General features: G+C 48.5%; 1 protein-coding gene across 1 annotated transcript; it reads left to right on the top strand.

The window, feature by feature from the left end:
- Positions 1-22650: 22650 nt before the first annotated feature.
- LOC120879110 (ninein-like protein) lies at positions 22651-54689 on the top strand. The gene is given in 20 exon segments (XM_040262163.1): positions 22651-22884; positions 28130-28226; positions 29673-29682; positions 32717-32874; positions 33054-33136; positions 33389-33455; positions 36118-36308; positions 36939-36969; positions 36972-37087; positions 38534-38660; positions 38663-38700; positions 40273-40409; positions 41634-41774; positions 45604-45786; positions 46418-46431; positions 46520-46628; positions 47457-47526; positions 51802-51925; positions 53185-53294; positions 54306-54689. Coding segments are annotated over 20 exon segments (2373 nt in total). The 5' UTR covers positions 22651-22701.
- Positions 54690-71243: the final 16554 nt, after the last annotated feature.

Here is a 71243-nt window from a genome sequence, read left to right on the forward strand (position 1 = left end):
TTATTTTTCTCTGGGTGCATTTCTAAACTGTTAGTTTTCTTCTCTTCCCTGTCTAAATAGCGAAAGTCTAATTCTTTTTTTTCTCAAGTCTTTATCATGAAGACCCCATGGGGCTCCTGGAAATAAAACTCATGTAAGCGTGTCATCCCCTTTCCCTCCCCCTAGCTCAGGAGTTGTAAGTTTCATCTCGCCACCTCTAGCCTCCAGCATTTGTCAACTACTGTTTATGTGGTTCTACCAGTTACTGGCTTTTGGAGGATTCTGCCCCAGAAAAGCTGTGAAACTGAAAAAGCAGTTGTTCTGTCCATTTTTGCTTCGTGTTTTTTGTTGGACTATTTTTAGGTATATCTCAGTTCAATTCAGTCACTCAGTCATATCCAACTCTTTGTGACTCCATGGACTGCAGCACGCCAGGCTTCCTTGTCCATCACCAACTCCTGGAGGCTGCTCAAACTCATGTCCATCGGGTCAGTGATGCCATCCAAGCATCTCATACACTGTTGTCCCCTTCTCTTCCTGCCCTCAATCTTTCCCAGCATCAGGGTCTTTTCTGATGAGTAACTTCTTCGCATCAGGTGGCCAAAGTATTGGAGCGTCAACTTCAGCATGAGTCCTTCCAATAAATATTCAGGACTGATTTCCTTTATGGATGGACTGGTTAGATCTCCTTGCAGTCCAGGGGACTCTGAAGAGTCTTCTCCAGCACTACAGCATATCAGTTATCAACATCAACACCACAGGGTATCAGTTCTTTGGCACTCAGCCTTCTTTATGCTCCAACACTCACATCCATACCTGACCACTGGAAAAATCATAGCTGTGACTAGACAGACCTTTGTTGGTAAAGTAATGTCTCTGCTTTTTAATATGCTGTCTAGGTTGGTCATAGCTTTTCTTCCAAGGAGCAAGTGTCTTTTAATTTCATGGCTGCAGTCATTTTGGAGCGCAAATGGGATTTGGGATCTGCAGGGATTTTGGAGCCCAAGAAAATAAAGTCTCTCACTGTTTCCATGGTTACCCCGTCTATTTGCCATGAAGTGATGGGACCAGATGCCATAATCTTAGTTTTTTGAATGTTGAGTTTTAATCCAACTTTTTCACTCTCCTCTTTCACTTTCGTCAAGAGGCTCTTTAGTTCCTCTTCCCTTTCTGCCATAAGGGTGCTGTCATGTGCATATCTGAGGTTATTTATATTTCTCCTGGTAATCTTGATTCCAGCTTGTACTTCATCTAGCCCGGCATTTCACATAATGCACTTTGCATATAAGTTAAATAAGCAGAGTGACAATATACAGCCTTGACATACTCCTTAGGTATATCTACATTTAGGCTTATTATATCTTCTTGGTGAGTGGACACTTTGAAATCATTTAACGCCCCTCTTTATCTCTGGTAATTTCCTTCCTCCAAAGTCTCCTTCTTCTGGTGTTAATATAGTCACTCTACATAAAGAAATATTGTTTGTATGGCTTGTTTCACCCATCCTTCTACTAAAACACAAAGTAGATTTCCTGAAGAGAGCATGGATTTGGGTCTGATAGTCCCTCTCTTTTAGTCTGTGCATTTAGACCATTTACATGTAATGAGACCATTTATATTTAATGTGACCATTAATATATTTGGGTGTAAGTCTCATTTTATTATTTGTTTTCTGTTTGTCCCCTGTATGTGTTTATTGAGGTATAGTTGACATATAACTATCCTCTATATTTTTATTTCTATTTTTTTTCCTTTCCTGAATTACTTGAATGTTGCTCAGTGTTCCTTTTTTTTTTTTCTATTTCATTTTTTTTCTTCCAGTTTTATTGAGATAGAATTGACATACAACAGTGTATAAGTTTAAGGTCTACAGAATGATTTGACATACATACATCTTGAAATGGTTACCACAGTAGGTTTAGTGAGCACTTATCATTTCATATAGATGCAAAATGAAAAAAAAGAAAAATAGTATTTTTCCTTATTAGACCTATTGAGATTGACTGTCTTCAGTTCAGTTCAGTTGCTCAGTCATGTCCGACTCTTTGCGACCCCATGAATCGCAGCACATCAGGCCTCCCTGTCCATCACCAACTCCCAGAGTTCACTCAGACTCACGTTCATCGAGTCCATGATACCATCCAGCCATCTCATCCTCTGTTGTCCCCTTTTCCTCCTGCCCCCAATCCCTCCCAGCATCAGAGTCTTTTCCAGTGAGTCAACCCTTCTCATGAGGTGGCCAAAGTACTGGAGTTTCAGCTTTAGCATCATTCCCTCCAAAGAAATCCCAGGGTTGATCTCCAGAATGGACTGGTTGGATCTCCCCACAGTCCAAGGGACTCTAAAGAGTCTTCTCCAACACCACAGTTCAAAAGCAGCAATTCTTTGGCTCTCAGCTTTCTTCACAGTCCAACTCTCACATCCATACATGACCACAGGAAAAACCATAGCTTTGACTAGACGGACCTTAGTCGGCAAAGTAATGTCTCTGCTTTTCAATATGCTGTCTAGATTGGTCATCACTTTCCTTCCAAGGAGTAAGCGTCTTTAAATTTCATGGCTGCAGTCACCATCTGCAGTGATTTTGAAGCCCCCCAAAATAAAATCTGACACTGTTGCCACTGGTTCCCCATCTGTTTCCCATGAAGTGATGGGACCAGATGCCATGATCTTCGTTTTCTGAATGTTGAGCTTTAAGTCAACCTTTTCACTCTCCTCTTTAACAATTTTCATCTATAACATAGAACAGTGTTTATTAATTGTATTTATTGTGTTGTAGATTATATCCCTAGTACTTATTTATCTTACAACTGAAAGTTTGTACCTTTTTTTAAAAAAATGTATTCATAGATAAGGTTTATTCCAGTGTTTACATAAAAATGAGTTGATGTAGAACAGGAAAAGGTTTTTCCAAAGGGTTAAAATGTATCAAACAACAGAACTTGGTCCTTCCATTTAGTTTGAATTCGGTTGGCTGACTGCATCATTATTAATATCCATCCTCACTAATCATTTTCATCACATACAATATCAGAAGTCTTCTGGTGGCACTTCCTATTTCCCTGGCAGTCTCTTATCCTGGCCTCTGATCCTCCAGGCCAGCTGAGCATCCTTTGAGGAGAGCGTGACACGGCCGGCGTGTAAGGAGAGGAGACAGGCATCCTGGAAGAGACGAACTAGAAGCGCTTCTGTGTCCTCTGGCAGGGCCAAACAGGTCCTGGGTTTGCCAACTGAAGTCCACACCACGAGTGAATTTAACAGATATTTCTCTTGCCGGTGAAGGAGAGGGGATGGGGGGAGGAGTGGAGAGGAAAAGGAGACTCAGGAGAAGATAGACTCTCTCTGCGAGTCCTGGTGCTTACTCTTGGGACCTAACTGGTGGCTGATGTCAGCTCCAGGGGGCTTAGAGAGGGAGGGCACGGCTCTCCCGGTCTGGGCGGTGGTGGGAGAGGAGGAGACAGTCTCTCAAGGCAGAGGAAGGGATGGGAGGCTGATTGGATGAGAGAGTTGCAGGCGGCAGAGGAAGGGGGTCTGTCTAAGCAGCAGGCGCGTGCCCTTCTGGGGCGCTCCGATCGCTCGCCTGCAGGAGCGCATGTCTCCAGGGAGAGGACGCGCCTGGACACTGCCGGCTGGCGGGCGGGCGGCGGGAGCCGGGATTGCCGGGCCCCCCTCGGTGTTTCGGGCTCGCGGCTCCAGTGGGCCGGTGGCGGGCGCGCAGAGGGTGTTTCAGCCCCGGGGCTCCTTCTAGATCTGGGTCCGGGGGCAGAGGCTGGGAGGGCCCGGTCTTCCCGGCCGGGCGCCTGACCCGGCTGGGTGGTGCTCTGAAAGTTTGTATCCTTTGACCAGATGGTTCCAATTCCCCTCCCAACACCCCTCTGCGTACTTCCAGTAACGACAAATCCGATCTCTTTTTCTATGAACTTGTTTATTTTTGAAGTATAATTGACTACAGCACTCTGTTAGTTCCTCGGTGCACAGCATAGTGATTTGACATTTCTATACATTTCAAAATGATCGCTGTAAATCTAGTTACCGTCTGTCACCATGAAAGGTATTACTTTATTACTGACTATATTGACCGACATTATTATCGACTGTACTGTTGATTATATTCTTAGTGTTCCATTTTAATCATTTTTATTGATGTTTTTCCCCATGTATCTCTGTATTTTAGTGGTTGCTCTGGAGATAATAGTATTCATATTTAGCTTTTCTCTGTCTGCTTGGAAATAAGATTGTGCCATGTCAGGGGGAACATGGAAGCCACACCACCACTTAGTGCTACGTCTTCCTGCATCAGAAACTGCTTCAGACAGTGTTGGAAATTTTGCTTTCTGCTGTCATATGCATATACATCATATATACATACAGAATAGTCTCGGGACTTCCCTGGTGGTCCAGTGGCTAGGACTCTATTCTCCCAGTGCATGGGGCCTGGGTTTGATCCCTGGTTGCGGAACTAGATCCCACCTGCTGCAATGAAGATGGAAGGTCCCAAGTGCCACAGCTACATAAATACATAAAAATAAATATTTCTTAAATAAGAAGTATAAAAAGCTGACTGCTTTGGCCACTTCTTTAAAATTAGGGACTCCCTGGCAGTCCAGCAATTAAGACTAGGAGCTCCCACTGCAGTGGGCAAGGGTTCCACCCCTGGTTGGGAAACCAAGATCCCACACGTTGGATGGCACAGACCAAAAAACCACAAGTCTCATATTTACATAGTTATTTGCCATTTCTAGTGCTCTTCCTTTATTCTTGAAATTTGTTTCCCTATGGTATTATTCTCTTTGAATCTGAAGAATTTCCTTTAACCTTTCTTTCAGAGTGGGTCTGCTAGAGAGCTCCCTTCTCACTTTAGTGCAGATGGTACAGAAGGTGAGGATCCAGCGTAGCGCTGCTGATCAGTGAGTGTCCAGGGTGCCCGGTCACTGCTAAATTGCCTTGTGTGAACGTCACGGTTAGCGTACTGGAATTGCCTGGTTTCAGTCACACGACATGCTCGCCACACGGCAGACAGCTGCCCTGTCCTGCGCCAAACAGGCAGAGGCAGCTGAGCCAGGATGAGTGCCATCTGACGGCCGCCTTTGCTCCTTCTGACTCAGTGACCTGCCTTCTTCTTGAAATTTGTGCTCCCCTTCCCTCGTGGTGGAGCAAAGTCCAGACATCAACCATATGCTTCCACGGTTACCTGGTAACACGGGAGCGCTGTGCGCCAGCTTTTCCAAAACCATCAGATATTTCTCTTTGATAGTACAGGATTACATAGGAATTTAATAGAATTAAATGGAATTAAATAGGTTCCTTTCCCCCCTCATTAAAGACATTTGAGGCTTTAGAAGAAGGCAGGGGAATACTCAGGGGTTTAGGGACCTCTGGAAATCATTTGAGGCCAGGCTGGCTTTTCAAAAATGTTTAATATTTATTTATCTATTAAAGGCCAGCCTGGCCTCAAATGATTGGCTTTTCAAAAATATTTAATATTTATTTAAATAGGCTTCCCTGGTGGTGCAGAGGTTAAAGTGTCTGCCTGTAATGTGGGAGACCTGGGTTCGATCCCTGGGTCAGGAAGATCCCCTGGAGAAGGAAATGGCAACCCACTCCAGTATTCTTGCCTGGAGAATCCCATGGATGGAGGAGCTTGGTGGGCTACAGTCCATGGGTCACAAAGAGTCAGACACGACTGAGCGACTTCACTTACCACTTATCTTATTTATCTTTTTGGTTATGTTGGGTCCTAGTTTCCACACATGGGATCTTCATTGTGGACACTCTAGTTGCAGCTTGTTGGCTTAGTTGCTCCGTGGCGTGTGGGATCTTAGTTCCCCAACCAGGAATTGAACCTTTGTTCTCTGCATTGCAAGGCAGATGTTAACCACTGAATCACCAGGGAAGCACCAGGCGTATGTATGCAGACCAAGATACACTACCTTCAGACATGCAGAAAGGTCCCCTTCTCAGGAAGGCCTTCCCCATCTGCCCCATTTAAGGCTGTGAGTCGACGATACCCCTCCTCCTCCTGCTCTGTTTCTCTCATGTTACTTATCACCGTTTAAGACAGGGTTTGCTTATTTGCCAGGGTTGTCTGTTTCATTAATTGCAGTGTCCCAAGTGCCCAGTGTTGCCTTTGCCAACAAAGGTCCATCTAGTCAAGGCTGTGGTTTTTCCAGTGGTCATGTATGGATGTGAGAGTTGGACTGTGAAGAAGGCTGAGCACTGAAGAATTGATGCTTTTGAACTGTGGTGTTGGAGAAGACTCTTGAGAAGTCCCTTGGACTGCAAGGAGATCCAACCAGTCCATTCTGAAGGAGATCAGCCCTGGGATTTCTTTGGAAGGAATGATGCTAAAGCTGAAACTCCAGTACTTTGGCCACCTCATGCGAAGAGTTGACTCATTGGAAAAGACTGATGCTGGGAGTGATTGGGGGCAGGAGGAAAAGGGGATGACAGAGAATGAGATGGCTTGATGGCATCACTGACTCGATGGACGTGAGTCTGAGTGAACTCCGGGAGATGGTGATGGACAGGGAGGCCTGGCGAGCTGCGATCCATGGGGTCACGAAGAGTCAGACACGACTGAGCAACTGAACTGAACTGAACTGAAGTGCCTAGAATGGTGCATGCTTAGTAAATATATATATATATATATACACACACACACACATAATTTTTTTTTTTACCTTGCTGCACGGCTTGTGGGATCTTAGTTCCCTGACCAGAGATTGAACCCGGGCCCTCAGCAGTGCAAGCATGGAGTCCTAACCACTGGACTGCCAGGGAGTTCCCTCAGTAAATATTTATTGGATGAAAGAACACAGTTTTGCAACTTGCTTTTCTTCCTTTTTAAAAAGAAGCTGTCCCTGACATCCTCCCATGGTGTACATAGCCACACCGGGCATCTCCTCTCTTTTCATGTTCCCCCTGCTGTCCTTGGGCTTCCCAGGTGGCGCTGGTGGTAAAGAACCTGCTTGCCAAGGTGGGAAACATAAGAGCGCCAGCTTCGATCCCGGGTCAGGAAGATGCCCTCGAGTGGGGAATGGCAGCCTACTCCAGTGTTCTTGTCTAGAGAATCCCATGGACAGAGGAGCCTGGCAGGCCACAGTCCCTGGGGTCACAAAGAGTCGGACACAACTGAGTGACTCAGCACACGTGTGCGCTGCCATCCTAGCTTGGACCTAAAGCTACAGCGTGTGCTGTGACTACCTGCAAGTGATTTGAGGGAGGTGACATGCTCTGGGACCCTTGAGCTTTAGGATGGAGAAGCACGGGCCCCTGACGTGGCCTCTTCTGTGTGAAGGAAGGCCGGCTGATGTGCTGACGCCCCGACACAGGCCTGTCCTTTGAGGGCTTATGCGGGTCATTATATGATAGTCCCTGGCGCCTCAAACAGTAAAGAATCTGCCTTCAGTGCAGGGGACATAAGACAGAGGAGCCTGGCGGGCTACAGTCCATGGGGTCGCAAAGAGTTGGACACAACTGAGTGACTAAGCACAATCTGTTGAAGGAGGTTGTACAGGTCTCATGAGTCAGAAAGTGCTGAAAAGCAACCGTGCTATGGAACCCAAGACCCTGGAGAGCATCACAAGGCGTTGGCAGTGAAACCACCTCCTGGGAAAAGCAGGAGGCTCCAGCTCGCGCCTCGCCTTTGCTGCTTGCTGATAGGAAATGAACACGTGCCTGCCAGGTGCCACCGCTGTGTGATGAAACGGGGGTGCAGCCCAGGTCCATTTCCTTTGCTGTGCTGTTTGCAGCACTCCAGACCCACCCGCCTGGCTGCTGTCTGTCTCTGGCTGACGGCTTGTGATTGGCCCCCCAGCACATTTCTGCAGGGGAGCAGGGCTTCTTGTCAAAACCACCTGGGTTCCAGGGAGTAGAGAATTAAAACATCTAAGAGGAAAGAATACAGGGATTGTGTCTTGAGGAAAATGGGATGGTTTTGAATAAGTGTTCGTGTTTGGAAAGGGTGTTAAGAAGGATAAAGGCATCTGTGCAAATTACTTCGGTCACCTCCTTTCAGAAGACCTCCTTGATGGTTCATCTAGTGGTTAAGAATCTGCCTATGACACAGGTTCCATCCCTGGTCCAGGAATATTCCATATGCTGCAGGGCAACGAAGCCTGTGTACCACAACGTCTGAGCCTGTGCTCCAGAGCCTGCAGGCCACAGCGTCTGAAGCCCACGCATCCTAGAGCCAGTGCTGCACAGCCAGAGAAGCCCCCGCAGCGAGAAGCCCGCACACCGCAACCAGAGAGCAGCGCCCCCTTGCCGCAGCCAGAGAAGGCTCCTGTGCGGCCGCGGAGACCTGGCCCAGCCCTAAGTAAATACATAAATGATAAGAGGAAAGAAGATCATAGTAAATCTTAAAGAAAGATTTCAGACCACTGAAAGATCCTTAGAGGTTGCAAGGAGACAAAAAATTATTATGAAGTGAATGCTTAACCACTGCTTGTTATACTCAACGTATTTTAAAATTAATTTTTATTGGAGTAGAGTTGCTTTGCAATCTTACTTTAGTTTCTGCTGTACAGCAAAGTCAATCACTTATATGTATACTTATATCCCCTCTTTTTTAGATTTCTTTTCCTACTTAGGTCACCACAGAGCATTGGCTAGAGTTCCCTGAGCTATACAGTACGTTCTTGTTAGTTCTCTCTCTTACACATCAGCAATGTACATGTGTCAATCCTCAACATAGTTGTTTTAGACGAGGTGGTTGATGGTATTGTGTACAGTATTAATATCGCCCCCTCCGCCCACACTTTGGATCTACTTCTATTACCTGTTAAGAAACTTAAAATTTCCATCTGTTTCTAGCTTTGGTTCCTTCAGTTCTTGCTTGGTTTGTTTTGAGGCTTTGTTGTTAGGCATGTGGATATTTATGACATGCCTTCCTGCTGAAGTATCACTATGAGAAGTCTATCTTCTATCTCTAGAAGTCTAGAGCCTTCTTCAGTATTCTTCAACATTCTAATGTTTAAAGTATGCATGCTATGGGTTCTAACCAGTTACTGTAAAAAAATTTGCAGCTTTACTTAAGGAAATGACAGTTTTATTGAGATACAATTCTCACACCATCAATTCACCCATTTAATATGTATAATTCCGTGGTGTTTAGTAGATTCACAGGGTCGTGCAACCACGGCCACAGCAGCTTTCAGAACATTTTCCTCATCTCAAAAGAATCCCACGGTAGCACTCATTCCCCGTTTCATTCAGACACCCCACCCCCATTAGCCCAGGGCAGCCACTCATTTATTTTCTGTCTCTATAGATTTGCCTCTTCTAGACATTTCATATGCATGAAATCATACTATATGTGGTTTTTATGACTGGCTTTTTTCACTTGATATAATGTTCTCAAGGGTCCGAAGTGTTATAGCATGTTTCAGTATTTTATCCAACCATTGTTTCTGTTTTCTTTAAAAAAAATACACTTTATTTTTTAGAGCACTTTTAGATTTGCAGCAAAATTAAATAGACAGTGCAGAGAGCTCCCATATATTGGGTTAGCCAACAAGTGCGTTCATGTTTTTCTGTAATATCTTATGGAAAAACCCAAACAAAGTTTTTAGCCAACCCAATACTTCTCCCACCCCATAGCTTCCACCACCAACATCCCTCACCACTGTGGTTATAGTTGACAAATCTACATTGATACCATGATCACCCAGAGTCCAGAGTTTACACTAGGGCTCACTCCCTGTTTTACACCTTATGGGTTTTGGAAATGTATAATAACATGTTTGCACCTTTACAGTATCATGCAGAGAGGTTTCATTTCCTTAAATCCCCTGTGCTCTGTCTGTTCATCCATGCCCTCCCCCACCCCTGACAACCACTGACCTTTTTTACTGTCTCAACAGTGTTACTTTTTTCAGAATATCATATATTTGGAATTATATACTATGTGGCCTCTTTAGACAATCTTTAGATTGTCTTATTTCACTTAGCAATGTGCATTTAAAGTTCTTCCAAGCCTTTTCACATTTGCTAGCTCATTTTTAAAAAGTGGTGGATAATATTCCATTTTATGGATGTACTCCAATTTATCTCTTTTGTTTTTGGCCATGCTGTGTGGCATACTGGATCTTGGTTCCCCAGCCAGGGATTGAACCCATGTCCCTTGCATCAGGAGCATGGAATCTGAGCCAATGTACTGCCAGAGAAGTCCCTCTATTCACTTATTGGAGGATATTTTGGTGACTAACAAGTTTTGGCAATTATGAATTGAGCTGCTCTAAACATTTGTGTGCAGGTGTTTTTGTGGACTTCACTTTTCATAATTTATTTGGAATTAATATTCTGCCACTTCACATGTAATATAGAAATCCTGCAAATACCCCATCTCACCCACTTTGATATATAGATGATATATGTATTACATCTACATATCTTACACATTTGACAAGACAATGGTATTTTTTTAACTTTAATTGTATTTTTTCCAAGTTTATTACTTTTTTCTCTCATTTTAATCAGATATTTGTTTTTTTTGGATTCTGTTTATTCCTGTCTAAAAATATAAGTTTCCATCTGGCATAATTTCTCTTCAACTAAAGCATTTCTTTTAGCACAGGGCTATTGGCATTTCTCTCAGTTTGTGTTTTTAATTGAAAATGCATTTGGGGACTTCCCTGGTGTTCCAGAGTCTGAAGCTCTGTGCTCCCAATGCAGGGGGCCTGGGTTCCATCCCTGGTCAGGGAACTGCATCTCACATACCACAGCTAAGAGTTTGCGTGCTGCAAAGAAGACAAGATCCCTTGAAGGATATTTTTGGTGTACAGAATTATAGTTGGACAGAGTTTTCTTGTTGTTGTTGTTTTTAAGCATGTTAAAGATGAAGTTACACAGTCCACTGGAGCCCTTTATTTCTGAGAAGTCAGCAATCATTTTGAATTACTGTGTCCTTATATGTGATCTGTTGTTTTTCTCTGGATGTTTTCAAGATTTTCTCCTTACGTTGCTTTTTATCAGTTTGGTTCTGGTGTGCCTGGGTGTAGTTTTATTAACTTTTATGCTAAATGGGGTTTACTGAGTTTCTTGAATCTGTACATTTTTGTTTTTCACCAAACTTGGGATAATCTTTGCCGTTTGTTCTTCAGTCCATTTTTCTGCCTAATTCCCTTTCTTCTCCTCCTAGGACGTATGCTAGACTTCTGAAAATTATCTTTTTAATCCCCGAGGCTAATCTTTAAATAATTGCCTTTTCTCTGTTCTTAAGATTGGATGATTTCTATTCATCTGTCTTCAACTTCTCTGACTTTTTCCCTCTATCATATCCATTTCACTATTAAGCCCTTTATTTGAATTTTAAAATTTCAGATATTATGGGTTATTTTAGCTCTCAAATTTCCACTTGGCTGTTTTATTGTTTCTGTTTCTCTGCTGAGGTTTTCAATATGTGCATTCATTAGGACAATCTTTTCTTCCACATCCTTGAGTATAATTAAGCTGGCAAAGGATTTTAAGGCAGCTAATTCCAACATCTCACTCTTTCCTGGTTCTTCATTTTTGTGAGTAATTTGGACTATGTCCTGGACATTGTGAAGGTGTATCATGGAGAAGGGAGTTTCTGTTACATTCCTCTGAAGAGTTCATTTGTGTGTGTTTTAGTAGGCAGTGCTCTCGGCCTCATACTGAAAACTCTGCCTCTGGGCAGCAGCTCAAATCTCATTTCAGTTCTTCTATTCTTTTTGTTAAAAAGTATTTATTTATTTGGCTGTGTTGGTCTTAGTTGTGGCATGTGGGATCTTTCACTGTGGCACACATGCTGAGTTGCCCATGGCATGTGGGATCCGGTTCCCTGACCAGGGATCAAACCCAAGTCCCCTGCGTCAGAAGGAGGACTCTTAACTCCTGGACCACCAAGGAAGTCCGTCAGTTCTTTTATTCTTGGCTTAGCTGCTTGGAGGCTGCTCCACACACGCATAGTTGGGTTGTCTGGTGAATTAGGGAGCATTTGCAGAATTTGAGGCTTTCTGTCTTTCCTTCTCTTTTTTTTTTTCAGGATTCCTCACTCATTTTTCAGTTGCTGTGGCTGCCCCAAACTTGGCAAGCTATCAAAACTCTTTTTTTTCTATCAAAGTTTTAGCTACTCCACCTGCTATGTGAGTGAACTGGAACAAATTGGCCTTCTTGTGAACCAAACAACATTTGTATTCATCTCAACCTGTGGTTTTGACTTAGGATGTTGTCAGCAAGCTGAACTATTAATCGTTACAAGGTTGTAATAGCTTATAAAAAATTAATTATAGAAATAAAAGCTGTAATAACTAACGGAAACTTAGTGGGTATGTTTAGAGTGAGTAGAATAGGCACCAATGAAAAGAACATTAGGTTCTGGCCTAAAACATCCAGCCCTTCTCCACCCAGGCACACACAATCTGGGGTGCACAGCCTGTGTTTTTCTCTAAAAGATTGAGATCTTATCCTGGCTTTCCTCATGACCCATGTTTTCGTGCAAACCCAGCTGGATTTACTTCAGGCCAGTTTGCACCGCCACTGAATCAGAGGGAAGTATCTTTGCCATGGGATGATTCTTTTCAAAGTTGTGTCTAAATGGACTTCCCTGGTGGTACAGTGGATGAGAATCTGCCTGCCATTGCAGGGGACACAAGTTTGATTCCTGGTCCAGGAGGATCCCACATGCCAAGGGGCAACTAAGCCCACAAGCTGTAACTGCTGAAACCCGTGCACCTAGAGCCTGTGCTCTGCAACAGGAGAAGCCCCACACTGCAATGAAGAGCAGCCCCTGATTGCCACAAAGGGAAAGCCTGCACGCGGCCTCGGAAACCCAGCCCAGCTAGTGATCAGTTATACATAAAGTGTCTCTCATTGTAAAGGTGATGAGAAAATACCTTCCCTGCTGTTGCCCACAGGCCACCAGTTAGGGACACAGATGCTCAGAGAAGTCGGGACACCTGTGGCCGTCAGTGCACGGCTCCCTTTAAAATGCCATTCCTCCAACCTGTGCCTTAGATCCCGCACTTCTTTTCCCAAAGTACTTCTGAGGCCAGTTTCTCATGTAGGGACTTCCCAGGTGGTCTAGTGGCTAAGACTCTGAGCTTCCAATACAGGGGGCCCAGGTTCGATCCCTGGCCAGGGAACTAGATCCCACATGCCGCAACTAAAGATCCTGAGTGCCGCAATGAAGACCGAAGATCCCACGTGCCTCAACTAAGACCCAGCACAGCCAAATGCAGAATTAAAAAATAATAATGATTTAAAAAAGATTCTAACATAAATCAAGGATGGGAGATAACATCTGACAGCAGGAAGGCACGGCAGGTCCCCGAGGCCCACATCCTCCCATGCAGAAGTGGGGAGATGGGTCAGTGTGGGGCTGCCCTGTTTCTGGGGGCTCTTGTCAGAGGTGAAGTTGCTCATTTGCTGGGTCCCCAGGCTAACGGTGCACCAGGGGGCCCTTCCTGGACCTGCCATCGAAGCTGTGAGGATCGACCAGAAAACTGGTTGAATTCCTCTGTATCTCCTTCCTTTTCCCAGGACCTGCTCGTCCCCTGTTCATCTCTCCTGGGCGTAGATCTTTCCAGGGAGGCCTCTTCCAGTCTTCTGAGGGGGCGTTTCCAGGCCTGGCTGAGTAGGCTCCAACCCAAAGGCCGTGGCCAGGCGTGGAGGCCTGACTCCCACAGAAGATCGTGGGAAGATGGTGTCTCTCTTGAGTTGTGCCAACCCAGCTGGAATAAAATCTCTGGAATCCACTCCAGTGTTTGATTAGTAGGGTAAAGGAGCAGTAGGCCTTACAAACCCGGAGGATTACAATTCCATTTTACATAGTACATATTCTTCTGGTAGATTTTTTACTTAAGTGGGAGAGGGAGAAAAGAAAAGCCTTAAGGGCAGTAGCTTTGTACATTCACTTTGCTGTGTCTGTTGGACAGTCCCTTTTCTTTCTTTTTTTTAGACTCTTTTCTTTTGAGTAAATGTGATATGATCCAGAGTGTTTGGAAAAGAGAGACCAGTGCCCTCTGTTACATTACGTTGGATTGTTTATTAATATATGTTCTTTTTCACTGTTCTATCAGCTTTGATCCCATTTCTGATCCACATCATTTTCATCTTTGGCTACGTGTTTGTGGATGGCCATGTGTACAGTGAGCTGGGCTAGAGTCTTATACATACTGTCATTTGTGTCCTGAGACTGACCTGGCTTTCAACATTTTCCATGTAGGCACATTTTAAAAAACATTTCAGCGCATTTAGGACACTGTGAGGTTGGTTGGAAAGAATGGCACAAATGTAGTTGAACAGGCGACTCTGGAGCTCTGAAGTGTCAGGGCATTTCCCTGTTGATGTTTAAGACAGGTCTGTTTGGCTGCCGTGCACTGTGCTCCAGTACCTCTGGTCATGTAATTGGTTTGTTGCTAATGGTGCATAATGCACTTCTGCCAACGTTTGCGTGGATGTCCAGGAACAATTCATGTTGCCTTCTCTCCGGTCCAGAAAAAGAGAGGGAGAGAGAACGGGAGCCTGAGCAGATGTGGACCCAGACTCTGTGCAAAGGCCAGACGGAGACAAGAGACAGTGTCTGTGGTGAGACTGGTTCCAGGGTTCTAGGCGTAAGAAGAGTGGCCCCTGAGCCCTGTGTCCCTGAGACCTCATTCCCTGGACTCCTGCTCAGTGATGAATGGAGCTCAAAGATGTTGTGATGGACCTGAGAGAACCAGGATGTCAGAGGATGGAGCTGCCTTGGGCCGTGAGGTTTGCCCTCCTTGTTTGATGTCTCGGGAAGCCCAGGCTCCCAGAGCTGAAGCACGTTAACTGAGGCCTCACAGCTGCTTCATGACCAGGCCCCTAGCTGGGTCATCCCAAGAGTGGCAGCAGAACTCCTGAGGACCTTGTGCTTCAGACTTGAAAGGTCCTCTGGCTGATAAACTGTGGATGTCTCCGTTGTTGTATCTGCGGTCTTTCTTTGGTCCCACAGCTGAGCTACATGGCTTGTTGGCCTCCAGCTACAGCCCAGCAGGTGGCCCTGGTCCGGTGTGACTGTGTCCGCGTAAGAAAAGGAGATTAGGATCCAGACACGTACACAGAGGGACGCCCACATGAGGACACAGCAGGAAGGACAGACATCCCAGAAGAAACCAGCTCTGCCAGCACCTTGATCCTGGACTTCTAGCCTCCAGGACTGTGAGAAAATACATTTCTGTTGTTTTAAGTCACCCAATGTATAATACTTTGATGTTGGTTTTTGTTGTTGTCATTGTTGTCATTTGGTATTTATCTTCTGACTGTATTCTTTTGTTCATAGAAATTTTGACTTTTAAGCAAACTCCCCACACTTCCCACTCTTTTAAGGATGACAAAGAAGTTATATTTCATTCTAGGTGTTTCATAGATTACTTTTTTTTTCTGGTTAAAATTTATGATTCTTCTGGAATTTGCTGAGAAGAATGAGATGGGTATTCTTTTTTTTTAAATATAGCTAATCAATTTTTTGGATAACATGTTCTTTCTTCCTTTTTTTTTTCAGTCAGTGCTGAGTTTTCATTGCTGCTGGTGGGCTTTCTCTAGTTGTGAGTGGGGGCTATGCTCTCTAGTTTCAGTGCTCAGGCTTCTCGCTGTGGTGCCTTTTCTTGTTGCAGATTATGGGCTCTAGAGCACGCGGGCTCAGTAGTTTTGATGCAGGGGCTTAGTTGCCCCATGACATGTGGAACCTTCCTAGATGACGAACCGAACCCATGTCCCCTGCATTGTCAGGCGGATTCTTAACCACTGGACTACCAAGGAAGTCTCGCTATCTTAACTTCTAACACTGCAGGTTAATTTGTTCTTCTTTTGAACTTAATGCAAGTGGAATCTTGCAATATCTGCTTCTTCCATCATGTTTATAAGATTGGGGTTGTTATGTAGCTCATTCCTTTCCATGGCTTTACAGTTTCCCAGAACATGCCTCAAATGACTTATTTTTACTTTTGTTTGTTTGTTTTTGGCCACATGGCTTACAGGACCCTAGTTCCTCAACCAGGGATTGAACCCACGGCCCCTGCAGTGGAAGCACAGAGTCCTAACCACTGGACCACCAGGGATGTCTCCACTTATATTTTTACTATTGATGGATATTTGGATTGCTTCTAGTTTAAGGTACAATGAATAATGTTGCTTAAGAAAGCGTGTCTTTTGGTGCACAAATCTATGGTTTCTATGGAGTTGGAACCTCGGTGTTGAATTGCCATGTTGTAGAGTGGGTATGTGTTTAGCTTTGGAAGATAAAACTGAGCAGGTTTTTAGAGCTGTTGTGCCAGTTATACCCCTACTAACAAGTTCTGAGTATTCCAGTTGCTCCATGTCTCTCAAAACTTGATATGATCAGTCTTTACATTTTAGCCAGTGATGTGGTATACTTACAAGGCTTTCCCACTGTCCCCCAAAGTCCTGGTTTGAAGCATTTTCCAATGACTTTGGTGTAAATAGTCCTCCCAGAGCAGATTTTAACCTACCAACTTGATGCCATTGAGACAGAGGATGGAGCTGTGAATGGTCAGCATGAGCAGCTCCAGCTGCCTGGGTTGACCTCCTTGGCACATCTTGAAAACCATCAAAATCTAAGACAGGAGAAGAAGACCGTGGGGAGTCCATGGGGCTGCTCCTTGGGCACTGAGCTGTATATAGTGTATACAGTTAGAAGCATCGGCAGGGATTTCCCTGATAGAGGGTCTCACCTCGAGGCTAAGGAAGCACCACACACTTGGAGCGGCAGGAGAGGTTCCCTTCCCAGCCTGCCTTCGCGCTTGTCCGCTCCATCCACGTTCTTCAGCTGACTGAGGAAATCTACCTCTGTGCTTAAGTGTACAATATCAGGTCCTCATGTGTGAAATGGGGTGATTGAATGGCACCCTTTGGGACCACCCTTTTCTGACTCTGATATTCTGTAACATTATTCTCAGATTGAGGGTCACAGGCAAAGTAGGTTATCCTTGGGAAATCTGGATTGAATAACAAGGTTACAGAAATCACTCATAAAACAGCCAATGAGTCCACATGAGGAGGACAGCAAGGGTGGACCGTGACTGCCAGACCTGCTTGGTGTTGAAAATTCAGGTTTATACTCATTGAGATCATGAGCTGTTATGTACTACATTGGTTTAAAGTCCATCTGCTATAACAAATGCCATATGACCCAGCAGTCCCACTGCTGGGGATACACACTGAGGAAACCAGAACTGAAAGAGACATACCTGCCCCAATGTTCATCGCAGCACTGTTTACAATAGCTCAGACGTGGAAGCAACCTACATGTCCATCAGCAGATGAATGGACAAGGAAGTTGTGGTACATATACACAATGGAATATTACTTAGCTATAAAAAGGAGCACATTAGAGTCAGTTCTAATGAGGTAGATGAAACTGGAGCCCATTATACAGAGTGAAGTAAGTCAGAGAAACAACAATACAGTATACTAATGCACATACATGGAACTTAGAAAGACGGTAATGACGATCCTATATGCAAGGCAGCAAAAGAGACACAGATTAAACAACAGACTTTTGAACTATGTGGGAAAAGGTGAGGGTGGGATGAGTTGAGAGAATAGCATTGAAACATGTGCATTACCATATGTAAAATAGATGACCAGATCAAGTTTGCTGCATGAAACAGGGCACTCAGAGCCAGTGCTCTGGGACAAGCTAGAGGGATGGGGTGGGGAGGGAAGTGGGATTGGGGTTCAGGATGGGAGGACACATATGCACCCATGGCTGATTCATGTCTATGTAGGGCACAAACCACCACAATATTGTAAATCCTCCAATTAAAATAAATAATTTTTTAAAACCTTGAAAAAAGTCACCATGTTGAGGGAGATTGGGCAGCAATGATTAAACTGTGGAAAAGGTATTTTGAGGTCTTTAGAATCAGAAGTCTGTTTTAGCAGTGCCCTTCCATTGCACTCACTGTGGTTCCTTCAGAAGGAAAATTTATCACTGCTTATTCCATGCAACTGCTGTTTAATATTTGGGTAGAAGTGCAGAGAGTTAAATTTAGAAATTCTAGTAGAGGGAATTCCCTGACAGTCTAGCAGTTAGGACTCTGTGCTTCCATTGCAGTGGGATCAGGTTCTAGACCTGGTGAGGGACCTAAGATCTCACAAGCCGTGAAGTGCAGACAAAAATAAATTAAATGGACCGCACTGCCTTAAATAAAAAAGAAATTCTACTGTAAAAAAGACTCCAGTATGCGTGTGTCTTTGTATGCTCTCTAAGCTTTTGTTGAAATCTGGACATTCTGATTCTCCCACACCTCAGACATTAATGATTTGTATTAGTCGAGGACGACAGTTGTCTTTGTGACTTTTCTAAGCTATTTTTGCAAAGTGTGTTCTTTGTTGTGGGTGGTGACTGACGTTTCCATTCTGCGATGTCTGCAGCCAGTCAGTGACCTGACAAAGGCCTGCCCCTCAAAGTCTTCCTGTTCGTCTTGACCGTCTCCTAGATGCTCTGAGGGCTTCCCTTGTGACTCAGTAATAAAGAACCCGCCAGCCAATGCAGGAGACGCACAGTCCCTGGGTCAGGAAGATCCCCTGGAGGGGGAAATGGCAACCCACTCTAGTATTCTTGCCAGTAAAATCCCATGGGCAGAAGAGCCTGGCAGACTACAGTCCATGGGGTCACAAAGAGTCAGACATGACTGAGTGACTAAACAGCAATAACAGAGATGCTCTGAGGGAAGCTACTGCAGCCCAAGGAAGCTGACCCCGAGGCCAGAATCTGCTCCAGGTCCTCAGTCACCAACAAAACACACAGTCCCAGGGCTTGGGTGACATGGTCCAGATTGCCCGCTCTGGCTCCAGCCAAAGGACTTTGGGCCGCTGTCCTCACGGCTCTGGTCCCCACGGTGTTGAGGGTAGTGATGGCTCCTGCTCACTGCTCTCTTACAAAGATCAGCAGCCTGTTTTCACCACCTTGCTGTGTCTGATCTGGTTCTAGAGTTTCAAATAGTTCCTTCCAGTCCCTCTTTATGGCTCAATTTTGCTCTGGTGGAGTTTCCTCCCGTGCCACTTTGCATGACGTCACCGTTCCCCACTGTTTCTCATTAAAAAAATTTTTTTGGCCTTGCAATATGGCATGTGCCCCCTGCATTAGGAGGCTTAATCCCTGGACCACCAGGGAAGTCCCCCCCACCCCAACTGTTTTTACTCATACATTGATGATCTGTACCCTATCAGCTATGACACTAGTGATTCAAAATTGTAGTATTCCAGTTCTGTCATTTCTTCTACACTGTTACTGGCTACTTTTAGTAAAGAAGAGAAACTTGCTTTCTTTATGGTAGAATTTTCTAGTTGAATTTAAGGTAGAAGCTGATATTGACACTGAGAGTAAGGTTTTCTGTATTTGCATACATGTAGTGATACACATAGAGAAGCTCATTTTTATATGTAGAACCTTATGTGGATAACCTCATGTATACAACCAACTAATTATGTAGATGTTTTATAACCACTGGGTCTATGGCTATAATCCCAGCATGAATATAAGTACATGTGATTATAAAAATCTTTAGGGAGACTTCCCTGATGGTCCAGTGGCCAAGACTCTCTGCTCTCAATTCCAGGGTGCCTGAGTTTGATCCCTGGTCAGGGAACCAGATCCCAAATGCTGCAACTAAAAATTCCCATGTGCCACAACTAATACCTGGTGCAGCCAAATAAATTAAAAAAAAAAAAAAAAAACTTTAGGAAGTGTGTAGTTTTTGCCCAGTCTAAATACCTACTTTGTAGGGAGAGCAAAGGCTGTATTAATCACCAATTAAATGATGGATCAGCTTATTTTTATATTGTTGGGATTGGAAAATCCCTTTGATAAAAGTGATGGCCTCTCAAGCTTTATCGCTGAGATAGGGCTGACCTTGGCAAAGTAAGTGAATAGTATAAGTTTTGAAAAATAAGAAAAAAAGCAATGAAAACAGCTAATGCAGAGATTAATCCTTAAAGCTCAGAACTGATGAAGTGTGAAGTTTGATTACCAATCCCAAGGCTATTTGATACGGTGCCCAGACCTGCTCTTCTGGAACCCAAGGCTGGGCTTCAGTATTTAATCAGAGTTGTAACATCTCTCCAGATACAGAACATGCCATCTAGAAAGCAACCTTGGTGCTGCTTATTCTGGGGCAGCACGCTTTTACAGGGTTTTTTGGAGGACCTTGTTTGGAGTTGTTCTGGGTTGTGATGCTCTGGTTCCACACAGCACACCCAGCTGCTTGTGAGAGGCAATAGCCCTTCTCCCTGTTTTGATACCCAGCAGGTTTCCAGGGCCATGGATTAAATTCCTTCGTCGCTATACTCCAGTTAAATGCAAACCTACACCTTCCCTCATGGCCTCCAAAGGGCTGTGTGGTCCTGCAGAGTGGTGGTCAACCACTGTTTCTTAACTGGCGTTCAGTTTGTTTGAGGGCAGGTTTTTCTCCCCAGGATGAAAACAGGGTTTTTGCCTCAACCTGGTAGCAAAGTGTATGCTCCAATTTTAAATAAAGTTTTATAGCATTCAAATTACTAAGAATCTACAGATCCCAACTTCAAAAGAATCAAACTGGGATAAGCCAAGGGCTCCTCTTTATCTGGAACGTTGAATGTGGCTGGGCTTTCTCATGGTTTCCATGCGTGGACCTTTATGTATTTGTAGAATCCAGAAAAGATTAAATAATTTAGCTTGGGTGAAGAGAGAAACTGAAGAGGGCCTTGGACGTTCTATTATTCATAAGGACCACTTGGCTGTGAGGCCTGAACTTCATGGGTGAGTAGGCCTGGGTGCCAAGGGTGGGCAGTGCAGGAGGCTGGACCCCGCCTGAGGGACCTCTCTGTCTCCCTTCCAGAGTCCTGTGTGGGGATTCTAGGGGACAGCGTTCTTTGACCCCATACACAGGCTGCGGAGTCTGAACAGAGTCGGAGTAATATACTCCTAGCTCCCTGCTGGGAGGGATATGGTAAAGCCCTTCTTCTTCTCCCCTTGTTCTGTGTTTGGGTTGATCACTTTTCCCCATTGGGAGGGAGGGAGGGGAAACATATCTGGAAATAGGATTTGAGCAACTGGGAACCTGGGGACCCGTGTTCAGGATGGTGATTCTGCTGTCATTCGTGGTGTGATGAGCACAGTAGAAAAGATGTCATAGTTCTGAGGTGTTTAGAATGTCCAGTGACTTGTCCAGCCCTTTTCTAGGACTCTCGAGTCCTGGGGAGGCCAGGAACATCAGCGCGGTTGTGGTACAGACCAGAGCCCTGGCATATATACCGGGTGGAGGCACCCTTTCAGTTTTTCCAAACCTTTCTGGCCCATCTCAGTGCTGAGGTTTGCCATATTGAATCTTGGCTGAAAAAAGACCCCCATCCTGGGGCGGAAGGAGGGCTCCTGTGACCAGAAGCAGCGACTCCTTTCTGCCAATATTTTCCCCAGCATTTTGAAAGCAGTATTGTGCTGTGCTTAAGTCACTTCAGTTGTGTCTGACTCTTTGCGACCCCTTGGACTGTATGTAGCATGCCAGGCTCCTCTGTCCATGAGGATTCTCCAGGCAAGAATGCTGGATTGGGTAGCCATTTCCTTCTCCAGGGGATCTTCCCAACCCAGGGATCCAACACACATCTCATAATTATATCTCCTGCATTGGCAGGCAGGTTCTTTACCACTAGCGTCACCTGGGAAGCCTAAAGCCAGCATAAGGAGCCGGGGCAGCGGCAACCCACAAAGCGAGGAAGCGGGGAGGCAATCACCAGGGACCCAGCTGACCCTCCCGGCCCACGGCGAGGACAGTCGATCACCCACGCTCGGTCCCTTGAAGGCTGCAGCACGCCGCAGGGGCGTGGAGGGACGAGGGGGTGTCCCCCTTCATGGTCCCCTCCCTGGCGGCCGGGGAGCAGGGCCAGGACACCAGCCGGTCTGGCCCTTATCCTGGATGGAGGTTAGGAAGTGTCCTAGCAACGGGCGCCTGAAAGGTCTTTTGTGCCTGACCTGTAGAATGCTGGTCTGAATCACTCTGATGGCGTATGCCTGGATGGCCGAAGACAAAGCACCTGCTCTGTTGGGTCAGGGTCTCAGTTTCTTAGGGATGAGGGAAAGGAGAGGAAAAGAAGTTTCTGAATGGCCAGGACTCAACTGTGATGTGCAAAGCTGGCATGACCAGGGTGACAGTGGGCCAAGGGTGGGGGACCTCGCCCCTGAATCAGCCCTTGAGTGGAATTGGGAGGGGCCCACGGTCCAGCAAGCCCCCTCAGGATGGGGCTGGCTCGTCTCTGCTCTTGAGAGGGCCTTTGGTGCCCTCTGACCTCCAGCCCCACACCAGAGTTTTGCCCAACTGGAATCCTAAGGCAGGAGTGCCAGGCGCCCAGCAGGTCCTGTGTGTAAGTGCATAGAGAAAAACATAGAGTGAATATTTGCCAAAATAGTAATAGTGATGAAATTTTGGATGACTTTGGTCCTCTTTATACTTATCTGTTTTCTTTCTGATTATTCTGTATTAGGTACTTTTTTTTGTTTGTTTTAACAGAACAAAGTAATTTGGTTTTCAAGCCAGTAGAGGACGGATTCCCTGTGAACACATTTCTAGCCTCACTCACCTCCTCCAGCCTCGCGCCCCTGAGTGGACCCTGGTGCCCACACCCCAGCTCCTACCCCGCCCGGGGCCACACTGCCCGGCACCCCTGGGATAGTGGAGGGAGGCGAGGGCCAGTCCGACGGCGCGGCATCTTCCTGTCCTGCACGCGGCCTGTGATGGGATGGACAAAGAGGAGGAGAACCATTACGTTTTTCAACTTAGGGACGTCTGCAGCAGCTATGACACCATGGGGACAGGCTTCCTGGACCGGGAGGAGCTGACCCAGCTCTGCCTGAAGCTCCATCTGAAAAAACAGCTGCCTGTCCTTCTGCATACACTTCTCGGAAACAACCAGTTCACCAGGGTGGGTACTGGACTTCATTCTCTCAGAGAAAAGCATGGAGAGCCTGTGGTGACAGCTGTGGGTGTCTGAGAAACACCAGTTGACTAGAGATATTCATCAAAGGAAAGCTAGGAGGAAATGGGATGCTATTTTTCCTTTTATGGAACTCTTGTGTTGTAAAAAGAGGTTTCTTAAAATTGCCCTTTTTTAAGCATAGTAACTTCCAGAGATTTGTTTTTGTTCCATTTTTCCAGAAAGATGTTTAACGGCTGATTTGTCCAGGGAGTGGAAGATTAGTATGGATGGTTCACAAAACACAGTGATCTGTGTGCAGCTCACGTGCTGGGTCATTCAGAGGCAGCTTCGAAGTACCTCAAAGGCAGATTGTCTCATAAAATTGCCCAGCATGAAATTCGTCCAGCAGCTGGACAAAACATCGCGCGTTGCTGTTGTAGGAACGAAGGCTCCCTGCCTTCAGAGGTGCCCTCTGAATGTATCTGTCCCAGATAGGAAGAAAGTGTGCCTGGGGTTCTTTTCTCTAAGAAGTTCAAGGTTCCCTAGAAAGGTCATCTGAAGCCTGGACCACGCCTTGCTTTCCTGAAGAGAACACTGAGAAGCTTCTTAGTGTTCCTGTTTCTTAAATGTGTCCGGTTGTAACATGTTCATTTTATGCTTGTAATTAATGAATTTTTTTTTTTTTTTGCTGCCCTCGGTCATTGCTGCATGTAGGCTTTCTCCAGTTGCAGCAAGTGGGGGCTGTTCTTCATTCCTTATCACAGTAGCTTCTCCTGTTGCAGAGCCCTGGCTCGAGAGTGCAGGCTCAGTAGTTCTGGTGCTTGGGCTTAGTTGCTCTCTAGCATGAGGGCTCTACCCAGACCAGGGATCGAACCCCATGTCCATTCCATTGGCAGGGGGATTCTTAACCACTAGATCACCAGGGAGGTACACATGTTCATTTTAAAAACAGTGCCTGGGAATTTCCTAGTGGTCCAGTAATTAGGAATCTGGGCTTTCACTGCCAGGGGCCCGGGTTCAATTCTTGGTTTGGAAATTGAGATCCCACAGACTGCAAAAAAAAAAAAAAAAGAAAAAACAACACAGAAACAAAAAAGCAGTGCCTATAATTGTGTTGGTCATCTTACCTTTGAAGGAAGAGTATTTTTCCCCCACAGAACTCAATAAAACTGGTCTCATTTTGAATGAGAAAAAAAAAAAAAATTCCAGCCTGGAAAGATGCCTGAGTTGGTTCTGGGAGGAGAAACAAATGAAGAACAACCTAAAACGCCTCCCTGCTGGCCCAGGGGGAGCTTCTAGGTGAATCTGACTCCTGTTACTTTCCCCAGAGCCCGTGTGGCCGGTGCTGTCAGCAGAGCTGCTGCTGCAGCGAGGAGGACTCTGCCTCACACACCCACCTCACCCTGCTCGGTCACTTTCCCCTCTACTGCTTTTTCTTTATGGACTTAAGACTCAGGTGTGGGAACTTCCCTCGTGGTCCAGTGGTTAAGACTCCGTGCTTCCACTGCAGGGGGAACTTGTTCCACCCCTGTCTGGTGAACTAAGATGCCAACATGCCATTTGTGGTGTGGCCAGGAAAAAAAAAAAAAAAACAACGGATGTGATTTTGATCTCTCATGGCCTAGCCCCTCTTGATATCATCTGGAATTGTATTCGAGGGCTAAGTGAGCAAAAGGCACATTTGTGAAAATCAACACTGGTTAAAACAGCATAAACAGGTTATCTGGTTTCCTTGATGATTTTTATCCTGGCCCTTCCTCCTTTTGTGAGCTGTGATGGGAGAGGACACAGAAACACAGTCAAATGGTATCAGATAAAACAGCAGCACACTCACCCATCAGATTCCCTCCTGGGTTTTTTTTTTTGTGTGTGTGTGTGTGTGTGGTAATGCTACACAGCTTGTGGGATCTTAGTTCCCCAACCAGGAATTGAACCGGGGCTCTCGGCTGTGAGAGTACAGAATCCTAACCACTCAACCACCAGAGAATTCCCAAATCCCCTCCTGTTTGATGGCTCAGAAGAAAGCTGATAAGTATTATCAAAGACACAAGAGAAATCTGAGATTGGATCAAACAAAATGACCATTTCATTCTGCTCCCATGTAGTCAACAAGATTTTTTTGTTTTGTTTTGTTTTTTAATATTTGTTTATGTATTTATTTAGCTGCACCGGTCTTCCCTGAAACATGTGGGATCCTTAGTTGGGGCATTCAAACTCTTAGCTGCAGCATGTGAGATCTAGTTCCCTGACCAGCAGTGGAGCTGGGTCCCCTGCATTGGGAGCTTGGAGTCTTAGCCACTGGACTACCAGGGAAGTCCCTCAACAAGTAGTTTTGAACACTTATTATGTGCTAGGCAACATCTAGAAGCTAGGAGTGTAAAATGAAAGCAATACAGTATCTCTGTGAGATGAAAGCTATGCAAGAATATTCTTTCTAATATTGATCCACATGGCAAAAGTCTGGACACAGCCCTTTCAATATGAGATTAGTTAAGGTCCATATAGTCAAAGCAGTGGTTTTTCCAGCAGTCATGTATGGATGTGAGAGTTGAATCATAAAGAAGGCTGAGTGCCAAAGAATTGATGCTTTTGAATTGTGCTGGAGAAGATTTTTGAATCAAAAGGAGATCAAACCAGTCAATCCTAAAGAAATCAACCTGGAATATTCATTGGAAGGACTGATGCTGAAGCTGAAGCTCCAATACTCTGGCCACTGATGGGAAGAGCCAACTCATTGGAAAAGACTCTGATGCTGGGAAAGATTAAGGGTAGGGAGGAGAAGGGGACAACAGAGAATGAGATGGTTGGATGGCATTACTGACATGACATGAACTTGGGCAAACTCTGGGAGATGGTGAGGGACAAGGGAAGCCTGGTGTGTTGCAGTCCATGGGGTCGTAAAAAGTTGGACATGAGTTGTGACTGAACAACAATAAATTAATAGATCCACCTGATGAAATTGGTGCATCATCCTAAAAAAGAGAAGAGGCTTCAGACATTGTCATATTAGCAGTTTAGCAAATTCACGCCCACCTTCCAGTGAGGGCTACTAGAATGGTAAGTCCATACACCACAAGGAAGGGTAGCCCCCACTCGCCACAAATGGAGAGAGCCTGCCTGCAGCAACGAAGACCCAGCACAGCCAAAAATAAATCAGTAGAACTTGTTTTAAAAAAGAAGAAAGGTGAAAGAATGTCTCCTTAAGAAGGTGAATTCTGCTCATTTTTGAAAGGATATAGAGACCAACACATCTGATAGACATTTGTTGAGTATTTACAATGTGTCAGCCATGAGACCACGTGCTAGTTGGGGAGCCAGAAAATAAACACACATATAAGGAGTCCACCTTCAAGTCTGATACATGTGTAACCCAGGCAGAGACGTTCCACAGCCAACAGCTGCGTTTAGTGCTTAGAGGCAGGAATAGAAATGTGCCCATTCAAGTTCTGTGCCAGGGGTGGGAAGCATGCTTGGACCTACAGCCCCAGGCCTGCTTTTCTAGCACATACCGGTTACATTTTGACCTACAAGTATCTCTTGCGTTGATTTCTTTCTGTGTGCCTTCAGGTCAAGCACAGGTAGAGAAGAGAGTTGGGAAGTGTGCAGCTCAGTGAACATCCATTCCAAGCATACCTGGGCCCCCAGCATCCTGTATCCCTCCTCAGGTGTCCCCGTGGTCCCTCTGGCCCTAACAATTACCACTATCTTGATGAGAACAGCATTGATTTGTTCGCCTGTATCTGACCTTCACACAGGTGGGTATACACAGCGCATACTCAGTGCGTCCTCTGGTTCTTTCTCTCAGTGCTGTGTCTGCAGTCTATATTCAGATAGTGCAGGACAGGGTCAATATGTCATCTCTGTCAGGGTTGTTGTTTTTTTTTCCCGCCTGTTGTCATCTTTCATTGTCTGACTGAATCACAGTTTATTTACCCATTTTCTTTAGGTACATCTGGATCATTTGCAATATTATTTTAATAAATTATGTTTTTGCTGAAAAAAAGAATCAAAGAGAAATTAAAGCATTTCAGACAATCACACTAAAAGAGCTTAGCACCAGCATACTTAAGAAAACACATTAAGTCTCAATGATCTATTTCAAACAGATGGAAAACTATCCCAGGCAGAAGGTCGGAAATGAAGGAAGAAATGAAAAGCAAAGTGGCAAATATTTGAATAATTCTAAATGAACACTGACTATATAAAACAAAAATATTTTGTAAGGAGTTAAAGTAAATGATAACAAAGGCACAAAAGTGTCAGGCAGGCCCTGTGTTGTCCCTGAAGAGGGTAAAACTGGTTAATATGAAACTTTTAAGCTCCATAAGAAAGCTAGTCTCTACTGTAAAAAGCATTACTGAACTGAAGAGGGTCAGCATTGTATAATGACAAAAGATTCAATTTACCGAGAGGATATAAATGTATGTTCTGTGACCCAGCAATCCCATTCTTAGGTGCGTATATTCCAGAGAGACTCTTAGGACATATGTGTGACTGTTGAGAGCTTTTTTTTTCCCCCGGTGAAGGGGCGAGGGATTTAACCAGGAAAGGAACCTTGGTGAAGGACTAGCCTAGGTGCTGGCATGTTCTCTTTCTTGGTGGGTAGTGAAGGCATGGATATTTCTTTATGTGTTAATGTTTATGGTCAACAGATATCTCTTTTCTGCACCTTTTTTCTAACTGTTATTTAATTTCTTTTTATGGAGTTGTCAAAAGTGTTTTTTGGTGAAGGGCTTATGATTCACTCTTAATTGCCTTACTATATCTTCAGTTTTTTAAAACCTTAAGTAAATATTTGCAAGGAGATCCAACCAGTCCGTTCTAAAGGAGATCGGTCCTGGGTGTTCTTTGGAAGGAATGATGCTAAAGCTGAAACTCCAGTACTTTGGCCACCTCATGCAAAGAGTTGACTCATTGGAAAAGACTCTGATGCTGGGAGGGAATTGGGGGCAGGAGGAGAAGGGGGCAACAGAGGATGAGATGGCTGGATGCCATCACTGACTCGATGGACATGAGTCTTGAGTGAACTCCGGGAGTTGGTGGACAGGGAGGCCTGGCGTCCTGTGATTCATGGGGTCGCAAAGAGTCGGACATGACTGAGCGACTGAACTGAAATGAAATATTTGAAAAAATAAATGTCCTCAGTGCTGAAGGCGATATAAGATCTTCCATCTAAGAAAACCCCAAAGGCCAGTGTGTTACATATGCGGCCTGTAGAAAGCAGTGTTGACCGCTTTTCTCAAATTCACAGGTTAACTTGGAGGAATTTAAGGACGGTTTCGTGGCTGTGTTGTCATCACAGGCTGGTCTTGCCTCCTCATATGAAGACAGTGGGTCTTTGGAGTCGGGTAAGAGGCCTTTCTGGTCTTCTTCACGTCTCTTTCCGTGATTCTGTGACTTCTGGAGTATGATATTGTACCTGAAAAACACAGCACATCTGTGTTCCCCAGCTGCATGGACTGGGACCAGCACCTGGGTCTTTTCTTCTTTGGCTTCCTTATTTGTTAAATGGTTCTGTAAGGGAAAAGTCTTGTGTTTTTCTCTGCGCTGCACAAAGTCCTCTGCATACCCTGGCACCTCTGGTCACTAGATCTCTGTAGTTTCCCCTGCATCAGGCCATTTTTCAACACCAGCTAGATGTCCTGCAGTTCAACTCCATTCTGACACCGTCTCCCTGGACACAGCTGCAGACCCCACAGGCTAAGACCGCACTGCCTTCAGACAACAACCTCAAGTCCAGCTTGTCACCTTGTGCTTCTGACCCACTAGCTAAAGATTGACGGTGCCCACCGCCTCCTTAAGTTCAGTTAATTTGCTAGAGCAGCTCATGGAATGCAGGGAAACCCATTACTGGATAAGCTGTTTACTACAAAAGGATCTAACTCAGGGTGAGCGATGCATGGGCTTGTGGGAAGAGGCTCAGAGCCCCCACGCCCTCTCTAGGCCTCACTCTTCCGCAGTCTCCCCGTGTTCACCAACCCAGAAACTCTCTGAATCCCGTCCTTTTGGGGTTTATGGAGGCTTCATTTACACAATCATGACTGATCCAGTGATGGGGCATCAGTGATTGAACTCAACATCCAGCCTCTGACCTCCCTAGAGGGGGTAGGGCTGAAAGTTCCAACCTCTAATCACATCCTTGGTTTCCCTGGCAACCAGCCCATCTCAAGGTGTGGTTCTCCAAGTCACTTCCTCAGCATAAACTTGGGTGTGGTTGCTCTCATCACTTAGGAAATTCCGAGGGTTTTAGAAGTTGTGCAAGGGATGGGAGGAAGACCAAATTCATATTTATTATAAGTCACAATCTCACAAATATCAAGTAATATCAAGTGCTGTCCTTACAGCAAATGGTGTGAACAAGATAAAGTGTGTGTGGAGGAGTGGAAAAATTTGATCATCAAAAGAGGAGTGCAAGTGTAAGGTGCTGGCCAGGCTGGGAGGCTTGTGGAGCAAGCAGGATGCTGCCCGCTGAGGCAGCCCTCCGCCGGTCTTCTGTCTCAGGCCATAGTGCTCTGTGCTCCAGGGACTTGAGAATCCTGGTTTCCAGTGGGGCCAGTGGAACAAAGGTAATATTTCAAAAGAAGTGAAGAGGGGCTTTGAAACTGGTCAGGAGGTGGGGGGAGAATTCGGGAGGGAGGCCCGCTTGGAGGTATGGACTGTGAGTCCAGTGGGAAGGTGATGGCGGACGTGCTTCTTAGAAGATGGGCCAACCCCTTGGCTGGCCGCGCCTGCCGTGCTCTAGCCGGATGGCCGGTCGGGGCTGCATCTGAGGAGTGCTGGGAGGGCGAGTGCAGTGGCCAGCAGGTCCCTCCCTCCCCCACGGGGCAGGGGTTCGAGGCGTCTGCCCCACACAGGCCCCTGGTCTGCTCCCACACCCCGGGTCGCGAGCAGGTGCATGACTGGGGCAGTGGGTGCCATTGGGAGGTTTGGGGGTTTATGTACCTTTCATGGAGATTCCAGTGAGCTCCCCCAACCCCCGGAATCCTGTGGCTGATCGTACCCATTACTCAGGGGAGGTTTTCCAGTCTGGAGCTAGGCCCTTGGGGAAGCACTTGCAGTCTCCCCTGGGGCTGAAATTGGTTGGTGTCCCCACCTCCTGCTGGAGCCACCTGGGAGCCCTGACCTGGGGGAGAGGAGCCTGACGGGGGAGGAGTCTGGTAAGGGGTGGAGTCTGGTTGCGGGGAGGAGTCTGACTCGAGGAGGAGCCAGCTTGTCAGCGGCTGCCCTGGGACCTGAAGGGTCGGGTCGTTGGTGGTTTTGTCTCCCGTTTCTCTTCCATGAGGTCGGAAGAAGGCCACTTGCGTTTCCTGACTTGGGGTGTGATCGTGTGACCCTGGGCATGAAGGTGCCTGAGAAAGGCCATGCTCTCGTCGTCGCTCCCTTTTCTGTGCTGGAACTCCTGTGCGTCTACAACTTGTGTCCTCTTGGTGACTGGTGCTTTTCTGTACCAAGCCCAGTTTTCTGTTGTGTTGTTTTTCTCTTCTTTCAATTTTCAGAGCTTTCCTCAGTTACCCAGTCAGTTGGTGGGCCAGTCGCAGGCCTGCCTGAGGTGGCTCGGCCAGGGCTGGTGCACACAGGCGGCCCCTGTTGGGAGAGCCCAGCGAGCCCTGCCCCCGCCCTCTGGGGCTGTGTGCTTCCCAGCAGGGCCACCCTCCCGGTCTCCCCCATGGGCTTCATCCCTGCTTCCCCGGCCAGTCCACAGCATCCCTCTCTCCGGCTTTCTAATCTGCCTGCTGGTCCTTCCCACCAGCTCATGCCACATGATTGAAAACATGTGCTTTGATGCTCCAGGAATGTAGCACCCTGGGGCCAGATGCCTGGGGTTTTGAACGAACATTCTGCTTCTCAGTAGTTCTGGTCTTTCAGTGAAGGCCATCACAGAACACATAAGCAAAATATTTTTCTTGGTTTTTATTTTTTTGCTTGTTTAATCTCTTGGCCATGCCACTCAGCATGGCAAGATATCAGTTCCCTCACTGGGGATTGAACCTTTGCCCCCAGCATTGGCAGTGCAGAGTCCTAACCAGTGGACCACCAGGGAGATCCTAATCCAATGTATTTTTTACTTGTAGAGTTTGGCATTCTGCTCCTATGAATAAATACGCACACACAGGAGGCACAGGGCACGACTGACCTTGTGGTCTGCCGGCCGTCTGGGCAGCGGGTGGGGACTGGCCGTGAGCCCCAGAGCTTCCCACTGAGAGGCCACGGTTCTGTGCTCTGTGGGTGGTGAGACGCTGCCCCCTCCTGGCCTGATTTGCCGCGTGGACACGTTCCTGGAGACGCATTTCCCCCTGGTGGAGGGAGGAGGTAACACTTCCGGAGAACATTTATGAACCGGTCCTAATGTGTGTGATTTTTGGGTGTCTTGTTGCTCTGAGGAAAGTGCTGAGCAGCCGAAACAATGAGGAAAGGGGGGACCACATCAAGGGCAGGTGGGCCTCCGGACACGGACCAGGGGATCTCAGGAGGGGAGAGGCAAAAGCCCTCAGGCCAAGGGCGCAGGTGCGGTGCTGGCTCATGACCTCCGGTGAGCGGCCAGTGCAGAGCCCCAGGCGGGGGTCCGCGTGCTCTCAGACGCACCTGGTTTCCTGAGTGTGTCCCGCCGCCCACTCCCACCTGACATGGCCTTTCTCTTCCCGCTGCTCCCCGCTCAGCAACCACCGCAGCCTGTATGTAGACAGAAACCAGAGCAGGTGCGGAGCCTGCATGCAAGCCCCTGCTCCCTGCACGGGGTGCTCAAGCCTCAGGTTTCCTCACTGCCAGGGGGACGCCCCCTCCTCTCCAGCAGCCCCAGGACTTCCCACATAGGGAGAGTTTACAGGGCCAGACCCTGCCCATAATAACCTCACAGGGCCCAGGAACATGGTCAGCTTGCCCTAGATGTCCTCTGTCACATGGGACTCAGCATCTTCCGCCCCAGAATCCTGCCTTGTCCTCAGTCTCTGTGGGTCGCCGGCATCACTGTTTCCTCTGGAGGCCCAGCTGGACCCAGCCTCCTCCTCTGATGCTCCCATGGTCAGGGCTGCGGGCCAGTTTCGGGTGAGGGAGAGAGAAGGGAGGTGGTAGTTGGTCCCTGGGAGCATGACCCACCTGTGTGAAACGGTCTGTTTTCCTGGCCTGGCCTTGCTTCCTGGGACCCTAGGCCTTTCTCTCCCACTGGCCTCTTCTGGGTGCTTCCCTTTAACCTGTGTTCTCTCCTGGTCACAGCGCAGGCTGCACCCCCACTCCCCAGTCTCTCTGGCCACGCAGATTCCTGCCGAGGCAGTGTCATTTCTTCTCCACCTGCGGAGTCCCAATTGCTCCGCAGATGTGGGCGGGTAAGGAGGGAAGAAGGAAGTGCAGGGGTGTATCAGGGCTTAAGGGAGCCTCATGAATCCCTAGCTGAAGTCCACACCTGCCTCTGCCCTCGACTTTAGACTCATGCGGAGTCTGAGCCTTCCTTGCTGTGCTGAGGTCCTTGCCCTCTTGTTTCCTGTCCAGGCCGGGTCCTGTATTGAGGCAGGGTCGGTTGGCTGGGAAATGACCTTCTGGTCTCTAGAGCACTTGGATTATTGGAAGGGTATTTCTTTGTGTAAAATGCTAGATTTTTAAATTAGTTTGCTATCACATAACGGAAGCATATTTTGCTTGGAAACACCGAGAATTTAGGACAGAAAGTCCTATCTCCCAGCCTCTCTGTCTCGGCCCCAGCCCCACGCTGGCCACTCCCTGTGTTCTGGCATTTTCTCTGTGTCCCCGAGAGCCACATCGCACCTCCGAATCTGCATCTTTGTAAGCACAAGTGGGCCCAGAGTCTGTTTTAAAGAGCCCCACACACCTCCCATTTGCTTTCCAGTTGCCTCCCGGGCTGTGCCCCAAAGTACGTGAGCGGCTCTAAGTGGTACGGCCATCGGAGCCAGCCCGAGCCCTGTGGCACTGCAGGTGAAGCCCCAGGTTTACCGGAGCAGCCGGCCAGACCCAGTACGAGGAGCCAGCTCCGCTGCTCGTGTGGAGGTGGGTGGAGCCTGCCTCGGCACCGCCCCCCGCCCACCACCGCCCCCCTCGCCCCCGTCACTGCTCATATGACATGACACGGGAAGATGGGAGAGGGCTTCTCATCACTGGAAGGGGGGCTATTTGGGGACCTACATTTGGTTTTAAGGTGTCTCTGGGTCTCACTGTCTGCAGGGCAGCTCTGGCCACAGAGTATCCTGCTTCAGAAACGGGGGCCTCGGAGCATCCCCACCCTCCCCTGGCCCTGCAGGTGGAGGGGAAGGTTAATTGGCTGAGGGTAGAAAGGGCAGCTGTGCCATAGCTACGGTCACCCCCATCCAGCACTCGGACCAAGGCTCACCCTGTACGACTTGGCGGGCTCGTGATGGATGCCTCCAGGGCCCCCAGTGAGACTCCTTCAGCTGTCCACTGCAGTAGCCTTCAGGCCTTCATGTCAGAAAGTCTATCCATAGGGCAGATCCACCCGTGTGGGTTAATTGTGGCTGACGTCTTTCTCTTTCTGTTTTTTCCACAGAGTCTCAAGTCTGATGAAGAAGCCGACAGCACGAAGCAGCCTCAGAATGAATTGTTTGAGGCCCAAGGTAAAGCCTGGCTTTGTGGTGAATGCCCTCTTTGGTCAGTGCTGGGCTGTCAGCAAAAGAGAATTTCCTGGGAGCTGCCCAGTGTGGGTGGTCTCTCTGGGGTGCCTTTCTCCTGGGGGGCAGGGGGGGTCCCAGCTCTGAGATTCCTGAGGTCAGACCCTTGGGCAGGGGCCGCTGGCTAAGAGAGCAGCCAGTTGGTTAGGGTCACAGTGATCCTCCCGACCAGCAGGCATGGGCCAGGGGACTCCTTGCTAAGGTGCCGGGCCTGGGCCAGCAGCCTCCCCACCCACCACAGGTCCTGACTGTGCCCCTGTGGAGGGCGAGACATGGCTCTGGTCCTGGGAACCTGGTGGAGCACCCGGAAGGCAGTCACAGGTGTGCTTAGCAAAGCTGGGTGCATCAGCATGTGGGTATGTGGGTTCCTTAAGGACGCCTCTCACCAGCATGTGTCAGGGCAGAATGTGCAGGACCACGGCTCCAGCGGGAGACCAGAACTCACCTGGAGCTTCTCCTGAGTGAGAGGTCTGTGCTGGTGCTGAGCACTGTCCAGACTGTGGTCCTCAGGGGCCGAGGCTCTTGCTGGCTCAGTGCTGAGCGTGGGGACATCAGGCGAGTGAACCAAGTGTCTGTGCTTCTGGATGAAGCAGATGGACCTCTTTGTGTCCAAAAATCACTCCCTCCATTCCCTGGACTCAGAGTAAATCTAGGGGATGAGAGGAAGGGTTCCGGGGAGGTTATTCACTGAGTGATTTTGGGCTCTCTGCCCAGAGACAGGTTGGGGTGCTTCTTTCCATCTAGGTTAGAACTCACGCTCCTGCACAAACACTAATGTCAGACTGCACAGGACTGACTGACCTTCTCTGCCAGCCCTGAGAACACACCCTGGTGTCAGAATTGCTTTTCCCCTTTTTTGGTTCCTGCCTTTATTTATTTATTTTTTTTAATTTAAAATTTATTTATTTGGCTGTGTCAGGTCTCAGTGGCAGCATGCAGGATCTTCATTACGTCATTTGGGATCTTTCATTCCGGTGCACAGGCTTCTGTCTAGTTGCAGGGCACAGGCTTAGTTGCTTCATGGCACGTGGGATCTTAGTTCCCTGACCAAGGATCGAACCCGAGTCCCCTGCATTGCAAGGTGGATTCTTAACCACGGGACCATCAGAGAAGTCCCATTTTTCCATAGAACTTTCAGATGTTTTAAGCTAGAAGGGGTCTTGGAAGTGGCCCTTTCCTTGTGTTTTCCTCAACCCGATATACAGCATCATTCCTGAGCATGGAGGCCTAGCTTTCCTCAGGAAAGGACTTTCTGATTATTAGTTGGGTTATCACAGTAAATGCCAAGATGACTCCTCTCTGGAGAGCTCCAGCCCACTGACCGGGAGCCGGGGTCTGGTCAGGTGCAGGTGACCCTCGTCCTATGTTGGGCAGGGTGGTGCAGTCTGGGCATGGAAGGAGCTCTGCTTTGAAGCCTTGCTTATCTAAAGAGAGCTCTCTGTGGGCACCCCAAGGTCTGTCCTCTCCCAAAGGGTGTTTCTCTGGCAAAGCTTCAGAAATCTCAGTAAGCCACCTGGCTAACGTAGAAAGGCTATGAAACCTGGCCAGCTGTCACCTGGACTCGCTGCTGAGTCTGCATCTCAAAGACCCCTGCGGCTCCTGATGTGAGGTGGTATGGAAAACAGCCCACCTTGGGGCGTTTTTTGCTGGGAAAAAAAAAGAAAAAAGGTAACACTCACCCTGCATGCAAACTAGCCTTTGGTGCTAAGTTCCGGTTTACAGGAGATGTTAAGGATGGAGGGCAGGAGGCCTGGGAGGTGAGGGGGCGGGGGGGGGGGAGGTGAGGGGGCGGGTGGGAGGTGACCCAGTGACTCTGGGGGAGTAGCCACACACACAGGGAGGATTCTGCATTGATGCTGAGTTGAAGAAATCAGCCGTCGGGAGACTTGGGAGAGAACTGCGCGGTCGTTGTTGGGTTGTAGGGCCATCGTCGCACAGGGGTCAGGAGTGCACACGAAACACTCAGGGGTGAGAACACGGCAGCTGGGATTTGCCTTCAGATTCTTGGGCCAGGGACTTCTCTGGTGATTCATTGTCTAGGACTCCACACTCCCATTGCAGGGGGCCCGGGTTCCATCCCTTGTCTGAGAACTAGAGCCCCCATGCTGCAACTAAGAGTTTGCATGCCACAACTAAAAAGATCTCACGTGCAGCAACCAAGACCCAGAGCAGCCAAATAAATATTACCAAAAAAAAAAAAAAAATACACGGGCAAGAACAAACGGGTAGATGAAGCCAGGGCGAGAGGCTGCCCAAGGGACAGGGTCATCGGCCTTTGTTGGACTGTGCTGTTTGCTTTGGGCAGGTTTGAAGACCTCCTAGACATTAATTTTTTAAACCTGGCCTTTTTATTCTAAGTGCAAAGCTTGCAGGTATGCTCCTAGCGCCACAGCTTCTGTAGGCTCCCTTCAGAAAATGCTTTCCCCACGTGCAGCAGAGTCCCCCTTTTATTGTGAAATTTTGCATAGAATTAAGTTGGAAGAATTGCACAGTGAGCCCCGTGTAGCCACCATCGGAAGCTTGCCTCTCACATGTGTCCCTCTGCCCATCTGTCCATCCATCTGATTTCAGAGTAAAGTACCGACTTGGTGTGTTTCCCCTGCTTCAGGCCAGCTGCCAGCCCGGGGTTCTGAGGTCTTTGGGAGCCCCCGGAAGCCCCACAGCCACTCCTTCGACACCCCCGAGAGCCGGGTCTGGGGCCTCTGGGAAGAGCTGGATGTGGGCAGCAGTGGCCACCTCACAGAGGAGGAGCTGGCCCCAGTCTGCCAGAGCATCGGGCTCCAGGGCCTGGCGAAGGAGGTGAGAGGGGCTGGGACATACTGCCCCAGAGGGCTGGGTCTTTGTGGTTGGTGCCGGGCCTGGAAAACCCCTTCACCCTCAGACACAGATTCAGTCGTCACTGTCTGGGCTAAAATCCTGTCCTGACTCCCAGGGCTTGTGCTGAGGGTCCGTCTCAGGCTACCTTCGCACAGGATGCTCCTCTACCTGGAGCTCTCTCCCATCTCTGGTCTCCCTAGGCCTACCGCCCAGCCCAAAGGTGGTGCCCATAGCATCTGGCTGTGACCCCAGCAGCTGTGTTCAGCCCTTCCCTTCTTCGGGACCCAGGGAGGAGAGGGTAGTGTAATGGGATGGGCCCCTCCTTGCTGACCCCGGACCGCTGGGATTTTGTACACACGTGTCCCGCACATACGTGTCCCACCGTCCAGCAGACTCCCTCACAGCAGACTCGGGTGGGTGTTTGGGAGATGTAGGATGCTCAGCTGGGTAGAAACTGACCAGGCGTGTGGATTTCACAAGCCCTAGCCAAGAAGCCAGTGCTGGGATAGCAAGCCGCCTGCTTGGTGGGGTGGGGGCCGGGCCTGGGCAGGGTGGTCAAGGCTTCTCGGGAGCAGCCTCTGAGCAGATGCCTGAGGTGCTTTTCTTTATGAGCTTGAAGACCTGTTCAACAAGCTGGACCAAGATGGGATGGTAGAGTGAGTCTGGAGGAGCTCCAGCTTGGCCTGTTCAATCATGGGTCCCCTCGACCGCTAGAACTGGCCCCGCTTGTCAAACCCAGCGTGTCCTGGTCTCATTACCAGGTAAGGTGGGGCGATTAACTCTTGAAGCCCAGGGTGACTGCCACCACTCTCCTGAAGGCCTGAGCTCTCTGCCTGGTCCCCAGAGTGGGTGCCCAGGAAGTGGTTGGAGTGACCTGACCTGACCTGACATTGCTCCTGCCCGGCTATGCGCCACTGGTGAGCTGCTTGCCTTCTCTGAGCCTCAGGTTCCTCATCTGTAAAGTGGACGCACCTCATAGGGGTCTTATGTGGATTCCCTGGGGTACACTGCATTCCACCAACAGCACTCGGTCGCTCCTCCCTGGGGGGCAGAGTCACTATCAGGGCTGTGCCTTCCCTGGGAAGGCTCTCCTGGAGCTGTGTCCTTCCCGTTTTCCATCCTGCACGAGGCCAGCTGGAGTCAAGCAGACTTTATTTACACTGTGATGTTGGCCAGTACGTTTGGCTCATCTCTGTCTCGGGCTGGTCAGGGCTCCTTCTCTCACCGCAGGGCACGGTTGTCCTGGGGAGTCTTGCTGCTGCCTCTTTGGCAATGTGGTCGATCCCGTAGTTTGTGGGAGGTGGTGCAGGAACAGTGGCCTTGTTCTCTGCTGGGCTGAACACATCCGAAAATCAGGTTTCTGTCCCTGAAGCCGCTGAGATGGGGAAGGAGTCGGGGTAGTGAAGACAGTACCCGGCCACCTGAGGGCAGGGACTGCAGTGGTGCCCACAACCCACGGAGGAGGGCTCCTCTCATGGGCCTCGGCCCCTCGTTCCTGCCCAGGAAGCGCTGACATGGCCACGGGGCCATGTCCTGTGCGTGTGGACACTGGTGTGGCCGGGCTGCAGGTGTGGGGCTTCGCGCAGCATACCGAGGTTCTCCTGCTCCATCAGGGGAGCCCCTGGGTCCGGTGGTCTGGGGACACCAAGCTCAGAGAGGAGGGGCCCGCTGCTCCTCCTTGTTCTGGTCCCAACAGCAAATGCATGTCCCAGGGGCCCTCCCTGGGGTGGGAAGCACAGCTTCCTGGCCGCACCTCAGCCTCAGCCGTCAGCTTTCCGGCTGAGGGATTTTTCTGCCCTTGTCTCCAGCCCTGAATCCTGAGGACATGTGCCCTCTGTTGGGGCTGCTCCGCCTCTTCTGAAGCCCATCTTGGGTTTCTCTGCATAAGCTGGGTTTCCCTAGGCTGGTGTGTGCCTTCCCAGGCTCTTCCTCTGGAAGGACAGGTGGCAAGCCACGTTGTTCAGAGAGAAGTTACCTCAGGGGGCCCTGCAGATGCTGGGGCATCCCCCCGCATGGCCTCAGGCAGACGGCCCTGAGCCCTGGGCTCGGGTCTGCTCCGCGGAGCCTGCAGTTCCCGCAGGTCCTCTGAGCACCCTGATCCCTGCAGCAGGAATCGGGGAGGCCGCGCCCGCTGAGCACAGGTGGTAAGGTCACAGAAGGTGCGCGGGGAGGCCTGCAGTCCTCACAGCACTGGTCCCCGTGTGCAGTTCCCGGAGGAGAGTGTTGGCCAGACCACCACGTCGTCCCTCGTGTCCGTGTGCTCGGGCCCCCGCCTCTTCTGCAGTGTGGATGACGGCAGCGGCTTTGCCTTCCCGGAGCAGATCATCTCCTTGTGGCCCAGGAGAGCGTTCACAATGGCAGGGAGGTCTTGCAGGTGTGGGCCGGTCACATGGCTGCCCTAGCAGAGGTGTCTGGGCGGGGGGTTTGCGGGGAGCTGCTGCCCATGAGCGAGGCTGGACAGAGAACCTCGCAGACGCAGGCCTCATGGAGGGAAGGCCCGTCTTCATCACTTTTTGCTTTATTTTTTGATATCGATATATAGGACCTCCTAACTTAGAAACATAATAAGTAAACAGCAGAGAAAGCCCACAGCCTTAAACAAATCCTTTAGAGGGTAGGTTTCAGTATCTCAGACTCACCCCACAGTGCGTGTCGGCCTCCGAGCGGATCCTTGGTCCTGGAGGACTGGAGGGCCTCTTAGTGACTGCAGCACGTGGGCGTGGACCCCAGGAGGCACCGCCCACCCGTGTGGCGCGGTTTTTCTAATCTGGAAGCTGCTGCCCAGACCTCTTTGTCCTCTGCTCCCCTCGTGATTTCATTGCTGAGAAGCGTGCTCTCAGCAGGTCGTGGCAGCAGCTTCCTGGTCGCTCCACATGCTTTAGCATCCTGTCATTTTTCTCCCAGAAGCCCTCAGGGCCGTGGAGATGCAAGTCCCCGTCTCCCGCTTTACAGGAAGGGCTTCCCCATGGGCTCTGCCACGTGCCTGCCCCACCCGTGTGTCTGCAACTTGTAGTCACAAGCCCCAGTCACTGAGAGAGCAGCCACGGCACCAGTGTTATCACTAGGCCGCCGGCAGGTGCACAGGCGTTCCCAGCCTACTCTTTTTCTTATTGTGGTAAAACACAGAAAGCACAGTTTTCCTGTTCTTTTAACTTTACCTTCCCCAGTCCCGAGGGGGAATGGCTGTGACTCTCAGAAATGCTTGGCTGTGGCTCATCGCTCTATCAATCGTTTCCACCAGCAGAACCCACATTGTTCCTGTGTCTGTCCATGCTGTTTAGAGATATATTAGGCATTCTTTGTGTCTGAAATGGCGAGAACTCAACTCAAACTTGGCAAGAGGAGGACATCAGGGATCTTTGTGACCAGCTGGGGAAGAAGGAGGATGTTTAGGCTTGGGGGTCCCAGCTCTGGGGGTTGTCAGGACTCTCCTGGCCTTGGGGTCTTAGCTTCAGGTCTAGCACCCCTGCATGGCTCCCCAGGACCCCATGGTCTATACAACACTTGATTGGACAGAGAAAAAGCCCTTCTCCAGCCTCCCTATCAATCCCCAAAGTCCTCTGCTTGCATATGCCCCCTTCTGGGAGGACAGGTGGCAAGCCACGTTGTTCAGAGAGAAGTTACCTCGGGGGGCCCTGCAGGTGCTGGGGCATCCTGTCTGTCCCTTTGTCCAAGAAGGGGGACTCTGTCCAGCCTGGGTCATGCCCGCCTCTGAGGCAGGGACAGTGAGGGGAGGATCTGTATGCTGACAGTGGAAGGGGGACATCAGTGTTGACAGGGACCTGGGGAGAGGTACCCTGGAGGGATGGGAGCAGGAGAGAGGCTCCATTCACGAGGTGGAGACTTCGCAGACAGAAAAGGATGGTACTGGGACAGTGAGGTCTGGGCCAGCAAATGTCTGAAGACCCACTCCCCCTGCCTGCCTGATGGGCCTTTCTCTTTTCAGAGCCTTGACTTCAGTGTGCACGAGAAGGTGAACCTTTTGGAGCTGACCTGGGCCCTGGAGACCGAGCTCATGGTGGTGGGCGGGGCCACCCAGCAGGCAGCTTTGGCCTGCTACCACCAGGAGCTGAGCTTCTGCCAGTAAGGGCCCCGCTGTGGGGGGGCGTGTGGTGCCGCTGGCCAGGCTGGCCTCCTTGCCCAGGACACGGGCACCTGCGGGAGGAGAAAGGGTGCTTCTAGCATGATCACAAAGCATGGCATGGAGATTGGGCCCAGCACGCAATCCTTTTTAATTGGGTTTGGCTCCAGTTGAGCTGGATATTCAGGCCATCCATCCACTGAGCCTGTTGGCACAGAGATTGTTATTGTATTTTTATTGATGTGCTGAAGCTACAGAAAAGGTTGGCAATAATTCCAATCTCCATCCTCATGACTTTGCATCTCATTAGGTACCTAGGTACCGACAGATGAGACCTCTGACATCAGGCAACTCTGCAGAGGGGCCCAAAGGAAGACTGCTTTGGGAGGATGAGGAAGGGAGACAAGCTTGGTGCTTCTCCAGTGGGAGAAACAGGCATCAGGATAGCCGGTGCACTGAGCCTCAGGCAGGGCCTGGGGTGACCGGACAGAGAGAGGAGTCTCCTCTGCTCTGGGCAAGTCCCTGGCACTTAGGTGCCAGGCTACAGTTGGCAAGGCTGTGACCAGGCAGGATAATGGGTGGCCAGCCTTCTCCCCTTCATGCGTCCAGTCCCAGGTTAGGTGCTGGGGATCCCTGGGGCCTGAGGCCCAGCTGCAGGCAAGAGGGAGCGTGGATAATTTCCCACCTCTTCTAAGGCCGTCTGGAGGGGTGAACACTGCACACCCCAGGCTCGAACCTCTTGGTTCAGAAACCTGCTAGAAACCCCACTGCAAGCCAGTTGGCTTCTTGCTGTATGTACTTCTGTAAAACAGACTCAGTAACTGCAGAAACCATCCTGGTAGGAGGAGGGTCAGGCTTCCCAGGTGGCGCTAGTTGTAAAGAACCCACTTGCCAATGCTAGTGCAACCCGCTTGCCAATGCAAGAGGCGTGAGAGATGCGAGTTCCATCCCTGTGTTAGGAAGATCCCCTGGAGGAGGGCACGACAGCCCAGTCTAGTATTCTTGCCTGGAGAATGCCATGGACAGAGGAGCCTGGAGGGCTACAGTCCATAGGATTGCACAGAGTCAGACATGACTGCAGCGATTTGGCACACATGCACAGGAGGTGGGTCAGAGCCCAGCGCTGGCCACTGCTCAGCACTCTTAGGCCAGCTGAGTTTGTTCGTTCAGACCAGCTCGCGAGGCCCAGAGCAGTGTCTCCAGTGATCCCTCCCTCCTTTCTGCAGGGAGCAGGCGGAGCAGATGGCCAGGGAGCAAGATAAGGCAAGGCAAGACCTGGAGAAAGCTGAGCAGAGGGACCTGGAGTTTGTGAAGGAGACAGACGACCTGCACTCTGCCCTGGAGCAGCTCGCAGAGGAGAAGGTCAGGTAGGTCCTGCCGGGGTCCTGGGCCAGGGCAGATGGTGGACCCAGGCTGCTGCCAGCTGAGGCCCTGCTGTCTCACCTGAGCCTGCAGCAGGGAGCCCGCAGACCAGGCATCACCCATGCAGCAGGCTGAGCGGACTCCCACAGAGTCAGCCCAGCTGGTGGCGGACAGAAGAGAGGAAAGCATTTCTGACCTTTATGAAAGCCTTTCCCTCTCTCTCGATGTGTCACCTGCCTCCCTGCGGTTCTTTGCTGTGGCCGCGTTCGGCTCCATCCCAGACAGGGGAGGTGCCAGGTCCCCGCTGGACACACATGGGGCTCATGGGGCTCCCCGCTGGGGGGCAGCCTGACAGCACACGCTCTTCCTCTGCGGCCAGCGCTGCCCTCTCCAAGTGCCCACAAGCCGATGGCGACTGATTTCAGGCCATCATTCGGGGAGCTGAGAATGGATTTGCGTTGGTCTCAGCCTGGTTGACCTGATTCTCCCGACCACCCTGTAGGGACTTGGTGAAATTCTCTCTGAGTCAGAGAACCGGAGCCTCGTTATCTCTATCCAAGAATCTGGTTGAGGGACACAAGCCCTCGAGGGCAAAGTGAGTGTTTGGATTTTGCTCTGTGAGTAACACGGTGTCATTGGTACATTTTTAGAAATAGCGTTTGCAGTTGTGTTAGATTACTCTAACAGCAAAAGTATTAAGGGATACATGTTCATTGTAGAAAACTTAGAAAATACACACACAAGGAAAAATAAGAGCAAACATTTCAGGTCCATAGAGGTTATCACTTCTGACCCTTCCCATGACTCCCTTGCTTCTTCCTGTGCACGTGGTCGCTTTCAGAGAGATATCGTTGCTGTAATGTTGCATATCCTTTCTGAGCACCCGTCATGAGGCTCTGCCATATGTTACTGCACCTTTCCCCTTTAAAGAGGGAAGTTATATGATCAAGTTTGTAAAACTCACCCCAAGATCTGCAGGCTGTTAGGTTAACCAGGCTCATCAAACTGTTTCCCTGAGTGACAACTGCCCTTGTGCCCCAAAGCTCTGTGGTGAGTCTGAGGGAGGCCGAGCCAATCATTTCTGGTTTCGACCACAGTCAGTTGATTCCGGACCCAGCCAGGCTCTGCTGAAATAAGAGTTTCCACTTATCTTCACTCTAGATATACTGGGTTTGAGATCTTGTTAAGCAACTGTTTTAGTGATGTTGTTCAGTCCCTCAGTCATGTCCGACTCTGCGACCCCATGGACTGCAGGACACAAGGATTCCCTGTCCTCCACCATCTCCTGGAGTCGGTGATGCCATCAACCATCTTGTCCTCTGTCGTCCCCTTCTCCTCCTGCCTTCAGTCTTTCCCAGCATCAGGGTCTTTTCCAATCAGTCAGTTCTTTGCATCAGGTGGCCAAAGTACTGGAGTTTCCACTTCAGCATCAGTCCTTCCAATGAATATTCAGGACTGATTTCCTTTATGATGGTTTGATCTCTTTGCAGTCCAAGGGACTCTCAAGAGTCGTCTCCAACGCCACAGTTCAAAAGCATCAGTTCTTCGGTGCTCAGCTTTCTTTATGGTCCAAACCTCACATCCATGCATTACTGCTGGAAAAACTATAGCTTTGCCTAGATGGACCTTTGTTGGCAAAGTGATATCTCTGCTTGTTAATATGCTGTCTAGGTTGGTCATAGTTTTTCTTACAAGGATCAAGCATCATTTAATTTCATGGCTGCAGTCACCATCTGCAGTGATTTTGGAGCCCAAGAAAATAAAGTCTGTCACCGTTTCCATTGTTGCCCTGTCTGTTTGCCATGAAGTGATGGGACTGGATGCCATGATTTTAGTTTTCTGAATGTTGAGCTTTAAGCCACCTTTTTCACTGTCCTCTTTCACTTTCATCAAGAGGCTCTTTAGTTCTTCTTCATTTTTTGCCTTAAGGGTGGTTATCATCCGCATATCTGAGGTTATTGATATTTCTCCCGGCAATCTTGATTCCAGCTTGTGCTTCATCCAGCCTGGCATTTCACATGATGTACTCTGCATATAAGTTAAATAAGCAGGGCGACAATATACTGCATTGACGTACTCCTTTCCCAATTGTAAACCAGTCTGTTGTACTCTGTCTAGTTCTCACTTTTGCTTCTTGACCTGCATTCAGGTTTCACAGGAAGCAGGTAAGGTGGTCTGATATTCCCATCCCTTGAAGAACTTTGCACAGTTTGTTGTGGTCTGCACAGTCAGAGGCTTTAGTGTAGTCAGTGAAGCAGAAATATATGTTTTTTGTGGAATTCTCTAGCTTTTTCTGTGACCCAGTGGATGTTGGCAATTTGATCTCTGGTTCCTCTGCCTTTCCTAAATCAAGCTTCTACATCTGGAAGTTCTCGGTTCACATGCTGTTGAAGCCTAGCTTGAATGATTTTGAGCATTACTTTGCTAGCATGTGAAATGAATGCAGTTGTGTGGTAGTTTGAACATTCTTTGGGACTGGAACACAGGAAACTAAAACCTGTCAGTGCTTCCACTTTTTCTCCTTCCATTTGCCATGAAGTGATGGGACTGGATGCTGTGATCTTAGGTTTTTGAATGTTGAGTTTCAAGCCAATGTTTTCACTCTCCTCTTTGACCCTCATCGAGAGGCTCTTTAGTTCCTCTTTGCTTTCTGCCAGTAGAGTGGTATCATCTGTATATCTGAGATTGTTGCTATTTCTCCTGGGCTTTTGCAGGATGTACTCTCTATTTAAGTTAAGTAAGCAAGGTGACAATATACAGCCTTGATGTACTCCTTTCCCAATTTTGAACTAGTCCATTGTTCCATGTCCAGTTCTGTTGCTTCTTGACCCACATACAGGTTTCTCAGGAGGCAGGTAAGGTGGTCTGATATTCTCATCTCTTGGAAAATTTCCCACAGTTTATTGTGATCCACATAGTCAAAGGCTTTAATGTGGACAATGAAACAGAAGTAGATGTTTTTCTGGAACTCTCTTGCTTTTTCTATGATCCAGTGGATGTTGGCAATTTGATCTCTAGGTCCTCTGCCTTTTCTAAATCCAGTTTGTACATCTGGAAATTCTTAGTTTATGTACTGTTGAAGCCTAGCTTGAACGATTTTGAGCGTTACCTTGCTAACGTGGAATAAGTACAACTGTGCGGTAGTTTGAACATTCTTTGGCATTTCCCTCCTTTGGGATTGAAATGAAAACTGACCTTTTCCAGTCCTGTGGCCATTGCTGAGTTTTCCAGATTTGCTGGCATATTGAGTGCAGCACTTTAACAGCATCATCTTTTAGGATTTGAAATAGCTCCACTCCACTAGCTTTAGTGATAACGCTACGGTTTGGCACTGTTTTCCCTGCTGATAGAAATGGTTGTTGCTAAAGATCACTGCAGAGTCCGAGGGGAAGGGCCCTGCCCCATCCTCCGTCTGCCTGGGGATTCACTGTGTGCTGGTTTTCCACCACTTGTGGTTGAGGCTGACTTCTCTGTGCCTTCAGTCACCAAGGGCCCTGATGCTGCCTTTATTTACCAATGCATTCTTTGATGACGTGGAAAAGGTTGAATGGCCAAGGGGTGCCAGAGACCCACCCAGAGGTCACCTGCCAGCTCGCCCCATGGGCCAACAGACCCGCTGGCTCCCTTGTCTGTGTGGGGTCACCTCTGCCAGCCCTGAGGAGGGCAGTTCATGAGGCCACCACCGCTCCACATCACCGTAGCTCCCCCGTCTATCAGACGGGAACAAACGAGTCCCCAATGCCGAGGCCAAGTGCACTGACGGGAGACCCTGGGGAGGGAGCCCCAGATGGCGCCCCCAGGAGCCTGATGCACTGTATGCCGCGTGCCTTGCAGTCGCCTGGAGCAGGGCTACTGGGGGAGGCTGGGCCTCCTGCGGTCCGAGGTGGAGGTGGAACACTAGCTGTTCTGGGAGCAGGCCCAGCGGCAGAGGGCTGGGCTGGAGGAGGACCTGCGGCGCCTGCAGGCAGAGGAAACCAGCCTCTGCGAGAAGCTGACCCTGGCCCTGAAGATAGGGGGGTCAGGGTGCTGCGGGGTGCCTCCTCAGGGCCCCCCACCTGAAAAGAGGGAGGCCACATTGCCCGGGGGTCCCTCCTCCACACCCACACCTTGCTGGGCCAGGACTCAACCCTCCCCGCGACCCTGGGGGCTTGACGCTAGAGAATGTTTTCTGCAGCCACCAAGAGAGCCCATTTCTCGGCCGAAGCAGAAGCGTCCTGGCTTCTCCAGGAGAGACCCAAGCCTCCTCTGCAGCCATGTGGTCCACAGGATGGGGGCCCCGGGGCTCTCGCTCTCGGCTCTGGGTCAGCAGCTGCAGCCTCGGCTGCCTCCCTGGGACCAGAGCACTAGACCAAACACAAAAGCGTCACCTGCCCCCAGCCCTGGCTGTGTGACCTGATCAGGGGCGCTCTTCCTGGCTGTAGAGAGCATCCCTGACCTGCTCCCCGCCTGCCTTTGCTTCCAGTGAGGTGGCCCTGGCCCCACCTCTCTTCTTCCCTGACTGTGGGTTCCTCCACACCTGCCCTGCCTCCCTTCCCCAGAGGAGAAGCCAGGCTTGCCTTCTGATTGTATTCCGTGTCTCCGGACATCGCCTTCCTTCCGGTGGTCTCCTGGGCTGTTGCGGTGCAGCTTCGAATCCGTCCTTTCAAAGACGACTCAGGAAGGGTTGTCACCACCTTCGACTGGTACTGCTTATGACCTTCTTGAGAGCTCAGGCGGCCGGGAGAGCCTCCCCCAGGGCTCTGCTCTGGAGCCCTGCCTCTCGCTCCCTCCTCAAAACCCTCAGGCTCAGAGAAGCTAGTCCTGAACCTGCAGAATGACCTGGAGTTTGTGTTGAAGAACAAGGCAAGTCCTCTTGCTGAGTCTGAGTCCCCAGAGAAGCGCCTGTGGGTGCTGGTAAAGGGCATCAGGGTCTTGATGGAGAGTACACAGGAGACGGAATTGGGTTTTTCTGCTAAAATTCCATGTGCTGCTCAGTCACTCAGTCGTGTCTGAATCTTTGTGACCCCATGGGCTGTAGCCCGCCAGGCTCCTCTGTCCATGGGATTTTCCAGGCAAGAATACTGGAGTGGGTGCCATTTCCTACTCCAGGGGATCTTCCCGATCCGGGGATTGAACCTGCATCTCTTGCATCTCCTACACTGGCAGGCGGATTCTTTAGCACTAGTGCCACCTGGGAAACCTAAAATTCTGTAATGGAGAGGAAATTATTAAGGCTACTTTGCCTGTATTTTCCTCCCCTTCAGGCAGTGCAGGGGTGCCGGTGACACCCCAGTGATGCCCTGCATTTTGACCTTCTGGTTACGAGGCCTGGACCAGTCAGCAACTTCTGCACAGACCCCAGTGCTGGGGTGAGGAGCGCTTAGACACCTGGCCCTTTCCGTCACCTTGAGGGGAGGAAGGGAACGGAGGGAGGTGCAGGGTCTGTGCAAGGGGCCTCCCAGGTGGCCAAGGCAAGAAGGCAGCCCAGGGTCCAGGTGGGAGCATGACCACCTTCCTGTAATTCCAAAGATCCTTCTGCCCCAAGACCTTTTAAATGAAGGGCGGCGAGGAAGAGGAGGGACAGGGCTGTGCCTGCAGATGCTGAGCATATTGGGGCAGTACGAGGGGGTGGCAGCCCACCCTCTACCTGGCCTGAGGTCCTCGCCCTCATTTTCCTGCTTGCATCTGGCTTTCAGCTGGAGCCTCAGAGCCACAGAACTCCTGGCCCAGGAAGAGCGATTCTCAGAGATCCTGAAGGAATAGGAGCCTAAGTGCCGGGTAAGTGTCCCCCTGCCCCAGGGATTGTCAGGCGCTGTCTGCTCAGGATTGGGTGGCCCCTCCCACCTCCTGGCCTCCACGTGGAGGGTGGCCCAGCCCGGGTCCACAGGAGCATCCCTACATGAGCCGGGCAGGCATAGCCTCTGCCGTGGGCTTCCTTCTTCAGTTGAAGTCTCCTGAGCCTCGTGTTTTTGTTTTTTCATATTTTTTTGGCTGTGTTGCATGGCTTGTGGGATTGTAGTTTCCTGATGAGAGATGGAACCCACACCCTCGGCAGTAAAAGCATGGAGTCCTCAATACTGGACTGCCAGGGAATTTCCCAAGCCTCATGTTCTGCAAGGAGGCAGTTGGGACTTTGCCTGCCCGGCACCTGTGCTCGGCCCCACACGGGCTGCTCACCCCAGTCCCAAGGCCCCTGAGTGTGTCCAGGCACCGTGTAAGGCTTCATCTTGTTTCCTGTGGTTGAGTGTATGCATTTCCTGGGCCAGACCTACATGTGAGCCCATTCAGCTGGCGTTGCCACCATGCAGAGCAGGGTGCAAGTGGTGAATAGTCACTGCTGGGAAACAGATCACACTGTTACTCCCTCAAGACTGTCCAGGACTCCGGCAGATAAAACATGATTGTTTGGTGTTAAGGGTCTAGTATTCACTTGCTTCTTAATGGTATCCCTCCAGATTAATGTAAGAACTATCTCTCTGCATGTGATGCTTTGGCCACACCAGAGGATAAAGGTGAGCCCGTGCTGGTCTGCAGTGTGACGTGACCCCTGCCTCCTGCCTGCCACACCCTGAATCCCGGTGCCCCTGCAGTCCTGTGTATGGGTCACCTGTGTAACCCTTCTCAGAGACTGAGTGGTATGTGGCTTTTGTGGTTAACTTTCTGGAAGGAACTGTCCTTCCTGCTGTGTTTTCTCCCCTATTTTGAGCACCTGTGACTAACCAGCAGTTAATACGTTGCTTTACTGCACCTGAATTTTTTCCTAGAGGTGTAACCCCCTTTGTTTTTTTCACATGACTGTCACCTAACTGTTGCTACTCATTTCACTTTTGATTCTTGAAGTTTTACTTTTTGAAATGTTGGCAAAAACAATTTTACATTTTGGTGCTACTTATTCAGAGAAATATCCCCCTCTTTTGTGGGGATATTTTTGGCTTTTTCAAACTAGCATTGAGAACGTTAAAAAAAAATTTTTTTTAATAATTTCTAATACACGAAGTTGCAAATGTCTGGGCAGCCAGCCCCTGTGTGTGTGCTGACTCGGTGTGGCTGGGCCCCCTTCTTCTCCAGTGCTTTCTGAGCTGCTGTTGAAACCCCACCCTCTCCTGCTTTCTTGCTGAGCTCCCCTCTCCTGCTAACGCTAATGCGAAGAGAAGACTCAAAGGTTCCAGAGCCCTCAGACCTAGGGCTTCATTGTATGCAGTGGACTTGCTGCCTTTCCCAGCTCTTAGGGCAGCACCCTGTGACTGCCTTCAGCATCCACAGGCACCCCAAATTCACATGCAACCCACACAAAAGCAGGCACATGGCTCCCCAGCCCTGCTGGACGCACCCTGGATGGACAGGTGGGACCCAGGACAGTGCATGTCATCCTTAGGCGCTTAGAACAGAGAACTCTGCCTAGCATCATACCTTAAGGGCCTGTTTTCTGGCTCTGCTGAACTTGTGGAGCATTTATATGCTCTTAAAGTAGCCGTTTGAGGGGCAGAAGGAATCACTGAAGGGGCAGGGCGTTGGGTAGAAATGATTCTGTCAATGTTTCCTGCCATATCAGCACTGCTCGGTAAAAATAGCAGTCATGTGTGTACTTCCAAGTTTTCCAGTGGTCATGTTAAAAAAGGTAAAAAGGGGGGAAAAAAGGTAAAAAGAAATGGGTGATGTTAATTTTAATAACATTTTATTTACTCCATTACTTTCACAGTGTCATCATTTCAACACGTAATGAATATAATCACACTTTAAGTGAGCTAGTTTGCATCCCTCTTTGGGAACCCGGTCTTTAAGATCATTGTAGAGTTTATGCTACACACCTCGATCCAGACTGACCACGTCAGAGATGCTCCGTGGCCTGTGTGGTGTCACTGTGGGGCAGGGGGGCCGGGCGCACACACCTGCCACCCCACGGGCCTCCCTGCAGCTCTCGCTTCCTGGCCTGGCCCTTTCCCCTGGGACAGAGGTGCTCTGCCAGAGTCCAACTCCAGCAGCCAAGGATTCAACCTGAAGAGGTGAATGGTGTCGGTGAATGAGACAGCCTCTCCCAGTCTTCTTTTGGACTGCATGTTTATTTCAAGTTTTAAGATTCTTTTATACTTTTACAAAAATATTAGGCCAGAGGTTTGACATTTTCAGTTCCCCTACTCCCAGATTGTTATCTCCATAAATCATTGTTGCTCTTCAAACAGAGCTCCTGCTTCAGTGATTCTCTCAGAATCAGCCTTATTGTCTATTATCTACCTCCTCTAACGCGTCCTATAGTTAACTTGTGATTACATTGTAACTCATGCTCCATTCCTCAGTTTACTACTTATCTTCCTAAATCCTGTTTGCCCCTAACATCCTGAGCTCACTATCTCTTAAAAAGGCTTCTAGCTATAGTGTCTCTAAAACTTCCTAACTTCTATAAGCTATAGTTAAATATGCTAACTTTACAACATTCCTTAAATCTTTAATTTCTAAGTATTTTAATTATTTCTAAGCCCTAAATTCAGTAAACTCCTTTGCCATAAACATTCTCCTCACAAATAGTCTTCAGATATCAATCCCTCCCATGGCCTCAAGCTACAGCCTATGTGCTCATCCTGTAACACTCTTTTGTAAAAGTCCTTGAACAAATGTCAAATGTCAGTGATTAACTTTATGAATTATTTTCTGAGCACAGCTGCAGAAGGCTTTGTGCCTTCTCATGCTCCTCTCAAGAACAATAAGCACCTTAATATTCCTTTTCAGTCAACTCAGCCGAGGAAAGGAAAAGACAAGTCAGAATTACAAGGCCTAACTCCTTAATCACGGGTCTGTGCCTGTGGAATGAGGAGGGGGCTGGGGGCCGTGCCTCCATTTTGTCAGTAATGTCTAACGCAGCTCCCGACAGCACTCGCTCTGGGGAGATTGCATATTTGCTTAGGAGTTTCTGAAGGAGGTACAGTGAGCCTAGTAAACATGTGCTTCCTCTAAGATCAGCAGGGCCTGTCCCTTCTCCCGCATGGCCTAGAGCCGCCAGTTAGAGGCTCCTCCTCCCAGCGTGGGTGTGGACACAGGTCAGGCACTGGCCACCAGGGAGTTCAGAAAGAACTGACAAGACCTGCCTGGAGAGGAAACTCAGATTAAAAAATCAGAGAGGAGGGCCTGCCCTGGTGGCCCAGTGGTTAAGACTCCAGCCCCGATGCAGGGGGCATGGGTGTGATCCCTGGTTGAGAAACTAAGATCCTGCAGGCCGCATGGCTCAGCCCCAAAAAGGAAAATCAGAGCAGGAGGTGGGGCCTTGAGTGTGTGCGTGGCGTTGACTCCAGAGCCTGGGTCCCAGGGGGAGGAGCCAGCTGGAAGTTGCATCGCATGTGGCGTCCTCCAGGAGGGGTGACCACGGCCCACCCGAGGCGGGGGAAGGAGCACGTGGACCCACCGTCATGGGCGAACATGGCGCTCGGGCCGTGGGACCACCTGGGAAAGCGGGCTGTGAATGCTGCCCTTCCTGGCCCTGTAAAAGCCAGGTGACCAAGTGGGCTTGTTGAGTTGTATTTCATTCTTTGGGTGGATAAATGATGCTCTTACAAACAAGACCCTTCCTCTTTTATTTTTCCTCTGTGCTATGCAGTTTGCAGGATCTTAGTTCCCTAACCAGGGAGCAAACCCGCATCCCCTGCAGGGAAAGCACTCAGTCCTAGCCGCTCGACCACCAGGAAGGTCCCAGAGGCCCTTCCTTTTAAGCTTCATGTTCCCCGAATCTCCCCTACCCCTTATGAGCATACTCCCCCAACCTCGTGGTTTCAGGTGTTAAAAGGTCTCTGTATTTTCTCCATTTCTCACTGTCACTGCACCTTTTTTCCCCGAGTCCCTTCTGGGTATCCAGGGATGGAAGGTGGTCCCAGGCGTAAGATGTTGGGTCCTGCTCCTTGTCGCTTCTGGAGCAGTTTGGTGCCCGGGTATAGTGTCGGTGCTCCGTCCTGAAAGTCGGGACCCACTCTGCTGGGGCCTGAAGTGTTCCCCGGGTGCTGGCCCTGTGCCCCGCTCCTGGGCCTGGTGGCCGCAATGGCTGGAGGAAGTGTCTGGCTCTGCCCACAGGACCTGCAGGACCGCAACGACGAGCTGCAGGCCGCCCCGAGTCAGCATGGCAGCCTGCCCCCCTGGGACACGGCCCGGCAGGTAGGAGCTGAGTGCTTGGAGGTAGTGGGTCTGCTGGGAGGTGGTGGGTCACGAGCTCCTGCCCCGGGGACACGGAGGGGGGCCAGCCCGCTGTGCAGGGGGTCACAAGTCCTTCGGACCACTTGGGTCAGAGAAGGGTCCTGATGTGAGGGGTTTAGGCAACCCAGAGCCCCAAGGGAGATGGAGGAGGATGAAGATCCTACTGCTTGGACAGAGTAAGTGGTGAGGGTTATGATAACCTTGCTGTGACCTCAGGGCAGGCGTGTTCCTGTGAGCCTCCTAAGGCAGAGGGGACGGAAGGAGATGCCCCTGGGGAGGGTCACCTGGAAAGGGGAGCAGAGAGCGGGCTGGGGGTGATGGGGGACGGCCTTTGATGGCTCTGACTGGGCAGTCCATGTCAGCTTTCCTGGGGCCCTCCGAGGGAAGCCAGGGCGGGGTGGGGGTGGGGTCTTCTGTGCACCTGGCCTCTAAGGGAGGCCCTCACCTGCACCTGCAGCAGTGGCCTCTGCTGGGCCCCGAGCCACAGCCCTGCTGCCCTCAGCCAGGGGTTGTTGGCATGTGGCTGCTGTCAGCGCATGCCTCGATGAGTGTCAGGGGCCCTGTGTGGCCACAGGGAAGGGGGTGATGGTCTTTATCCCTGGACAGGCCTGAGCTGCAAGGAGTGTGTGGCCCTGGTGCAGTGGCCAGATGGTTCTGGGTCGTAGCACCGGAGGGAGCCCCGAGCTTTGGGTTGGCGCTGACATAGCCAGAGCGCTCTCCCGGCTGGAGGCTTTTCTCTTCCCCTCGCCCCCATCTGAGGAGGAGGGGCAGTCAGGACAGCAGTGCTGTGGTGCAGGGGCCACATGGGTGGTGGAGGCCAGGCTGGCCGTGCATCCAACCAGGGCCACTCCTGACCCAGGCGGCAGCTCCCTGTTGTCAGGGCGATGGGATGCTCTCTTTCCTAAGATGCTTCTCCCAAGTTCTCTCGGCCGGATGTTGCCGAGTCTGTCCCTCTTTTTCATGGAAAACAATTCGGGAACTGAAAAGAGCAGGTGAGAGGTCAGGATGTGTCTGCTCCCTTCACTTTCCAGCCCATCAGCCGGCATGGATGAAACCCCAGCAGTGGCCACACTCACATTCTGACTCGAGCCTTGAGTGTGCCCCCTACCACGCATGACATGGGGGACACCTGGGCCCAGGAGGGCTGGCCGTGCTGTGGGTCCAAAGTCACTGCAGATGGTGACTGCAGCTATGAAATTAAAAGATGCTTGATCCCATGGTGTCCTGGGCAGAACGTCAATGGACACGTCCTCTTATTTTCAGGCACCGTCACGTTCATGGGTGTTTCTTCCCCAGCAAATACAGAAACAGAGATCATGTTGGAGCAGCTGAAGGAGCGTTACCAAGAACTCAAGATCCAGCTGGAGACCAAGGTCAGGGGACTGAGGGAGGCCACACAGGTCAGGGAACTTCCTGCTGCTGAGACGCGTCTGCACACACATCTGCCCGTAGTGAGTGCGCTCGGGGACAGAGGTTTGCAGGGAATGTGCCTGACCTTGACTTTCTGCCTTCACCCCCTTCAGAAGGAGGCAGGACAGAAGGAATAGCTAATGACGGGAGGGAGCATGGTCCCTCCCCGTGTCCAGAGGCTGGTGCAGAGGCTAGACCTCCCTGTTTGCCCTGTGCTGGGAAGTCACAGCCCCCGGCTCTGTTGCAGCTGAAGCAGATTCTGGGAGCAGAATCTTAGTTCCTGGGATTGCCCTGCGCCAGGGGCTCCCCAGGTGACGCTAGTGGAAAAGAGGAGATATGTCGCCAATACAGGAGACATAAAAGATGTGGGTTCGATCCCTGGGTCGGGAAGATCCCCTGGAGGAGAGCGTGGCAACCACTCCAGTCTTCTTCCTGGAGAATCCCATGGACGAAGGAACCTGGTGGGCCACAGTCCACAGGGTCACACAGAGTCAGACATGACTGAAGCGACTTGGCACGCAGGGGCTCCTAGGTCACCCTGGCCAAGCCTGTCTTCTTGGGTGAATGTGTCTCTTGCTCTGTTACTCGATTGTGGTGGGTTTTGTGAAGAGATGGTGCCCACAGCTTGTCAGGTGTCATGGCCACAGGGTGGTCCTGCCCCTGGATGCCTGCTGTGGCCTTGCCTTCCAGGCCTCGTGGAGGTGTTGTTCCCTCCTGCCCTCCTCCTGTGGCTGCCTGCCGGGCTGCCAGCCTTCTTTCTGCACCTGCAGGGCCTCCCCCCAAGGCTGCAGTGGAGGTTACAGGAAGTGATGAAAGCAGGCGGCCACACAAGCCGTGGGGAACCTCTCACAGGCCCTGGCACCCTGTTGAAGCAGGGCCACCTGCTGTTTGAGTGCTGCACATGGCAGCCTTGATTCGTCAAGTGAATTGTGTTTTGGGGCCCCCAGTCGACATCACTCCTCCTCTCTCTTCAGGTTAATGACCATGAGAGGGAAATGGAGGTGACGAAAAGGGCCTCTGCAGAGGAGAGGAGGCAGCTGGAGCAGACCTTCCAGCTCGAGGTTGGTGTGCTGCAGTGTCAGAAGGCTGAGCTGGCAACGCTGCATGCGGAGTCGCAGGAGGTTGTCCGAGGCCTGGGGGAGCAGCTGCAGAGGAGGGCGGAGCTGGAGCGGGGCCACGCGTGGCGCCTGAGCCAGGAGAGAGCGCGGCTGCAGGAGGCGCTCCAGCGGTTCAGGTCCGCCACCCCGGCCTTGTGGGATCTCAGGTCCAGGGTTCGTTGCCCAGACCTGGATTTGAAATTGAATTTGGGCAGTTTGCTCAGAGTCACAAGTACTCATTACCTGAGTGGTGAGCCCTGAAAGAACAGGTTATTTTACACAGGTTCTGACCTTTCTTTCTGCCGCACTGTGTGCATGGCATGAGAGACCTTATTTCCCTCACCAGGGATCGAACTCGTGCCCTTGTGGTGGACGCAGGGAGTCTTCACCGCTGGACTGCCAGGGAAGTCCCAAAGAGGAGTCTGACTTTAAAAATACAGTCTACATCATCTGTCATCTCGTGGCTCCTGGGGAGGTGGATAAAAGGCGTAAATGCCCACAAATAATGGGAAAGGCCTTTAGTTTGGGTTAGTGGAGTTCTTGAAAGAAGCTGAGATTTGTGAGCAAAGGAGAGAAAAGGTTTATTTGCAAAATTGGAACATGAGCTTCTGTGCTAGAGAAGAAGGGCCCACAGGCCCGTCCTCTGGGCCCCACCAGGGAGCTGGGGCTGGAGGCCTGAGGGGAGGCTAAAGGTGGGGAGGCGGTCTGTGAGCCAGTGATGGAGCATCAGTTGTGCAACCTGGCCCTCCTCCCCGGCCCCCTTGGGGCTCAAACCAGCACCCACTCCATCTCAGGAGCCCAGGCCTCTAGAAGGTCTTTTCCAGGAGCCTCCCAGCACCACCCAGGAGATGACCCAGGTGACTGCAGGCAGGCACAGCTGTGTGTTGTGGTTGACGCTCTCTACATAGTGTCTCTTGGCCCTGTGAGCGCCCACACAGCACTCCTGCAAGCTGCCTACGTCCTGTGGAGACAGAGACTTCGTGAGCTGTGTGTCCCTTGTCTGGGCAGAGGACACTGGCTCACTTCACATGGAGGTGTGTCCAGCTAGGCGCCAGCTCCTGCCCGCAGGGTGACCATGGCACGTTGCTTCACCGGAAAACAGATCCCGTGGGATTTATGATAAGCCAAGGAGTGTCAGTGCACCTCCCAGCTTGAGAAAGAAAATACTGGCATAGCTAGTAGCCCCAGGCTCTGTTCCCAGACCTGCCTCACTTCTCCCCAAGGCACCTGGACTGTCTATCACCCTCTAGACCTTGCTCTAGGCCTCTGCCTCAGACACAGGGGTCCCCCAATGACGTGGAGCCTTGGTCGTGGTGGGCTGACTTCTGAATTCCCTGCTCCATGAAGCAGAGGTGGTGCTGGGCCTCACAAGTGGCAGAGAGCCTCAGGTGAACGTGTGGCCCCACTGTTGCAATTGTGGCTGCAATCGAAGGCTGGTCTCAGGCCCAGTGGACCTGCGAGTCCACATCAGGCCCCTGGCACACTCGAGGGCCTTCCGTGTGGGAGCAGCCCAGCGGCCACATGCCCTCTCTGCCATCTGTCTTGGGCACTTTCTCTGGACAGGCACAGGAGCCCAGTGCTGTCCTCATCCTCGACCCAGCCCCCAGGCCCAGGGGCTTTGCTGGGCCTCTCCCTGCTTCTCTTGACTCGCAGCACGCCTTGGCTTGTTGGCCCCACAGCTAACGTCACATTTCCAGTCTCAGTGGTGTCTGGATCATTGGACAGGGGTTCCTGGGCACCTACCACGTGCTGTCACAGCTGGGGGTGCAGCCAGGAGTGAGACCGCTGTTTGCAGCTTTCGACCCCAGGGGGTGGGTGGAGAAGGCTCCGTTCTCCGGCATCTGTAACCCATCGTACAGGTCTGTTCAGATCTTATGTTTCCTCCTGGGTCTGCCTTGGTAGATTGTTTCAAGGCATTTGGACATGGCCGTTTTTCAAAACTCCAGACCGAGCATTTTACTGAATGATCCTCTGCCGGGAGCCAGCACAAGGAGTCCTGCCTGTGGCAAAGGTCGTGAGGTTAAGGGGTCCGACAGGCAAAGGCGAGTTGTGCCTTAAGGGAAGCTCGCTGAATTTTCTCAAGCATCTACCCCCAAAACCAGAGTCTGCCTGCCATACTGCATTATGCTTTTTGCTTATGCTTCTGACATTAACAGGGGGCTATTCCCCACCACATTTCTCTGGAAAAAGTTAACTTAGAGCTCCGATTAATAGTCTCCTGCATATAAAAGAAGTGTCTCAGCTCAAACCCCTCTGATGGCTCTCTAACTTCCCTGACAGTTAGAGACTTTTACAACTTGTGATTGTTTATAGCCCCTCAACCGCAAGAGGCATGCAGCTTAAAACATCTTAAAGATACAGAGCCTTTTTTTAAAGAGCTAAAAATTATATTGGTGATGGGTTTCACTGTTGAGTCAATGACTGCTGCCAGGCCTCCATATTCTTTATCTTTTAGGCACCTGGAGGATATTAATCAATGTAATTGGGATATAGAAAAAGGAATATAGTAGTTTTGATGTTAGCAACACTAGACTTTTGAGTTAATGAACTTTCTCTTTGTTATAAATCACTGTACTCCTCTTTCCTTGTTTTAAATTATTGTGTCCTTGCTATATAAGAATGTAACCTTAAATTAGTGCTTTCTGAGAGTGGCACCAGACTTTAGTAAGAACAACACTTTTAAGGCAAATAAGTTTTCTGGTTGACGGACCCTTATCAGAAAAGGGCCATAAATCCTAATAGGCCTCCTGGCCAGAAGATGATGTAAATCACCTAAGACTTGTGTATACAGCTAGGTATGCAGAGAGAAAGCCTGGTCTCAATAAGAGTCAGGGCTGCTGATGCTGCATAACTTTGTATTATCCATTGGTCTCTATGTACAACCAAAAGTATAAAAAGCTTTCCTGGACAATAAAGGATGGACCAGTCACTGGAAAGACTGGTTTCCCCCGTGTAGTCTTTTTGCCTTCTCTTCTTTTCTGGCTGAATTCCCTACTTGCCCTGGCTTGTAAGACCCACGCAAGAGGGAGCCCAAGGTGGGGACCCTTCTGCTATTCAAACGGGTGCCGGTGGCCTACGTAGGTGGTGCAAGTTTCTTGTCTTGAGACTTTATTAGCTTTCCATGTAAACCAAGTTATTCAGCATCTTTTCTCCACTAAATTTTCCTACTACACTATTCTTTCCTAATCTCTCTTTTCTAATTAAATAATTCTTTCCTAAGATGCTGACTCCGTCCCTGCTTCGAATTACCCTGGATCCACCGGGGCTGGACCCCGGCAGTCCTCAGCTTGGATGCCTGGTTAGATGCCTTCTTTATGGGACCATCTTCTTCACTCTGATGTGTGGCCTTTCATGAAACTGTCTTTGGAGTACATTTCCTCAGTTTTTGTTTATCTGATAATGTCTCAGCTTCTCTCCCATTTCTGAAGGCTGATCTTCTTAGGAGCACAAACCTTGATGTGCAGTTGAAGGCTGCCTTCTGCCCTCTGACCTGGGCAGGCTGCTCTGTGTGAGCATCCATTTTCCATTGCTGCAGTGATGAGTTACCAGGAACTCAGAGGCTTAAAGCATCATAACAGGATTTCACGGTGCTCGAGCCTGGAAATCAGAAGTGGCTACAACTGGGCGGGAATCTCAGTGTTGGCAGCCACCTTCCTTTCTGGAAGCTCGGTTTCCAGAAGCTTTCTGCAGGCCTCCCAGTTCTTTATCCACACCCTCCTCTGATGCCAGCAGTGACTGGTTGGTCTTCCTCACGCTCCATCCTGACTCCCAGTCTCCTGCCTGCTCTTCCACAGTGGAGGGCCCTAGTGGACAGTCTAGGACACTCTTTCCATCTAAAGGCAGTGAATTAGCAGCTTTAATTCTGTTTGTTGCGTTGATTCCCCTTTGCTATGAAATAGCACATTTGCAGGTTCTGGATGCAGATGTCTTTTAGAGGCTGCTATTCTGTCCCCACAGGAGGTGATCCTTTGGTTGCTGTTAGCTTCTCCATCTTTTGTGGTTTTTCTTTGGTGTGTTTAGGTGTGTATTTCTTTCATTTTTACTTTTTATTGAAGTGTTATATGCATGCACACAACAATTCACACGTGCATACAGTTGGAAGAATTGATGAATTGGACACATCTGTGGCACCAGCACCCAGAACACGTCCCCCAGGGTCACTATTTCAAGTCAGGATAGTGGTAACCCCTGGGGGGGCTCTGGGAATCGCCATTTTTTGTTCTCGGTGCTGGTGTTCCTAAGAATGGAATTGTTGAGTCGTAGCGCATAGGTGCTGTTTTCTTTTTACTTTCCGCACTTAGAAACATTATGCCTGCTGAATATATAGATTTGTGTCCTATGAAAATCTTTCAGATATTCTTTGTAAAATATTGCCTCTCCCCTCAGTGGCCTTTTCAGTTGGATGTATGATATTAGATCTTTTCACTTTTCCTCCTTTTCTTAACCTCTCTTTCATTTCTTCCATCTTCTTTTCTGTACATGGCACATTGTGGGTACTTTTTCATATCTCTGTGTTCCAGGTCAGTGATTCTTTTTTCAGCTATATCTAATCTACCAGTGAGCTTTTATTTTGACATTGATTTTTTTTTTCCATTTTCAAACATTCTATTTGGTCCTGCCTGATCATTTCTGATAGCTTCTTGTTGCTTGCTTGTCCACTTTTTATTTCCATCTTTTTTTAAGTAAACATTTAATAATATTTATCCCAAGTTTGTGTCTGATAATTGCAATATCTGGGATCTAATTCTGTTGTTTTGGCTTCTTCTGACTCTCATAAGTAGTCTTTTCCTACATACGTTGTGGTGACCTTTGATTGTGAGCTCATGTTCACACGATGTTTATCTCTGGGAATCTTGGGAGCTGTAGTAGAGGGGTCTCCCTGCAGAAAGGATGTGTTTTGCTTTTGCCAAGAAGACTTGGGAGCCTCTTAATCTGAGACCACTTTAACGTATTCCAGGAAACCAGCCCAGAACATGTGCCCTGGTGTGGTTTCTCCACACTGATGTAGGTGTTGGCCTCAGGGTAACCCCATCTTTGTGTTGCTTAATGCTCATCCTCTGTCATCCCCTTCTCCTCCCACCATCAGTCTTTCCCAGCATCAGGGTCATTCAAAAGAGTAAGTTCTTCTCATCAGGTGGCCAAAGTATTGGAGTTTCATCTTTAGCATCAGTCCTTCCAGTGAATATTCAGGACTGATTTCCTTTAGGATGGACTGGCTGGATCTCTTTGCTGTCCAATGGACTCTCAAGAGTCTTCTCCAACACCACAGTTCAAACGCATCAATTCTCTGGTGCTCAGCTTTCTTTACAGTCCAACTCTCACATCCATACATGACAACTGGAAAAACCATAGCTTTGACTAGATGGACCTTTGTTGGCAAAGTAATGTCTCTGCTTTTTAATATGCTATTTACATTGGTCATAACATTTCCTAGGAGCAGGCGTCTTTTAATTTCCTGGCTGCAGTCACAATCTGCAGTGATTTTGGAGTCCAAAATAATAAAGTTTCTCACTGTTTCCTATCTATATGCCATGGAGTGACGGGACCATATGCCATGATCTTCGTTTTTTTTTTTAATGTTCAGTTTCAAGCCAGCTTTTTCCTCTCTCTTTTACCTTCATTAAGAGACTCTACAGTTCCTCTTTGCTTTCTGTCATAAGGGTGGTGTCCTCTGCATATCTGAGGTTATTGATATTTCCCTCAGCAATCTTGATTCCAGCTTGTGCTTCATCCAGTCCAGCATTTCTCATGATGTACTCTGCATATCAGTTAAATAAAGAGAATGATAATATATAGCCTTGATTTACTCCTTTTCTAATTTGGAACCAGTCTGTTGTTCCATACCCAGGTCTAACTGGACCACTTCTAACATGTCCAGGTCTAACATGTTGCTTCTTGACCTGCATACAGATTTCTCAGGAGGCAGGTCAGGTGCTCTGGTATTCCCATCTCTTGAAGAATTTTAGACACTTTGTTGTGTTTCACACAGTCAAAGACTTTGGTGTAGTCACTTAAGCAGAGGTAGATGTTTTTCTGGAACTCTCTTGCTTTTCTGATGATCCAAGAGATGCTGGAAATTTGATCTCTGTTTCCTCTGCCTTTTCTAAATACAGCTTGAACATCTGGAATTTCATGGTTCATTTACTTTTGACCTGACTTGGGGAGAATTTTTAGCATTGCGTTGCTAACATGTGAGATGAGTGCAACTGTGTGGTAGTGTGAGCATTTGTGGAGAAGGAAATGGCAACCCACTCCAGTATTCTTGCCTGGAGAATCCCATCGATGGAGGAGCCTGGTGGGCTACAATCCACAGGGTCACAAAGAGTCGGACACGACTGAGCGACTTCACTTTCACTTCACCTTCACTTTGAGCATTCTTTGGCATTGCCTTTCTTTGGGATTGGAATGAAAACTCCTTTTCCAGTCCTGTGGCCACTGCTGAGTTTTCCAAATTTGCTGGTATACTGAGTGAAGCACTTTCACAGCATCATCTTTTAGAATTTGAAATAGTTCAACTGGAATTCCATCACCTCCACTTGCTTTGTTCATAGTGATGCTTCCTAAGGTCCACTTGACTTCGAATTCCAGGATGTCTGGCTCTAGGTGAGTGATCACACCATGGTGATTATCTGGGGTTGTGAAGATCTTTTTTGCATAATTCTTCTGTGTATTCTTGTCACCTCTTCTTAATATCTTCTACTTCTGTTATGTCCATACAATTTCTGTCTTTTATTGTGCCTATCTTGGTATGAAAGTTTTCCTTAGTGTCTCTAATTTTTTTGAAGCTATCTCTATTCTTTTGTATTCTCGTTTTCCTATATTTCTTTTCATTGATCACTGAGGAAGGCTTTGTTATCTCTCCTTGCTATTCTTTGGAACTCTGCATCAAATGGGTATATCTTTCTTTTTCTCCTTTGCCTTTTGCTACTCTTCTTTTCATAGATATTTGTAAGACCTCCTCGGATAGCTAGTTTGCCTTTTTGCATTTCTTTTTCTTGGGGATGATCTTGATCACTGCTTCCTGTACAATGTCAGCAACTTCTTTCCATAGTTTTTCAGGTACTCTCTCTACTAGATCGAATCCATTGACTCTATTTGTCACTTCCACTCTGTGATTGTACAGATATGATTTGTCATACCTGAATGGTCTATTGGTTTTCCCTACTTTCCTCAATTGAAATCTCAATTTGACAATAAGGAGTTCATGATCAGAGCCACAGTCAGCTCCTGGTCTCATTTTTGCTGAATGTATAGAGCGTCTCTGTTTTTGGCTGTAAAGAATATAATCAGTATGAGTTTGTTATTGACCATCTGGTGATGTCTATGTGTAGATCATCTCTTGTGTTGTTGGAAGAGGGTGTTTGCTAGGACCAGTGTGTTCTCTTGGCAAAATTCTGTTAGCCTATGCCCTGCTTCATTCTGTACTCCAAGGTCAAATTAGCCTGTTGCTCCAGCTATTTCTTGACAAATTAGAGTGTGTGAGTGCAAAGTCACTTCATTCATGTCCCACTGTCCGACCCTATGTACTGTAGCCTTTCAGGACCAGGCAAGAATACTGGAGTGGATTTCCATGCCCTCCTCCAGGGGATCTTCCTGACCCACATAGAGCCACCTGTGAAGCCACACAAATTAGGGTGGTCATTTTTATTTTCATTTTGAAATCTATAGCTCTGTACTACTAAAAGACTCTTAGTTCTGGAAGGATCTCTTTTGTATCGAAATATTTTTGCAGTGAGCTGTGAATGATACCGGGATTCTTGGCCTCAGGAGATGAAGAATTTGATCCAGTGCCAGTGATGAGGCTTGGTTTCAGAGCTTTTTATACAATAAAGTTTTACTAAAGTATAAAAGAGATAGTGAAACCTGACATAGAGCTCAAAAGGGGGCAGAAGAGGTGCCCACTTGCTAGTTTCTAACAAGGAGTTATATACCTATTAGCAAATTCATTAGAGAAAAGTAATGCCTCAACTGAGGGGGTTGCACCAGGCACCTCACCTACAACATTTATTTTGAGACAACATTGAAACAAGGTAAGTCGTGCCTGGCTATAAAACAGGTGACAGGAATCTTGAAGAAAGGCAGATTTCCAAGTAAATTCAGATTTTGTTTAACACATTAACATAGTCTAAAGAAGACATTTCCATGAGAAAAACACATTGGTAAGCTCAAGATTTGAGATAAAGTTAAGTTCACGCAGAACCATGTATTGTCATGACAACACAGAATTTTCACAGATAAAAGGAATAAAAAATGTCCACCAACTGCAGTTTTATTTTCTCCTGCCACTTGAGCGCCTCTGACCTGCCTACAGAGGCTATTAACACTCTTCTTATTTGTATTATATTTTGTGTTGCATAAGCCTAAATGTGGTGGCCCAGCTTTCACTCTTAATACATGATCTGATTGTGAAACAAGAAATAAATAAGAGTGGAGATCTTGGAATCAGAAGGAACCTAACAAGTCAGCCTTAGTAATAGTGTTTTTTTGTAGTGGTACCTAAAACAGTAATGGCACTTGTAATAAAAGTGGCCTGGATTCTTCAAAAAATTGATAACAACCCTGGTTATCAAATTAATAACTCTTCCTGCCAGGGGCCTGTTTTTCCATTTGGTATGCCATTTCCCTAGATACTGGGCATATAGCTGAAAGTCCACAGTCCAGCCCAAGATGGAGTCCTGCTTTAAAGATAGAACCTGTTCTGTTTCTTCCGTCAGAAGCCTAGTGTTGAGGGTAGCCTATCCTTTCCTAGGGGATCTTGCCAACCCAGGAACTGATCCTGGGTCTCCTGCATTACAGGAGGATTCTTTCCCAGCTGATTTACGATGGAAGCCCATATGTCTGTGTGTATGTATATATGTTAATATCCAATATTTGGTTTTGTTTTTATGGCTCATTTCACTGTATGACTGACTGTCCATCCACATCTCTACAAAGGACCCACTTTCATTCCTTTAATGGCTACATGATATTACACTGTATATATGCAGCACTTTTCCTTATCCATTTTTCTGTTGATGGACATTTAGGATAAGTCCATGTCCTAGTTATTGTAAATAGGGCTGCAGTGAACATGAGTGTGCATATGTCCTTTTGAATTATGGTAGTCTCAGCAAACCCAGTGGGATTGCTGGGTGGTATGGTAGTTCTATTTTCAGTTTTGTAAAGAACCTGCATACTGCCCTCCATAGTGGCTCTATCAGTTTACATTCCCACCAACAGTGCAAGAAGAGTCTCTTCTCTACATCCTCTCCAGCATTGTCTGTAGATTTTTTGATGATGGGCATTGTGACTGATGTAAGGTAATAAATACCTCATTTGCATTTTGATTTGCATTTCTCTAATAGTGATCGAATAGTGAGTAATGTTGAGATTCTGTTGTATTTGGTATTCCATCCTATAACTTATACAATAAATAAATAAATAAATTCGAATAGATTCTGATTGACCCCTTGCACTGTACAAATCGATACACTTAGACAAATGCATATTGACAGAAATCCATCCTAAACTGTCAGTTCCAATTCCCCATTCCATGATCTGCTTATCATCTATGTAGCTTTGCCTTTCCAAGAATGTCACCATGGGGTCACACTGGGTGCAGCCTCTTCCACTGGATTCTTTCACTTAGCTGTGTGCATCTAAGATTTATCCCTGCCTTTCAAGGGTTGATGTTTCATTCCTTTCCACTGTTGAGTATTATTCCTTTGCATGTGTATAGGAGGAAAATCAATTTCCCTCTGCCCTTCCAGGTTCTTGCTTGAGCCCTCTTTCTCCATCAGTCAACACAAATTGTCAGGAGAAAAACAGAACTTTAATAACATATATACCTCTTGCATAGAGAGAAGATGCCAAGGAAAACTGAGTCACTCCTTGAAATGATGAAGGCTTCGCCTTTAATACCATCTTCAGCCTGAAACAGCAGAAAGACGCTGCAGGAAAGGCAGAGGCATTTATGCAGGTGAAAGTCCTGAAAGACGATGCTGTGAAAGTGCCACACTCAGCACGCCAGCAAGTATGGAAAACTTAGCAGCGGCCACAGGACTGGAAAAGGTCAGCTTTCATTCCAGTCCCAAGGAAAGGCAGTGCCAAAGAAGGCTCAAACTACCGCACAATTGCACTCATCTCACACGCTAGTAAAGTAATGCTCAACATCCTTCAAGCCAGGCTTCAGCAATACATGAACCGTGAACTTCTAGATGTTCAAGCTGGTTTTAGAAACGGCAGAGGAACCAGAGACCAAATTGCCAACATCCGCTGGATCATGGAAAAAGCAAGAGAGTTCCAGAGAAACATCTATTTCTGCTTTATTGACTATGCCAAAGCCTTTGACTGTGTGGATCACAGTAAACTGTGGAAAATTCTGAAAGAGATGGGAATACCAGACCACCTGACCTGCCTCTTGAGAAACCTATATGCAGATCAGGAAGCAACAGTTAGAACTGGACATGGAACAACAGACTGGTTCCAAATAGGAAAAGGAGTATATCAAGGCTGTATATTGCCACCCTGTTTATTTAACTTCTATGCAGAGTACATCATGAGAAATGCTGGGCTGGAAGAAGCACAATCTGGAATCAAGATTGCCGGGAGAAATATCAATAACCTCAGATATGCAGATGACACCACCCTTATGGCAGAAAGTGAAGAGGAACTAAGAAGCCTTTTGATGAAAGTGAAAGAGGAGAGTGAAAAAGTTGGCTTAAAGCTCAACATTCAGAAAACGAAGATCATGGCATCCAGTCCCATCACTTCATGGGAAATAGATGGGGAAACAGTGGAAACAGTGTCAGACTTTATTTTGGGGGGCTCCAAAATGACTGCAGATGATGATTGCAGCCATGAAATTAAAAGATGCTTACTCCTTGGAAGGAAACTTAGGACCAACCTAGATAGCATATTGAAAAACAGAGACATTACTTTGCCAACAAAGGTCCGTCTAGTCAAGGCTACGGTATTTACAGTGGTCATGTATGGATGTGAGAGTTGGACTGTGAAGAAAGCTGAATGCTGAAGAATTGGTGCTTTTGAACTGTGGTGTTGGAGAAGACTCTTGAGAGTCCCTTGGACTGCACAGAGATCCAACCAGTCCATTCTGAAGGAGATCAACCCTGGGATTTCTTTGGAAGGAATGATGCTGAAGCTGAAACTCCAGTACTTTGGTCACCTCATGCAAAGGGTTGACTCATTGGAAAAGACTCTGATGCTGGGAGGGATTGGGGGCAGGAGGAGAAGGGGATGACAGAGGATGAGATGGCTGGATGGCATCACTGACTCGATGGACGTGAGTCTGAGTGAACTCTGGGAGTTGGTGATGGACAGGGAGGTCTGGCATGCTGATTCATGGGGTTGCAAAGAGTCGGACATGACTGAGCGACTGAACTGACTGAATTGAGTGACTGATCATGCAAAGCACAGTAAACAAACAGGTGATTGTGTGCAGATTTAAGTCCAGACTCCTTCAATGATAAGAGTTCCATCCTTGAGATGTAATTATCCTTTTACTAGGTTCAAAGAAAAAGACTCTTACAAATGGAGATTTCCCTAATAATTGTAAAGATACCTCACAGTAGGGCAACCTCAGTCTTCCCCGGTGATCTTGCTGTTAAGAATCTGCCTGCTAATGTAGTTCTATCCCTGATTCAGGAGCATGCCACATGCCTCAGAGGAGCTGAGCTCATGCACCACAGCTACTGAGCCAGTGTCCTAGAGCCAAGGACCCACAACTACTAAATGGTGCACCACAACTACTGAAGCCTGCACACCTAGGGTGCACGATCTGCAACAAGATCTAACCAGCTCTCCCAAACTAGAGAAAGCCCTCTCAAAGCAACGAAGACACAGCAGGGCCACAAAGAAATGAATAAATCTTAAAAAAAAATAAATAAAAGGAACCTTTACTGAGCTTTAAAAATTATCATAATCTTAAACTAATCAGACCAAAATAGCTCAAAGGTCAAACAGGCATAATTTGGGGTGGCTTATTCTTACCTCCTTGACATTTGTTTACACCAATATGCTTATGCATTCATATACTGAAGAATATCCTGATTTCAAGTTTGTAGCCATTATGAATAGAACTGTTGTGCACAATTGCATCCTTGTTTGCACTGGATATCGATTTTCAGAGCGATTGCCTAAATATTGAAAGCACGATTGCTGGATCCCAAGGTGACTCTTGTTGAGCTTTGGGGAAAACTGCCAGACTGTCTCTCATGGTGGCTGTACATGCGTCCTACCAGCAATGAGGAATGGTTCCTGTTGTTGCTCACCCTCCAGCGATTAGTATTATCTTATATTTGTAGTTTAGCAGTCCTAATAGGTGTGGTGAGATATATCATGATTTTAATTTATAATTCCCTGATTGTACATGATGGTGAGTCTATGTGTTATTATGAACAACTAAGGAAATTCTGACATGTGCTGCAAAGTGAGTAAAGTTTGAAGTCACTCTGCCAAGTAAAACAAGCCAGACAGAAAAGGACAAATAATCTATGATTCTACTGTGAGGTATCCAGATAAGTCAACCGCAAAGACAAAGTAGAATAAGGATGCCAGGGAATAAGCAGAGTTGGACCTGTTGGACATGGGCAAGGGCCAATGACCCTGTATGATGATGGTGGTGGTAGTGTTAGTATCTCAGTCATGTCTGACACCATGGACTGTAACCCAACAAGCTCTTCTTCCCATTGAATTCTCTAGGCAAGACACCTAGAGAGGGTTTCCATTAACTTCTTCAGGGGATGAGCCTTTGGCGAATCTCCAGTTTCACCTGGAAGAATGCTAAGGCAGGCCATTGCCCCAGACCACTCTCCAGAAAAGCCCAGACTACCCATGAGACACAGGACACAGCCAGCAGCAACACCATCTCACACAGATTTCCAGTCAGCACCTGTCTCCCATTCTACACCCTTGGTCAGTCTCCTTTGGGTCTGAGAGCTGAAGGCCTCACGGAAGTGAGGTCTTCTCCTCAGGAAATGGAACCTGGCATGCAGCCCCATGCCTCATTCTGCCAGCCAAGGCTATCAGCTCCTCTTACTGAAGAACCAAGTGTCATGCATGTCCTATAGATATCCTCAAATGAGCAACAACAATGCCAATGAGAAGACCTCGGGTCAGGGAGGGCTGAGCTTAATGAAATTAAGATACACCAGACTGCCAGCTGCGAAGGCGTGTGGCAGTAACTACCCACTGGCCTGACATGTGGGAAGTCATGTCCCCAAACTGGTAAGAAGACTCCTGTGAGGGACACTGTGGCAATATGATCAGCGGGTAGTGAGACCTGGAAGGAAAAGTGGAGATGGACAGAAGGTGGATCCTGTGGCAAGAGCTGATTCTCCAGGTTGCTGTGCTTGGCATATGCTGTGCTTAGTTGCTCAGTTGTGTCCGACTCTTTGTGACCTTGTGAACTCTAGCCCTCCAGGCTCCTCTATCTATGGGGATTCTCCAGGCCAGATACTGGAGTGGGGGATCTTCCCAACCCAGGGATCGAAACCACATCTCCCTCACTGCAGGCATTCTTTTACCATCTGAGCCTCCCCAGAAGAGAGATTGTCAATGGAACTGAGTAAAGGTCAGGTTATTTGACCAGAGACCAAGCCATTGGCCTCTGAATGCTCTTGCATTTTTATTTGCTTTGCTCTCACTACTATTTCTTCACTTTCCAAGAACTTCAGAAGGTCAGAGGGTAGGGGGAGGAAAGGAGTGAATGATGAAGGAGAATTGTAATCCTAGATCTAATCTATGATCCTAAGATATTGTCAGTTATAAAAAGATGTCCACCTCCAAGAATCCAGTTCTGAAAAGTCTTGAGAAATCAGGAGCTATTCAGAGTTTGAACGTGGCTGAAGAAATTTTCACTTGCTTCTTGCATATTGCATAGTGCACCCTCCTTAATTTTCAGTCTCTAAAATCTAAATTAATGAGGACATCTGCTTCTAGCAAATGCAGTCAGTGTTGGCTTGCAGCGAACAGTATGCAATCATAAAAGCAAAGAAAGAAAAAGAACAATAAAAAAGCACAACAAGGTACAGCTTCCTGAAACCAGAACCTTTCCCAAATCACCACTTTTCCACACCCATCTTGCTTCCTCCGACGTGTCTCAAAATGCTGTCATGATTCAACTGCGAATATATGTGTGTTCAGTCGCTTCAGCCATGTCCAATTCAATGCATCTCCATGTCTCCATTGACTGTGGCCCACCAGGATTCTCTGTCCCTGGGATTCTCCAGGCAAGAATACTGGCATGGGTTTTCTTGCCCTCCTGCAGGCAATCTTCCTGACCGAGGGGTCAAACTTTTATCCCTAGTCTTTTATGTGTCCTAAATGGGCAGAGGGGTTCTATTTAACTAGAGTTACCTGGGATTCACCCTGCTACAAATATACCTACCAGGAGATGCACTCCAGGCCTGTTTGTTCTGTCATCAATCAAAAACTCCCAAGATTTGGTCAGAACCGAAAAACCTAAACAGTAAAAATTTTGTAAAGACAAACTACACTCAAGGCTTCTGTGTGCCCCTGACCAGATCAGCCACACATGACTCTAATGGGGAGCGTCTAACTCTTTCTGGGAAGAAGAGTGCCCCACTCTCAGCCTGATGGTCATGAGGTCCCCCAACTTGGCTTCCACTATAGGCCAAAACTGTCCAGTGAAGTATACTGTGGACTACAAATTTAAGCTCCATATAAAAGCTGAAGTTTCTAGTAACCACATTTAAAAGCAAAAAAAAGATGAAATTAATTTTCAAGGTAAATTTTAATCCAGTATACAAAAAATATCATTTCAATATATGATCAATATCTCACAAGTCATGGTTGGCTTGCAGATAAGTCTGACCTTTTTTTTTTTTTTTTTTCTGATGACTATATACTTTCCTTTCTAAGACAAAGTGCCAGTCCTAGGATGGGAAGCTGAAATGGGAACCCCTTTTCCTTGGGAGTAAGCCTCTCAGGTAAAAAATAAGATACAGTTAAATTTCATTTTCAATGAATAATATTTTAGTATAAGTACATCCAAAGCATTCCAGGGGATGGACTTCTACTAAAAAAGGAAATGTTTTCATTGTTTGTCCAAAATTTAGATTCCTGTACTTCTATTTGGTAAACCTAGCCACCTGAAAGGCATGATTAGAATTGATTCCTTCCTTAGCTAAAATGAGTACATCAGCGGTGAGTCCACATAGCTCCCTCCCATCAGGGCCAGAGTTATGGTCATGGGAGGATGACGTGTCATCATGTGGCCACTTGAGGCAGGAAGCGTATAGGTGTGTCTTCCTTGGCCCAGCACAGACCACAAGGTAGAGGCAACTCCACAAAAGAAGAGGAGATGAAGGCCAAAGGAGAAAACATGGCCAGTTCTGGAAGCAGCAGCAGGTCAAAGGCCAGCCTGCTGGGGAGTGGCACAGTTCAAGGTGTGAAGCACTCTTCCCAGGGTCCAGTGGTGATCACATCTGGAGGAAGGTGCACAGCTGAGAGAAGTGGTTGCAGAAGCCCAGTGGCTACTCTGCTCCACCTTTCTTTCTTTTCCATGAAGTTTATAAGATTCGTACATCCTGTACTCCCATCAGTCCATTCTAAAGATCAGTCTTGGGTTTTCTTTGGAAGGAATGATGCTAAAGCTGAAACTCCAGTACTTTGGCCACCTCATGCAAAGAGTTAACTCATTGGAAAAGATTCTGATACTGGGAAGGATTGGGGGAAGGAGGAAAAAGGGACGACAGATGAGATGGCTACATGGCATTACCGACTCGATGGAGGTGAGTTTGAGTGAACTCTGGGAGTTGGTGATGGACAGGGAGGCCTGGCGTGCTGCAATTCAAAGAGTCGGACACGACTGAGCGACTGAACTGACTGATTCCCATGAACTTTGTGCAGGACCTTGATCTTAATGCAGAATTTTCACCTTTCCAACCTGCTGTGGATTTTCTTTCCCAATAAATTTTCCTTTATTTTATGTACCAAGAACTCTCACAATAGGTGTCAGTGAAGGAGGAAACAGAGAGGAGGCTCTATCTTGAAAGCAAGAGTCCATCTTGGGCCATACTGTGGACTTTGAGCTATTTGCCTAGTTTCTATGGTAATGACATATAACTGGAAAACCAGAACCCTCAGACAAAAGAGCCCAAGGGCTTGTACTTAGACTCTCCATTGCCTGAGAGAATACCCTAATTATCTGTGTAACCAAATAGAACTATAGATTCTACCATGCTTATTGGGGGTATGACCACAGGCCTATTGATAATTGTCCACTGTTAACTACCTAGGCTTAAAGCATATGAATCACAGGTTAACTTTGACTGTATCTTTTTTTCCCTTTGTTCAGACTAGTTTCAGGGAATTTGGGGAGGTGGGTTTGGGCATGTACACTTAAGAGTAAATAAGGTTTTCACAAAAACTGGCCAGGGTCCTTGGCTAAGAGGAGACTCTGCCTTGGGATCGCCAATGTAATAAACGGCACTCCACTATCTGCATTGTCCCTCTGAGTCAGTCTGTTTCCTGGAATGCATGACTACAACAATGAGAGAGAAGTATTGTGTCCAACTTATTAGATACTCCTTCATGTACTCCAAGTGAGAGTGGTGAAATATGCTCCCCCACAAATTACTAAAATTCCTAAAAATTTCAAAACAGTACCTGGTTAAACTAAGGGGCATGGTGGTCACAGAACCTTGAGGGAGATGTGTTTCAGGTTGATTTAGTGTTGAACACATGTAAGGCTTGGAGGAATGATTCAGAGTGTCATACAGTAGATCAGGGTGGAAATTGAGAATCTCCATTTTTAACCACTTCCCAGGTGATGCTAACACTGCTGGTCCACTG

This window comes from Oryx dammah, unplaced genomic scaffold (genome assembly GCF_014754425.2).
Source record: "Oryx dammah isolate SB20612 unplaced genomic scaffold, SCBI_Odam_1.1 HiC_scaffold_19, whole genome shotgun sequence".
NCBI lineage: Eukaryota > Metazoa > Chordata > Mammalia > Artiodactyla > Bovidae > Oryx > Oryx dammah.